Source organism: Pholcus phalangioides, unplaced genomic scaffold (assembly GCF_987345545.1).
Source record: "Pholcus phalangioides strain wild (caught in Gottingen) unplaced genomic scaffold, Ppha-v1.0 ptg000037l_1, whole genome shotgun sequence".
Classification (NCBI taxonomy): domain Eukaryota; kingdom Metazoa; phylum Arthropoda; class Arachnida; order Araneae; family Pholcidae; genus Pholcus; species Pholcus phalangioides.
In genome coordinates this window covers 1,449,495-1,519,414 of record NW_028301624.1, presented here as the reverse complement: position 1 = coordinate 1,519,414, position 69,920 = coordinate 1,449,495, and the positions used below count along the sequence as shown (strand labels likewise).

Here is a 69,920-nt window from a genome sequence, read left to right as displayed (position 1 = left end):
TCTTCAAAGGTTGTATAAAAAGTGTGTGACCCCTTCAAGAGCAGTATGGAATTTCAATGCATTAATGAACTAATGGAATAACCCCCCCCCCTCCCCAACATATCAAAAATTCAATTTTATTTTATTTATCACATCAACAAATTTACAGTGCGCAAAGTAAAGGAAAACCATCCAAGGGATCGTTGTTGATCCATACTGGTGGACGCAATCATTATTGAGCTAATTTTCAAATACGAATATTAGATAATTAAAAACTAAATTAAAACATAATTAAAAAATAAATAACAAAGAAAAAACGCAACACAGAGAAATCATCTATGAATATGACATACATACACACACATACACGCAGGCACAAAATATTATTTATTTACAATAACCCCAGAAGGCATGCAATGCACTTATACTGGAAGAAAAAAAAAAAAAAAAAATAATAATAATCAGTACGGGAAGCACTTCGCATACGGAGCCAGGTCAAAATCCCCAATCGTGGAAGCAAATCTTGTGTAGGAGGCACATACAAGTTCTGATGGAAGACTGTTCCATGTTCTTGCCACACAGCATCTATATCCGTGGAAAAAGCAATCTCTTCTAGCCATTGGTATTCTTATTTGGAAGCGATGCCTACGTAGGTTAACTCGCCTGTCTATGATCTCAAAGAAAGGCTCTCTCGATGGTAGATAAACATTTTGGTGGACTAGTTTGTAGCACATCTTCAGATTTGCAGCGATTCTACGCCATTCCAGTGAGTGTAAACCCAAAAATTGAAGTCTCTGGCAATAAGATAGACCGCTCATGCCAGGTATTCGTTTAGTAAACGACCTCTGTGGCTTTTCGAGGAGCTGTATGTCCTTGATTTTGTAAGGGCTCCATACTTGCGAACAGAACTCCAGGGTCGGGCGAACGTACACACAGAAAGCATATGACAACGTATGCACATCACACTTACGGTATGCCGTACGTAACATATATGAAATTCTATTAGCTTTGCAGACTATGCCATGATAATGATCAGTGAAATCCAGAATGCGGCTCATTGCAATACCTAAATCCACGCATGTATATTACATTGATTTAAATTAAGATGAGTGATTTGTTTTATTCGTATAAATAAAATAAATTATAAATGAAGCAAAAATAATTGGTATTAAAATAAATAATGGCAACAATGGAAGGTGCGATTCAGAAATTTTTGAGTGATGGGGTAGTGTTTTCCTCTTTTTTTGCTAGAGCTCAATTGAAATAGGCAGAAAATATATTACATATTAAAAATAGCCTACAATATCATTTATAGAGAGCAAATATTTTTTGAGATGTTTTTTAATACAAATAATGAAGTGCAGTCAAGAATGTCAGATGGCAGATTGTTGTAAAATTTCGGAACAAGAACCGTAAAATGATTTCTCTTTACTGTTTTATGAATAAGTGGTATAGATAATGTATTGCTAAATCTACTCGATGTTCTTGAAGTACTGAAAGGTTGATAGAGGTGATTTTTATTTAGAAGGATTATTGATCTGTGAAAATATAGATAACAAAGTTGTAGGGGTATAAGTTCATATGGGGGAGTGGAATAATCGTTAGTACAAAATATTTGCATGCTTCCGAAAGAGGACATTTATCTTTTTACATAGCTCTCAAAGCAGTGATGTCTTAACTCATAGGTACAGCACAGAGGCCTCACGATAATGAAATCTGTTTAAGATTTTTTACATTAAGCATGTAAATTTGTAGGTTATCATTACTGGACAGGTAGGGGGATCTCAGGCCCATGATGCACTTAAAATGCACCCGTCTTAAAAAGGATATTTAGTTTTTACATGGTTCTTAAAAAAGGATAGCCAATTTTTACATAATTCCTGAAGAGGACATAACAATTTTACACAGATATCAAAGAGTATATTTGATTGCTACATGGCTCTCAAAGAGATCACTCGTCAAAGAGAACATTCACGTTTTACGAGGCTGTCAAAGAGCAAGCTGCTACGTAGCTCTCAAAGACATCATTCAGCTTCTACCTGGTTCCCCAAAGAGATCATAAAGCTTCCACACGACTTTAAAAGAGAACATTCAGCTTTTACGAGGCCGTTAAAGAGTTCATCAAGCTTCCACATAGCTCCCAAATACATCATTCAGCCTCTACATGGCTCCTAAAGATGTCGTTCAGCTTCTACACGATTCCTAAAGAGGCCATAAAGTTTCTACATAGCTCTCAAATAGGTCAGCTTTTATGACAGAAGATAAGCTCGATCAGCATTTCAGGGGCTGTATACAATCCAAATAACAATAATTAAATTAAATAATTTCCTGGAAGGCTGTTGAATGAAACATCTTCAATGTCTGTATGAGAACGAAATTGCTTCAAGCTGCGGGTAGAAATGAAAAACCACCAATAAAATCAATTTAATGCACTTTTAAAAAAAATTGTTTCACAGGTTGAATCTCTAAGGGACTAGACTGGCCCAGGACCAGAGTTTGTGCACCCAGGGTTGAGGCATTTACCCTCGAAAATTTGATCTTTCCCACGAACAATAATTATGTAGTATATAGCTAATAATTGCATTATACAATTGTTTTTAAAAATTGATGAGACACCTGTGTTTTACAATATTGTTATATACATGAGTATCAATATGCTGTATTCGTGCATTTCATTAGTTTTATGTGTATATCGATACTATCATTGTACAATCTCCGAACGAGGAACTAGCTATGCAAAAAAAAAAACTTGTCGAACAGATATATATTTTTTCTTGTGGTAATGATAATTTCATAATTATATATATGCCAAATAAAGAAATTATATGATAGTTAATGTGTGCACGTTTGTTGTCATTCGAATGTTTTGTCTCTCTGTTCTTTGTAAATGTGGCAAAGTGTTATCGATACTCACTCCTGTCATCATGAGCATTAATTTTTTTCAACTCTACCCCAGTATTTCGATTGCCACTTTGAAAATGGATTTTATGTGGAGGGGGGGGGGGGGGCAGGGATTGGCTTACATATTTTTTATTATCAAATTTACAAGATTATTAGAAACCTCGCTGCAGGACGTGGGACTATAACATGTATATGATATTTTTATTGAATTGTGTAGAGTCATACACAGTAGAGCCTCTTGAGTAGTCACTCAGGGCCATCGTTGACACCTTGTAAAAGAGATGCTATGGGGCTCACACCCATTCATCGTTTTTTGCACTATGTATAGGTAAGGTACCCCTGTACTAACACACAGCCCTAGTCAGTGCCATATTTGCCTTGGGGGGAGGGGGGCTAAACAGGTTATAGCCCAGGACAGCAAATTTAAGGAGTGGAAGTAGTAGTCAAGTGGGAGATGGGTGGCAAAACCATGAATCCAAAAGATCAAGGAACTTGGTCTGTTAACAACCAAAAAGAATACGCAAGCACATGAGTGACAGTAACAGTGTGCAAGCATGGCAATGATGAAAAGAGTGCTCTAGAGACAGGGCTGGATTAACCCATATGAAGGCCCTAAGCACACAAATGATTTTGGTGCCTCCCATCCCCTTTAACGTTAACGCATGACTCGGGACCTCATGGCAATTAGATCTGATCACAATTTTCAAGAATATGTAAATTGGTAAGCAGGTATTTTTAAGGGAACAAGGGCGGGATAAAAAGAAAAAAATCATTTCACTTGAGGCCTATGATCCCATGACTCGGGGGCTTCGATTGCCGGGGAGACCTCATGACAATTTGATCTGGTTTAAGTTCTGGAGAGAGTAAGTATGCAAATTCGTAAGCGCAGGGGGGCTATTCATAGCTAGGTTCTCAGAAAATTTTGTTTTACCCGGGAGCCTATGCTGGTGAGACGGCTTTGGGCTTACTTTACGGAAATAGGGCAAACTTTTGATCCAAAAACTTATCATTGACAAGTTCTTCCACGCAATTGAAGCGCTTATTTCAGACTCCCTTCCCCCCACATTAGGGTAGAATTTTTAGTCTTGAGATAAGAAAAACCTCCCAACTTGTCAATGTCGAACCTGGTCACTAGCATTGAGAAGAAATATACCTTATTTCTCCTCTAAGGTCACCAGACTCCAATTCCCCTGCCCTCCCTTAGTTGCAGCCCAGGTGAACATTTCAATAAAGATCTTCAACTGTACAATCAAGTTCTCTTAAAATTTTAGGTTTCTCAACAGGTTGGCTGATGCCGGGAAAAAATTTCAGTTAAAAAAATTACTCTTTGATTATTTTTCGTGGTGCCCTTTTTCTCTTGATGCCCGAAGCACGTGCTTATTTTGCTTAATGGTTAATCCTGCCTTGTCTAGGGAGATCTATGCCTTACTCTGAATCATATTGAGAGTGTGCAAGCATGGGATTGACGTGGAAATCAAGGAAACATGTCACTGAGCGACTAAATGAGTGATGACCCAGTGAGTGAGGGATGAATAGAATGATCTAGAATTCTAGAGTAGTGATTCCCAACGTGGGCGTTAGTTAACGCCCCCTGTGGGGCGATGGAATGTTCCTGGGGGCGGTAGAAGCTATTGGTATAACATAGGATCCTATGGGTTAGATTGCGATGGGGGGAAAAAAATTTACGAAGAAGGGGGCCATGGGACAAAAAAGGTAGGGAAACTATGATCTAGAGTGCAAGCATGTGAACGATGAAAAGAGCGACACATGTAGATAGAGGGATCAGGTCAATTAGTAGCCAAAGGAATGTACAAGCAAGTGGAGGGACGAAAAAGAGTGTTTAAGTATGGGAGTGACTTAGAGAGCAAGGAACCAGGTCATGAGGCAAAAAAAAAAAAAGACCTAGAGAGTGCAAGGAATCAGGACAGTGAGCAATAAAAAGAGTTATACCGAAAGAGTATGTAAGCATGTGAGTGATCTGAAAGAAAGAAAACATGTCAGTATGCGGCTGAAAGAATGTCCTAGAATGTAATCATGTGAGCAACCGAAAGAGTGACTTTTAGAGACAAAGGCGTATTGAGAAGGAAGGGATGGGAGGACTGGCGAATCTCAGGAATGAATGATTAGACCAGCATGGAAAAAGGGCGGCAAAATAGTTGTATAGCCGGCAAAACCATAAATCCGCCTCTGGCCCTGATCTATTGCAGGGAATGTCGTTAAATGTCTTGGAAAATTATAGTGTTAGATCTCATTAAAACGAGGTCCTCTATGTAATTGAGTGACACCGGGTGTGGTCCATGCGTTAAGACAGCCCTGTCTACGGAAGCAAGGGCGATTTACCTACCATTCCGAAAAGTTTTATTACTGCGGACCCGCGGTTCAGCGATGGAGAAACCGGTCATAAAACATCAGAGAACCTTATTATTATATAGTTATACTTTTTACTCCATAGATGGCATGGCAGTAGGAGGTTTTAGTTTTATGCTGTTACTTTCATATAATAAACTAGCTGCTATTCGCGGCTTCGCTCGCATTTGGTAATCTGAAAATTGCAGGGCGATGATTTTCCCATATAACATTTGAACCCCTCACGACACCCTGGTGGGGGGGGGGGGGGGGGGTGTTGAATTTAACTACTTGACGATCGAAGGGCGTACTATTGCGTCCAAACGCCGGTGGAATGAATTCAAATAGGTCTATCTGTTTTCTTTCCTCTCTCTTGATTATCCCGAAGCTTTGTTGCAACCTTACAATTTTTTTTGGGTTTTTTTTTTATATACCCTGATAGTTAGGCTGACCATATTTCCTCGATAGAAATACGGGAAATTGGGATTACAAATACGAGAAAATACAGGACATCGCCAAAAATGAGCCAAAACCAAACAAAGTTGCCAAATATTGTTGAAATTACTAAAAAAATCACAATGGCGGGAAATGAAGCATTACTGCAAATTTCAATGGATTAAAATGAATTCCACGGGGAAAAAAAAAACCGTTCATCAAGACAAATTGAGATTATTATTACAACTATAAAATTCTCATTTTATAGTTGTAATTATCATAGCATAATTTAAGAGTTAAAAATAATTTCAATCGTTGGCTTTAATAAAGAATAAAAATTCAAGTAGGCTACATGTAAAATACGGGAAAAACCGGGACACTTTTGCCAAAAAGTCGGGACGGTCAAAAAAGCAGAAAATACTGGGACTGTCCCGGGAAATACGGGACGTATGGTCACCCTAGCGAACAGGTAGGATGAGGGTGAAAAGAAATCTAACTTTGTACTACATTCTTATCCCCTTAACTTTTATACTGTCTTACTCTTTTTTATTTCTGTTTTCTTTCCCCCCCCCTTCCCTTTTTCTAATGTGCGGTCAGATTAGGACAAGGTTGACGTAGTGTGACCATACGTCCCGTATTTCCCGGGACAGTCCCGGTATTTTCTGTTTTTTTGGCTGTCCCGACTTTTTAGCAAAAGTGTCCCGGTTTTTCCCGTATTTTGCACGAAGCCTACTTGAATTTTTATTCTTTATTGAAGTCAAAGATTGAAATTTTTTTCAAGTTATAAATTATATTATGATAACTACAACTATAAATGAGTATATGAATCTCCCACATTTGTCTTAGTGGAATTCATTTTAATCCACTGCAATTAGCAGTAATGCTGCATTTCCCGTCATTGTGATTTCTCTATTATTTCAACAATATTTGGCGACTTTGTTCGGGTTTGGCGTCATTTTTGGCAATAATTGGCGACGTCCCGTATTTTCCCGTATTTTGAATCCCAATGTCCCGTATTTCTCTTGAGGAAATATGGTCAGCCTAGGTTGACGTATTTATTATCGATTCGTCAAATAGGGAGCGTCCGGATTTCTTGCCACTTTGATTTTAAGCGAAGGGGTTAATAAAATCCCGTCTTAGTGGGTCTACATTACAAGGTGTAAATACTAACCAAATTTCATATTTATAGCTTCAGCGATTTCGGATCCCTATATAACCTTTGAACCTCCTTATGACCCTTCTCCTTTACTGGTCGAGTTTGCCGAACCCCCTTCTGAGTCTATGCATCATGAAATAAAATCACTGACCAAATTTCATATTTATAGTTTCAGCGGTTTCGTTATGTCAGGGCATGTTATTTTATATAGATAAAAAGTTGAAAACCTTGCTGTGCCATCTACAGATTATAAATGAGACTACGCATGCCATCGCGGTGCGTCGGAAGAGTGAAATATCTGCTCGTTCGTTGTGTGAACGTTATTCAGAGCACCGAGCGGAAAACATGAAATAAGATTTCACGAAACTGCTCATTTGTTTGCTCGTGATTTTCAACTTGTGCCGGCACATAATAAATACTGACTGCTAAAATTTCACGGTAAAACTAAAAATACAGCTGCTATGATGCCAATTTTAAATTTTTTTTATTATTATTTCATGCCAAATACCAGTTTCGGACACATTTTGGTGGATAAACTGATAATCGAATAACCTCACAAAAATCTTCTCAAATAGTCTTATTTTTATTCGATAGATGGCAGTAGACGTTCTAGTTTTTTTTTTTGCACTGTTTCTCTTTAAGATATATTTTTAATATTTTCACTGATTTAATTTGTGATTAAAAATAATTTTCAGATAGTTTGGTCGCGCCTGCTACAAAGGCAATGTCCGGAACCACACGTGTGAAGGGGAGGGAGGAGGGGGGGGTGCCCTTAACTAGGTAGTTAAAACTAAATAATTAATTAAAAAAATAATTAAAATACCTTAACCAACGCCCTAGTTAAGGTAAACACGAAGAAGAAATAATTATTAGCACATCCTCTACTTTCTTTGTTAATCCGTCTCGGGGGGGGGGGGACTTTGATCAGGGCCGTCTCTATCGCACCGGTAGAATAGAGACGGCCCTGCTTTGATACGCACAGTAGGGCCCTATTCAAAACGTTCATGGAATCATTAGAGATTCATAATCGTGAACGCGCGCGGAGAACACTTTTGTGATATAGTATGTATCACGCATGCTCAATCCATGGTCCGCGGGCCAAATGTGGCCCCCAAAGTCATCTGATGACCCGTGACCCCTCAAACCTAATTTCGTAAAAGTGAACTAAGTGTCACATTTCCAGATCACTTACGAGACCCGCACATCACTTGAGTGACTCGTGGCATATTCCTAGATCGTTTAATTGGCTCGCGTCACAATTACAAATCCCTCGAGCCGCCCGCGGCACATTTCCACATCACTCAAGTGACCCGCAGAATATTTACAAATCACCGTGGCACAGTTCCACATCATTTAAGCGACCCATGCACATTCACAAATCATTTATATGACCCGCGGGTCATCTACAGATCACTTAAGTGGCTCGCTGCACATTTTCAGATCACTTAAGTGGCTCGCTGCACATTTTCAGATCACTTAAGTGGCTCGCTGCACATTTTCAGATCACTTAAATGATTCGCGACACAGTTTCAGATTATTTATGTGACCCGAAGGATATTTACAGATCACCACGGCACTGTTCCAGAGCATTTAAGCTACCCCTGGAGCACATACAGACCATTCAAGTGATCCGTGACATATTTACAGATCACTTGAGTAACCTGTGGCCCTACAAATACACAAGAGACTCGATTGCTCCTGGAAATGCGCAAGAGGCTTTATTGCTCCTAGAAATGCGCGAGATGGTCGATGGTCTTCTAGCAATCTATAGGAGGCTCGATTGCTCATGGAAATACGCAAGAGGCTCGATTGCTTCTAAAATGCACAGGAAGCTCGATTGCTCCTGAACATGCGCAAAAGGATTGATTGCTACTTGAAATGCGCAAGAGGCTTGATTGCTCCTGGAAATGAGCGAGAGGATTGATTGCTGCGAGAAATGCGCAAGAGGCTTTATTGCTCCTAGAAATGCGCGAGATGGTCGATGGTCTTCTAGCAATCTATAGGAGGCTCGATTGCTCATGGAAATACGCAAGAGGCTCGATTGCTTCTAAAATGCACAGGAAGCTCGATTGCTCCTGAACATGCGCAAGAGGATTGATTGCTACTTGAAATGTGCAAGAGGCTTGATTGCTCCTGAAAATGAGCAAGAGGCTTGATTGCTCCTGGAAATGAGCGAGAGGATTGATTGCTCCTGGAAATGAGCGAGAGGGTTGATTGCTCCGAGAAATGCGCAAGAGGTTTGATTGCACTTGGAAATGCGCAAGAGGTTTGATTGCACTTGGAAATGCGCAAGAGGTTTGATTGCACTTGGAAATGCGCAAGAGGCTTGATTGCTCCTGGAAATTAGCGAGAGGGTTGATTGCTCCGAGAAATGCGCAAGAGGCTTAATTGCTCCTGGAAATGCGCAAGAGGCTTGATTTCTCTTGGAAATGAGATTGATTGCTCCTGGAAATGAGCGAGAGGATTGATTGCTGCGAGAAATGCGCAAGAGGCTTTATTGCTCCTAGAAATGCGCGAGATGGTCGATGGTCTTCTAGCAATCTATAGGAGGCTCGATTGCTCATGGAAATACGCAAGAGGCTCGATTGCTTCTAAAATGCACAGGAAGCTCGATTGCTCCTGAACATGCGCAAGAGGATTGATTGCTCCTGAACATGCGCAAGAGGATTGATTGCTACTTGAAATGTGCAAGAGGCTTGATTGCTCCTGGAAATGCGCAAGAGGCTTGATTGCTCCTGGAAATGAGCGAGAGGATTGATTGCTCCTGGAAATGAGCGAGAGGGTTGATTGCTCCGAGAAATGCGCAAGAGGTTTGATTGCACTTGGAAATGCGCAAGAGGCTTGATTGCTCCTGGAAATTAGCGAGAGGGTTGGTTGCTCCGAGAAATGCGCAAGAGGCTTAATTGCTCCTGGAAATGCGCAAGAGGCTTGATTTCTCTTGGAAATGAGATTGATTGCTCCTGGAAATGAGCGAGAGGATTGATTGCTGCGAGAAATGCGCAAGAGGCTTTATTGCTCCTAGAAATGCGCGAGATGGTCGATGGTCTTCTAGCAATCTATAGGAGGCTCGATTGCTCATGGAAATACGCAAGAGGCTCGATTGCTTCTAAAATGCACAGGAAGCTCGATTGCTCCTGAACATGCGCAAGAGGATTGATTGCTCCTGAACATGCGCAAGAGGATTGATTGCTACTTGAAATGTGCAAGAGGCTTGATTGCTCCTGGAAATGCGCAAGAGGCTTGATTGCTCCTGGAAATGAGCGAGAGGGTTGATTGCTCCGAGAAATGCGCAAGAGGTTTGATTGCACTTGGAAATGCGCAAGAGGCTTGATTGCTCCTGGAAATTAGCGAGAGGGTTGATTGCTCCGAGAAATGCGCAAGAGGCTTAATTGCTCCTGGAAATGCGCAAGAGGCTTGATTGCTCCTGGAAATGCTTAGAAGGCCTTTGTACCTTCTTGAGATGTGTGAGAGGCTAGCTTTCGCCCCTAGCTATGCGTATGACGCTTGCGTACTCCTTACAAATATATACACGAAGATTATCTTGTTTTGAAGTACGTGCGAGAATTGTGTACCTATCGAAGATTGCTCCTTGAAATGCGCATAAGGCTTAATTGCTCCTAAAATTGTGCAGGAGGCTTTTTTTACGCCATTGAGATTTTTACACCTCTATGTAGCGATGCGTGGGAGGCTTGCGTACCAAGGCTATGGTTGTGTCATATGGTTATTCACTCTCCCACTTGGACAGTCGTATAATCATTAACTCCCACGGTCACGCACCCACACATATGGTCACTCATCCCTTCACTTGTCCACTCATACAGTCGCTCGACCCCTTCAATTGGTCACTCATATGATTGTTTACCCACTCATCTGGTCACTCAGCCACTCACGTGTTCACTCATACAATCACTTGTTCACTCTTACAATCACTTACTTTGCCACTCACACGGTCAGGGCAGACAAATTGTACCGGGGACGAAACGTGGCAGGGGAGAAATTTCCGTAAACTCTACGGGGGTGATTCCCGTCAGGTGTCGCCAGTGGTCTTGAGAGACACAAAAAGTAATAATGAAATCGAAATCTGCTGTTAATTATTATTTCTTTTAATTTCTTCTCCGTGACATTTCGACAACAAAATATTTATAAAACATATACTGTGTGTATATATATATATATATATACTGTACCAAGAGACACATTATTTTACATGAACATGACACACACGACAACATCATCATTAGAAACATGACTTGTGTAAATATTTCTTCCACATGCTTTTTTTTTTAGCAACACATTCAACGGAGAACATTGGATTAAATTAATAATTATGATCATCACCAGCTGCGATTATCAATTATCATTTTCACAATTAACATGAAGGCGGGGATTGATGTCGACGATGACGTCATAACATGCTCGCATGCGCACACGGTTATTCAAACTTTTTTTTTTTTTTTTCAAATGACAAACACGTCGACACATTTTAAGCTAAAAATTTCTTTTCTATCAAGAACCCCCCCCCCCCCATTAGTATATCTCAGACTAACGGGGCCCCCATTAATAGGGCCCCCCACGAATGATGTGGGGGCTCCCAGCTTATTTTCCTTCCTGAAAATGCATCGTTGTAGGTCTTTTCGGTCGTTTGGAGACGAGTTATGCTCGTAGTGACCGAAAACTATGCATTTTCATAACGGTCGCTAAAATGAAACATTTTTTTGGCGATTTGGCGACATAATTGGCCGAACCGTACGGGAGAATACATAGGCCGAAAAGGAGACATTAAGTTTTTTTGCACAATTAACAGATTCATGTAGAACACTACTGGCCGGTAAATGCCCACGATTGCGGAGAGGGAGGAAAGTTCGTGAATAACTATACTGTCGCCAAGTTGGCGACCAAAATTACGAGTTGACTATAGTTTAGGATGGGAGAAAATTTAGAAATAACCCTTGTAAAATGATATGGTCGACAATTAGGCACTCTTGGCGGTGACCAAAAATGACTCGTCAGTTATAGTCTGGGGGGCAGCGTCTCCCAAATATTTGGTGCTTTGCGGGAACCTGCAATACTGTCGATGTTGTTTAGGAGAACCCTTGAAGTAACAACCATGTTCGGGAGGGGGGGGGGAAGGGGGTTTAAAAGAATTGCATACCTTGTTTAAGGGTTTTATTGTCAAACCCGGTTGAAAAACGGTGGTTTAGGATTGGGAAATAACAATACGTAATAGTGATTCGGTTACCAACTTGGCGGTCTTGGCGACAAAAGATAATAGTTAAACTGTAGTCCAAAAAGGAAGAAAAGTAGCGCATAGTTCTCGCTATGATTGAGCGTTTTTGACGACCAATTATGATGCTTCATTCTCAGGAGCAGGGGTTCAAACTCAAGATTGTATTTTGGTGGTGGCCAGCGGCTCCACCTCTCCGATTTTGCAAGTAGTAGAAACACGAGACCCCTGCTTCCCACTCAATTGTGGCATTAGTTATTCCAAGTAGAAGCGAGAAAGGAAAAAAAAAATGTCGATAAATAATCATTGTATCGCCAACAGTCTCCTAAACCTTTTCGTCGTCAACTTGGTGCTTGGTGTCTCTCTGCCACGAAGCTGGGCTGGAAGAGATCTCGGCAACGGGATAAGTCCAGTGGCAAAGTTCTGGCGTTCATTCGGTGCTTGGTGTCTTTGGTGACAAAAAACGTCATACGATAATATCTAGCACTCTGAATTTCCTGTAACATAGTCCTCAAAAGCAAAAAGTGCTAATCGCACAGCATTTGTTCAGTACTTTTGGCGACAGAAATAAATTGGCGTCAATTGAAGAAAGAAAAAAAAAGACTCGCTAAATAATCCTTACACTTTCGATTCATCACCAGAATGGCGACTCTTGGCGGCATTTTTTTGTGTCAATTTAAGAAGGGGGGGGGGGAATTGAGAAATTGTCCTTGTTGCACTTAATCCAAAAAACCCTCCGTAACGAATCCATCGCCAATTTGGTGACTATTAGCAATAAACAAAAATCTCACCTTCAATCGAAGGGTTTATATCAAAGCTATAAGAGTGTGTTAACTTCCAAGCGGCTTTGGTTTTTATATTGACACCAACAATGACACCCTTGCGATTTTTAAAAAATCCCCTGTATTAGATCCATCTCCAAGCTGGCAACTCTTGGCGTCAAAAATTATAATTAAAGGGTTGATATTGGTATCTGCACTATCCTCGCACTTTTTAAAACATCACCGCCAAGTTGTCGACTTTTGGCGACAAAAAAAATATCACCAACAGTCAAAAGATTTGTATTACTTCACCAAACACCAACTCTGGCCATATCACTATATTGCAATTTACTGCCATCAATGAGATGGGTTGGAAATGAATGCGCTGTCTATCTGTGGTTCGCCTGATGTTCGTTAGGGAAAATATCTCATCTATATCCTCTCTTGGGTTCGAACCCGGGACTGTGACAGCAACCTTCACGGTGGTAGACGAGCATCTTACCACCACGACACTCGAGTTCAAAAAAATAATTGGTACTGACGCCAGCAGTGACATCCTTGCACTTTCCAAAAATTCGTCCCCGCAATGGATCACCGCCCATTAGGCGACTCTTGGCGACAAGCATTATCATCAATAGTCAAAGGGTTGTTATCTAGCATTGACATCTTCGCAATTTCCAAAAAAAATCGCCCGCAATAGATCATCACCAAGTTGGCGTCTTTTGGGGACAAAAATGTCAGTCAAAGGGTTGATATTGACATGTGCATCAATACCTCCGTACTTTTCAAGAAATTCTCCGTAACGGATACATCGCCAAGTTGGCGACTTTTGACTACAAAAAATGTCACCAACATTGAAATGGTTAAGTATTGAGAATTTAATCGCGGAATATCGCACGAAATGATCACAGAGAGAGAGATAGAAAGATAGATAGATATACACGAAGTGTTAGCTGCACATGCGCACGAACAACAACAAGAAGAAGAATCAACATGAGGAATGTGTCAATAATGTAAAAGCGACAATCAGTAAAGAGATAATAATAATAGAAATTTGTTTTTTTCTTTCCAAAAATACGGCCACGCAACAATTCTTCACACACAACAACAATCATTATATATATATATAATATATAGGCAATATGGACTCACAACGAATTTTTGAAAGCATTGTTTTTTTTTTTCACGCAACACACACGTACGTACTGATAGAATCGGAAAAATTCAACAATCATCATCGGTTACCATTGTTACAATTTACAATAAAATATTTACAATTGTAATCGGAACACGTTATAGTATATGTACATTATACACGACACACAAAAATAATATTTTATATTCTTCCTTTTTGATATCTACACAAATTCCTCCTCCTCCGATTTGGGGGGGGGGGGGAATTCAAATTTGGCGCGTTTCGGAACGAGATTTGGCGAAGAAAAAAAAATCCTGGAGAATTTTATAAAAATTTTGATAAATTTGATAGTTATCCCTCCTCCAACGAGATCAGACTTGGATCACGTGATGCTGACGTTTTTAAGAACGATTTGACGCGTTCTGATTCTCGTTTGGTAATTTTTAGCGCTATTTTGGCGCACTATGAGATTGACACGGGGCTGGTTCTCCGCTAATTGTTCCAAATCACGACGAAATTTGGCGACGAAAAAAATTATAATTAAAGAGCAGAATTCTACAAATAATGAGTGTTAGCCAAACTGACGAGCGGTTTGATCACATTGGTGAATCGTCACGTGTGGTTTGTTGAAATTGGTGAGAATAGACACTCGCCGTAAGGTTACATTGGTGAATAGACAATCGCAGTTTGGTAGAATTGGCGTATAAAAACTCGTTACTCGGTGACATTGGTATATAAATACTTGTTATTTGACTATTTGGCGACAAACACTCTTTATTTGATCTTTGATGACATAAGTGAATGGACACTCGTTATTTAGTTACTTGGCGATAAACACTCGTTATATGACAACACTGGCGAACATAAACCAAATTTAGTTATAATAGCGAATAGGTAATCTCATTTTTGTGATATTGGCGAATTGTTGATTGACTCGTTATATTTGGTGAATTATATTTATGTTTTTTATTTACTTACACAATTATGGGTGTCTATTCACTACATTGCTATTGTCTACTCGTCAATGTCACCACACGGCTATTGTCTACTCGCCCATGTCAAACCCACCAATGTCACCACATTACTATTGTCTACTCGCCAATGTCACCAAGCCGAGTGCTTATTCGCCAATGTCAAACCCGCCAATGTCAAACCCACCAATGTCACCACATTACTATTGTCTACTCGCCAATGTCACCAAGCCGAGTGCTTATTCGCCAATGTCACCGAGCCGAGTGCCTATTCACCAATGTCAACAAGCCGAGTGCTTATTCGCCAATGTCACCGAGCCGAGTGCCTATTCACCAATGTCACTAAGCCGAGTGCTTATTCGCCAATGTCACCAAGCCGAGTGCCTATTCACCAATGTCACCAAGCCGAGTGCTTATTCACCAATGTCACCAAGTCGAGAGCCTATTTGCCAATGCCACCATACAGCTTGTTGATTACGCCAACACATTATCTGGTGAATTCAATTTTCCTTTTCTTTTCAAATAATGCGTGCCTATTCACCAATATCACCAAACTGCGATTACCAATTAGCCAATGTCCTCCAAAGTCAATCGTGTCCATTTACAAATTTCACCAAACAACGGCTACTTTGGCTAACCTCTTTCCCGATTTGGCTGCATTATTTTTATCAAATTTACTGAATAATTATGATTAATCGAAAAAGTCGGTCTCTTATACATGGTGAAGTGTCTTTTATAAAATGCGCCAAGACAAAATTCAAACAACCCTAAGGAATTTTTTCCAATTTCTATATTTCATAAAATACTCATTACTTCAGTTTTGGTGACTTAGGAGCTATTTTGGCGACCTGCAGCAATTAGTAAATAGCAGCATTTCTGCTGACAATCGGTAATGCACCAAATCGGGACGAAATAGTTAATTTAGTGAGTAAATAAAATTCACCAAATAATGAGTACTGATACCACAGTTTGGCAACATTGACGAATGGACACTCGTTATGACGTGTCTATTCACCATTTTTGCAAACTATCACCGATGTAACTAAACTTTTTTTTTTTTCGCCAGGAATTTATTTTCGCCAATATCGCCAATGAGCGAGCCAGTTTCTTTCTGTTTAACGGACGTCACAAAGTTCACTCTCGTTGGAGGAATACATGTTTTGATTGACATAGAGGGCGTTCTATACATAATTTAGAGTTATTGTATGGAAAAAAAATGTGGTACTTACTTAAATTGGTCCCAGAATAGTCTTGTCGAAAGTTGGCGGTTATTAATATTATCCCGAAAGATTTGGCTCCTATGTTTTTTGTTAACGCATTTGGGGATTTTATCCGTGGCACGATCCACTTTTAAATTCGCTAAAGCTATTCTGGGAGCTGCTTAGGTATTAAAGTGGTTCCACAGAATTGTCTTAGCGAAAGTTGGCGGATAATAATATTAAAAAGATTTGGCACCCATTTGTCAATTTTATCCGATTTGGTGCCTATTGTTAACCCACTTGTTGATTTTATCCGATTTGGTGCTTATTGTTAACCCGCTGGTTGATTTTATCCGATTTGGAGCGTATTATTAATCCACATGGCGATTTTATCAGACAAAACGTAATAAAATCCACTTTTAAATTTCGCCAAAGCTATTCTGGGAGATGCTTACGTATTAAATTGGTCCCAGAATGGTCTTGGTGAAAATTGGTGGATATTAATATTATCCTGAAAGATTCGGCACCTATTGTTAGTCCATGTGTCGATTTTATCCGATAAAACGTGCCATAATCCACTTTTAAATTCTCTGAATTTCGCCAAGGCTATCCTGGGAGCCATTTAAATACCGTCGGGACCAAAAATGATCGCCAAAAGAAATTAATACATCGATATAATCATTCATCGGGGGTTACAGAGAAAAATATTTTCATTTTTTCCCCCCTACATTTCTTAAAACTGGCGATAGAGGGAGCCAGCTTACGAAGTTATTAAGTACATATCACACGATTACATTGAAAAATTGAAACTGATTCTGTACCTGTTCTTTAGAAGCCAAGAAAGAGAGAGGAAAAATTACACGACATCGTCGGTGGCGCCACCCGGTGGCAGAGGTACGAAGTAGCAGCAGTAGACGACTTGGACGCGTTGCGACTTGTCGTCGAGTCATCTCATCGCGCTGGTGCTCGTGGTGATGTGTTGTTGTTGCTGCGACGGTGCCGAGGAGAGACTAGCAGACTGTGGCGTGATGTCCATAAGTATGGCACCTGTCGCAGTGGTCACTATGGACGCCGCTGCCACCGCTGGAGAAGTGTCCATGCACTCTCCCATGGCCGTCTGGTGATGCTGATGATGATGGGGATGGTGGTGCTGCTGCTGCTGCTGATTGGATGACGACGACTGAGGGTGCCGCTGTTCGGACGAGGACGACCCCGACTTGCGTCCGCCGCTGCCCCGTTGCTTGAAGTGAACCTTGGCGTGCCTCTTCTTCTCGTCGCTCCTGGCGAACTTCCGGCCGCAGGTCTCACACGAGAAGGGTTTCTCGCCTGTGTGGGTCCGTATGTGGGTCGTCAGGTGGTCGGACCTGCTGAACGACCTCATGCAGATCCTGCACTGGAACGGTTTCTGGCCCGTGTGGATCCTGATGTGCCTGGTTAGTTCGTCGCTCCTCGAGAAACGCCTGTCGCACCCGTCGATGGGGCAGGCGTACGGCCTCTCGTGAACTGGTGTCTTCGATGGCCGGCTCGGGTACTTGCGGGGCTTCACCGGCAGCAACTTCAGCGGCACGGGGCTTGACTGGTAGGCTTGGCTCAGAATCTCGTGGCCCTGCGGGGAGGGGGAATAAGAATAATTCGTATGAAAATTGGCACTTTGTGTCACACTCGTATGCACTGGTGGCGTATAAACAAATAGGAGGACGTGGCCCGGGTCCCAGGACAGAGGCATATCTATAAGTTTTGCTGCCCTGGGGTTTTAAAAATTTTACCGCCCTTTCTCCTCCGTTATAATCCAATTTTCTCTGGTCATATATTTTTCCTCTGGCAGGGACATCTTAAAAGCATCGTGAGGCCCCGGGCAAAATGACTTTTTTGAAGACCCCTTCCCTGGTGAGATGCGTTTTTACTTTAGAAATTTTAATCAGATCTCCCCACCTGGCTGTGCCCGGTTGGGCCCCATGCCTTAAGACTGGAGTGGGCCCTGGGTTATAGCTTTCTCGTAGCCTTTCCGATGGCCCATGGCTCCAAATAATGTATTTTTGATTGGCTTTGTGGCTCTTTACACAGCTTCTACGGGGTGGGGGGGGGGGTCTGTCAATAACCCTGGCCTGGCCTAGGGAGGAGTGACCTTGCGCATGTGTCAATAACGTTCGTATTTCTCTTGTGACTTTTCCATAAATTGATGGCCTCTTGAGCCAGGGCCTCTTCTAAAGCATTTAAAATCAAAATGAAATACTTCACCGTATTGGTGTATAAAATTTTCAATCGGTTTGTTGCTCACGAGCACCACAGTGCTCACTGAAATCTTCCAAAAACCGATAGACATTAAAACTATACCCCCCCCCCCCCCCATTCAAGAAGGGATCTAGTATTGGGGCATTTTACGGCTGATTGGGGCATTACGTCTGAGCATCTGTCAGAGTTTCGAAATAGGTGCTCCGTGGACAGCAATTAAGTGGAGTAGAAGGGTCTGACGACTGATCGGGAATGGGTCGTTGAATTCACTGCTTGTTTTTTTTTTACGGGTGACCAAAGATCTAGTTTTAGCCCCCAGTGCTCTTGAGTCCAAAAAACACTGAATATTCGTTGTCTATGCTCATCATTAAAGGAAGAGCACCGGAAGCCGCAACTAGATCTTCGGTCATCCGTAAGAAAAGAAGCAGGGAATTTAGCGAGCTAGTCCCGGTTAGGCATCCGGGGCGTCAGACCCTTCTACCCCTACATAGTTGTGAGCCAGAGAGCACCCATTTGGCAGCTCCGACACGTGACCAAACGTAAAATCAATGTCAATGCTTAGATCACTTCTTGAAAGGGGGGAGGGAGTGGTGCTCAGTTGTGACTTCTATATCAATACACATGATCACAAAATCGGGCTCACGAACCGATTTCTTTGAGAAGATGCGATTGAGCACTGCCGTGCACACACATACTTAGGTATTTCTTTGAGCACCGCGGTGTTCAAAATTGTCTGGCATGAATGGAACTCGTAACACAGAAAACTTTTACAGTGGTGAAATGCACAGGATTTCTCAAGAAAAACGATATAGACCATACATTGCTCAACCCATGGCCCCCGGGCCAATGGTGACCCTCGAAGTCATCTAATGTGACCAGCGACCTCTACAGCGACTCAGTTTTGAACAAATGAGTGAATCAAGCGGCACATTTCCAGATCATTTAAGTCACCCGTGGCAATCTAAAATGCGGCATATTTACAGATCTCTTAGGCAGCTCGTGGATTATTCACATATCTTTCAAGTGGACCACGTCAGATTCCCAGATCACTTGGGTTACCTGGGGAACTGTTTAAGATCACTTAAGCGGCCTGCGGCACATTCTCGCTCGGGGCACAGTTCCAGATCACTTGAGCAGCATGCGACACATTTACAGATCACTTCAGTGGCCGTGTCACATTTAGTTCAAACAATTTTTGTTTTCAAACTAATGAGGTGCCCGCACTCTCAAAGAGGTTGAGCACCCTTGATATGACTGACCAATCGAGCCCAGGTCCACGGTCACAAGTCCAAAAGCGGAACTAAAAATGACTGAAGATTTTTAAAAATATTTTCAGTACAAAAATTAAAAGGCCCTAGGGACCTTTAGGGAAGTGCGGGCCACGTTCGTTTGAAAACGTGACACGGGCCACTTAAGCGATCTGTAAAATCCGGTCACGAATCACTCAAGTGATGTGAAAATGTGTCTTGGGCCACTTAAGCGATCCACTTAAGTATGTGGAAGAGTGCAGCTTAAGTGCTCTGGAATTGTGCCACGGGTTACTCAAGTGACCTGTAAATATGCCGAGGGTTACCTGAGTGGTCTGGGAATTTGCCGCGGATCACCTGGGTGATGTAGAACTGCACCATGGACAGCCTAAGTGCTCTGGAACTGCGTTGCGACTCACATGAGCGATCTGGAAATGTGCTCCGCTCCGCTTAAGTGATGTCGAACTGCACCACAAGCAACTTAAATGCCCTGGAACTGCATCGCGGTTCACATGAGTGACCTGGAAATGTGTCGCGGTTCACATGAGTGACCTGGAAATGTGTCGCGGTCCGCTTAAGTGATGTGGAACTGTGCCACGGATCACTCAAATGATTTGTAAATATTGCACGGATCATTTGAGCGATGTTGAAACGTGCCACGGGCTACTTAAGAGATCTGGGAATGTGCCGCGGGTAACTTAAGTGATGTCGAACTGCACCACTGGCAACTTAAGTACTATGGATCTGCATACAGGCAACTTAAGTGCCTTGGAACTGCATCGCGGTTCACATGAGTGACCTGGAAATGTGCCGTGGGTCACTCATGTGAACTGCATCATGATCAGCTTAAGTGCTCCGGAACTTTACTGCAAGCCACTTAAGTGGTCCGTAAATGTGTCACTTAGTTCACTTTTCAAAATTAGGTTTGAGGTCGCGGGCACCATCAGTTGAGTCCGAGGGCCGCATTCGGCATTCGATGTCACGGGTTGAGCATTCACGCCCGAACTAAGGCCTCCTCTTAACTCGTCAAAGACGGCCCTGGGCACTCACCTTACTCGTGCTTTGGTTGTACTCTGCAAGCATGGCAGTGGCGGCAGCGGCACTGCCCGGCATCAAGATGGTGGTCGAGGCCGAACTGCAAGACGTCGTCGGCTCAGAGTCCGGCTCGACCTTCGGAATGACAGTACCGGTCGCCTGACACAGCACGGACCCGAGCTGCAGGCTGGCGGGTCCGAACTCCGACGTCGACCAGTGGTACTTCTGCTGCTGCTGGCGCCCGTAGTCTTCCGCCTGGGGCTGAAGGGTGACCAGGGTGGCCGTCTCCACCACCCCCGCTTCGGTGGCCGCCGTCGTCGTGGAGGGTACTTGCGGGATGATGGCGCAGGTGTAGGTCACAGGTTGCTTGATGAATGTGATGGGGTCAAATTGTTGGGGCTGAGATCCGACTACCGCCGCCGACGTGAACTGATCCAGCAGTTCCTGGTGGTGAGGGCTGTCCAGGAACTGGTCCTGGGAATCCGGTTCGAACCCGGGACTCGGTGACGGTGAGAACTGGGAGGGTGAAGATGCGTGCACGGCCTGTGGCACTGGTGAGATCGAAGCGGCCTGTTTCAGGATGGAAAAAGACATTAAAAAACGATCAGTGTCTAGGAATCGGCAATCGAGTACTACGAACGGAATGATTTATTACAGTAAATGTGATAATTCCCGTTATTATACATAATAACCGGTTATTATGCATACCTACCAAGCATTTTTAATAAATGGAAGCAAGTTTCCCAGAGTTTAATCACTTTTTACCTGTGATTATGCATAGTACTCAAGCGTCGTTGGTGAATTCAATAAATTTCCCTGAATTATATCGAATTCCAAATTAGCTAAAACAAAAATTTCTGTTCGTTAAATTGAGGAAAACCGCTATATCGGGACTAGGAATAACATGAATACAATCGAATCCCGTTATAACGAACTCCAAGAGACCGGAGAAATCACTTCGTTATAAAGGAATTCAAGGTTTCTGCATTTCGTTCTTACGTAAAGTTATCTGGGGGAATTAGAAATGTGTTCGTTAAAAGGAGATTTTCGCTATAACGGTATTCGTTAAAACGGGATTCGACTGTATATGTGCAGAACCTTCTAAAAAATTTCGTTGAATCGAGAAATTCGTTAAATTGGAGTTCATTATATAGGGGTACGGCTGTAATCACATTTTTTTTATCGATAATGCAATGGTGAATTTAATACGCTCAAAAAAAGATTATGCATAATGTCCAAGCGTCGCGTCGTTGATAAACATGATAAATCGTACTATATGATATACACGATAATTCATACCTGTATTATATCATTATATCGGGGGGGGGGGTACGATCGTAAAATTTGTTATCGTTATATAGGGGTCCGACTACGTATATTCATCGCACATGCTAGACTCATTTGGAAGTTTTTCATATTCAAAAAATTCATCAATTACACTAGGGTATTATGCATAACCACAGACAAAGGCAATACATTTCAAGTATCTATCAAATTTACCAACGACGCTTGTGGGTATTATGCATATTCGCTTGCAAAATAGCATATATAATTTATCAAACTTATACCAAGACGGTTGTTAAGTATGCATAATAACCGATTTTACCGTAACAGAGACTGACTCACCTCTATGGAGGGCGAGGAGGTGGTCGCGGTCTGCTGTCCCCCGGAGGTCATGATGTTGAGTAGAGGAGTGAGGACGTTCTTCTCGTGGGATGACGATGACGATGACTCGCCCCCGTGCTGGAGCCAGGCTGTCGGCGAGAGCACCGACGGCGACGAGCCCAGCTGGGTGGACGACGTCGTGAAGCAGCCCCTGTAGCTGATCCGGTGCTGGGACGAGGATGACTCGTGACTGCTGCTGGTCCCTCCATGACCGGAAGATGGGAACATAGACCCCCCGCAGTCACCGCCGACCCGCTCATGTAAGAGGTCCGAGCCTTCGGCTGCAACAACAAAAAAAACATCGAAGCATTCAGTGTTTGCAATATCGAATGCTGCTATGTTGCAATTCATTGCAATGCAACAACCACATTAATCGATGCAGAAAAATCACATTCATCGAGCACAGATTATAAATCAACATCGATTCACAAAAAATTCGCAGACAACAATTATAGACAAGAGTGAGTGAGTTAGTGATTGAACAAGTAAAGTGAGCGTGCAATAACCGAGTAAGTGTAAGTGATGGAGTGATTAGTGAGGGACAAAGCGAGTGACAGCGTAAGCGACCTAGTGAGTGAATGCATTGAATGAATGAGTGAGAGCGAGCTAGTTAGCTATAGTTACAGGCCGGTTTTACTCTGTCACTGACTTGCTCATTCGTCAATTGCTCACTCACTCACTCATTTACCCACTGACATGCTCGTTCACTCACTCGTTTTCATACTTGGCTACTGATTTACTGAATAGCTCATTGTCTCACTCATTAATAGAATCACTTATTCGCTCATTTGCAGACTCACTTAATTGCTCATTCGCAGACTCACTTAATTGCTCATTCGCAGACTCACTTAATTGCTCATTTGCAGACTCACTTAATTGCTCATTTTCAGACTCACTTAATTGTTCATTTGCAGACTCACTTAATTGCTCATTTACAGACTCACTTAATGGCTCATTTACAGACTCATTTACAGACTCATTTAATTGCTCATTGACTAGCTCATTCACAGACAGACTAACTTAATTGCTCATTGACTAGCTCATTCACAGACAGACTCACTTAATTACGCATTCACATTTGAATGCTCATTCATTGACTCATTTGCTCATTCACTGCGTTAATTTGTTGACTCATTCGTTCACTTGCTCATTCGCTCACTCATGTCGAAGTGTTGTCCGTAAATTTTCCGGGCACTATATCACCATCTATCGTGCGTGAAAAACAAAAATGGTAAAATAGATTAATATAAACACAGACAATTACATGTTACACATGATCCGAGACGTTGAGTGACAAGAAGTGTCGTCACCATCATGAGGAATGACAAACGACACATTTGTGATTCTTTCCTTGTTTTCTCAAGTTGGTGTTTTCCACATGTGTGCACGTGTCAACGATGGACATCATCAGACAGTCATGTGCGTGTAACAAAGACAGATTGCTCAACGTGACGATAACATCACACGAGATAAACATCCATTTCTCCCACAGCGGAGCGAAAAAAAGGGAGCTTGTCCCCATCAAGAACCTACAAGAAGTTGTACGTCCCGTAAAATAAGGGACAAAAATTGGTCCACTTTCCCGATACATCGACCTTAATTTGCGCTTGATGGCAAATTATTGGTAAGGGGTGTTAGAGAAAGAAATTGTTGTGTGTGTGTGTGTATATCGAGTTGATTTTCCTAATTGAAATGTACAGTGTAAAATAATTATTTGAATTACCTTTTTGCCAATTGAAGCACACGCTTTTTGAAAACATTGTTGCCATTTTATAGAATTTGTTGGAGAAATCTATGTCGTTTCGTTGTTAGAAAGGCATTTGTAATTTCAAAGCATTGTTGAAATTACCTTTGACATTTTGAAGCTTTTTTGCGAAAATTATTGTCATTTGAAGCATTTTTGGAAAGACATTTATCATTTAATAGCATTGGCGGAAAGACATTCATCATTTAGCAGTATTTTTAGAAAAACATTTGTAATTTTAAAATATTTTTGGGAAGATATTTGTAATTTCAACGCATTGTTGGAAAGACATTTTCCGTTGTAAAATCTTTCCCAATCAAAACATGGCTGGAAATTTCTTTTCGCACGTTGCGTTGCGAAAATCTTTCCCGTTTAAAACATTGTTCGGAAAATATTTTCGATTTAGTACAACTTTTTGCAGAAATATTTTCCATTCAAAACATTGCTGGAATTATCTTTTCTAAGGACGGGCCGAATAGTGATCTGGCCAAATATCAATTTTCTTAAAAACCATCACAATTATAAATAAAATTGGCGTTTTTAATTGAAAATAAAATTATTGGATTTTTTTTTTAAATGATTGATATTGAATTTTAATTATGCAATTTATTATTTGAATAAATATTAAAAAACTGGAAACTCTTAAAGATTTTTATTGTCACGATACTGACAATAAAATTTAAATATGATGTATTGTATTTTGATATTACAGTGATACCTCGGCTAACGAAGATGATTCGTTCTGGAATCACGTTCGTTAGCCGAAACGCGATTTCCCACAGGTTTCTATGGAAAATCGTTTGATTCGTTGCAGCTACTGCCCAAAATTTAGAGATAAGTTTTTTATTAAAACACCGAGGAATGTTATAAAAGACAAAAACTGATTGAAAGCTAAATTGAATAGCTTCAAAATTGTATGAGTGAGAATATACAGGAAGATGAGAGATGCTAAAAATCTTTTTTTATTTTCCACAACCAACACCAGCTTCAGTTTATAAAGCTCGTGTTAACACAAAACAATCGAGTTCATACGTGTCTCCATCCATTTGTGATTTGGTCATTTTGGTTCATTTCTATGTCTGATACACGCAGATGGAAAATATAATCTCCAAGAATGTTCAGCTTGATGCTAAGAGTCTTGCACAGAAAGAACGCATGCTTTGAAAACATAGGCTACCTTTTTTTTTTTCAATGCATTTTGGCCAAGTCTTTCATTTTATATGAAATGGTTCAAGGAATTTCAGAAAGAGAAATCCGCAGGTTCATCTGATAAAAAAAATTCCGAGGTAGACATGAGTTAATCGGGCCGTAGTGACATTAGTTCTGATGATTGGCGTAAAAAATTCTGTTCATGACGTACATATTTTATGTTAGTGCGTGCATTCATATCATCGAAAATGTTCGTTAGCTGAATATGTTTTTATTAGCCAAAACAGAAAAATCAGGAAAAACTTCGTTAGCCAGAAAATTCGTAAGCCAAGGGGTTCGTTAGCAGAGGTATCACCGTTACTTACAGAATCAATTTTTTTTCAACACTTGTTACAATTTGCATCTTATTAAGAAAATGTCAACCATTATTTACTCTTAAATATTAATGCATCATGAAATGCACGATTTTATGATAATTATTTTCCCTCTCTAGATGTTCGTTGTCCCTTTCAGTAGCTCAATACGTTTCTTGTCTAGTTGCATCGTTCAGTTAGTTGAATTTGTGTTATTCATGCTCACTTTCACATTATTGTGGTAGGATTCTATTTTCAGATTCCTGTTTTACTTATCCTAGAAATTCACCGTGACATAACCTCTTGCACAGAAAAGGGATAGGTATGCACCACGCAATAAAATATAATCAGTGAATAGTGAATTTATACAAAAAATTCAAATTTTTGAATGCATTTTCTATTTTGGCCAAATCTTTCATTTTAAATGAAATGGCTCAAAGAATTTCAGAAAGAGAAGCGTAGGTACGTCTGAAAAAAGATTCCGAGGTGGGCATGAGTTAATCGGCCAGTAGTGACAGTAATTCTGATGATGGCGTAAAAATTCTGCTCATGATATTCTCATGTCATTATCATTCATATCTTATGTTAGTGCGTGTGCATTCATATCATCGAAAATGTTCGTTAGTCGAAGCAGAAAAATCACGAAAAAAATCTTCGTTAACCGACAAATTCATAAGCTGAGGCGTTTCTTAGCCGAGGTATATATCAATGTACTTACGGAATCAATTTTATTTCAACACTTGTTACAATTTTACATCTGATTAAGAAAATGTCAACCATTATTTACTCTCAAGTATCAATACATCATAAAATTTATGACTTATTTTTCCCTTTCTAGATGTTCTTTGCCATTTTGAGTGGCTCAAAACGTTTCTTGTCCATTGCATGTACATTTTTCATGTTTGTGAACTTGTGCATATAATTCATGTTCAATTCCACATTATTGCAATAAGATTATATTTTCAGATTCGTGTTTTACTCATCCTAGAAATTCACCCTGATCTAACCTCTTTCACCGAAAGGAATACACACAACACAATAAAATATATTCAGTAAATTTTTGATTCATGCGAAAAATTCAAATTAATATAATTTTTTTAAATTAGTTTGTTGTGCTTAGATATTTACACAGATATACCTAATAATTACCTAAGCATTATTCGGCAAAACCGAATAGAGACCGAATACCAAATATATCGGATATTCATCTCATCTCTAATCTTTTCCATTTAGAACATTGTTGGGAAAATATTTTCGATTCAGCGCATTTTTTCAGAAATATTTTCCATTATATACATGAATGCTGGGATTATATTTTCCATTTAAAGCATTCTTCGGAAAATATTTTTGATTTAGCATATTTTTGCAGAAATATTTTTCATTCTTGACATTGCTGAAATTATCTTCACCATTTAGAATAGTGTGTCCCAAAGTGGGCAATATCGCCTCCTGGTGGGCGATGGAAAGGTCCAAGGGGGCGATAGAAGCCACGGGTATAACATAGGATCCTATGGGTTCGCTTGAGTTGGGGGGCGATGAGAGAAAAATTTCTCTGAAGAAGGGGGCGATGGAACAAAAAGTTTGGGAAACTATGATTTAGAACATCGTTGAATCAAAATGTTTTTGATTTAGCACATATTTTTGCGAAACCATTTTACATTCAAAACGTTGTTGGAATTCTTTTCCATTTAGAACATTGTTAGAAAAATAGTTTCGATTTGGCACATTTTTGCAGAAATATTTTCCATTCTACATATTGTTGGAATTATCTTTTGCCTTTAAAACAATGTTCGGAAAATATTTTCGATTCAGCACATTTTTGCAGAAATATTTCTCACCAAAAGCTATTTGTTGGATAATTTTCTTTTTCTAAAACATTTATTAGAAAAATATTTTATCTAAAATATTGTTTGGAAAAATATTCATCCATGAATACTTGTCGAAAACATCATTTTTTATCTTCATACCGCATTTTTTTAAAAAAAAGTCCTCTTTAAACCATATTTAACAAAAAATGTTCTGTTACAAACATATTTTGAAACCAATTATTGGAAACGTGGTTTTTTTTTTTTAAATTTTCCAATATGTCGCTGAAAAAATCTTTCTCATTTAAAAATGATTGTTAAAATGTACGTAACATAAAAAAAAAGACAGTTTTAGGAAACATTTGAGATGATTCGAAACATTGATGGGAACATTTTCTGCCGTTCAAAGCATTTTTAAAGAACATTTTTTTTTGCAAGATTTAAAGCATTTATTGGGGGAAAAAAAATCTTTGCTGGAATATTGGAAAAATATTTGTTATTTAAAGGATTGTTAGAAAAATATTTCAAATGATAATTAAAGAAAATATTTACCATTAAAATCTTCGGTGGAAAACATTTCTGCTTCATTCCAAGCATTGTTGCAAGAAAGTTTGTCATTTGAGAAATATTTAAAAAGAATCTTTTTGCTAGTTAATAACTTGAAGAATTTTTGGAAAAAAAAGGCTATTTCAAACTTGAAGTATTTTTAGAAAGATTAATTCCTGTCGGAAGAAAAATTTTCGTTAAAGCATTATTCTTACGAAGAAAAACGCAAAATAAAACCATTATTTGACCGCAATAATGATATTAGAAATTCCAATTCCTGACGGGAGGAAAAATAGACATTAATTAAATGGTCTATTTTATATATAATGTGATGCATCATACATATGGAAGAAGAAAAATATTTGACAATTATTTGTTCTTCTTCCATATGTATAATTTATCTTTTCTCCGTTTCATTGTCAAACTACCATGAGAAATTCCCGCAATAATGCTAAATAATAACCTCCCTTCAAGAGATATTTTAATTTCTCATGCGAACCATAATTGATTATTTTGAACAAATAAAAAGGATTGTTATTCAATCATTCATGATTATTGTATAGCAATCGATTAAAAAATGTAATTATTTTGAAAATGCTGATTGTTTAAATATTGATATTAACCAAGACGATGTATATATAAAAAAAAAAGATAATTATTTTCTCAACAATCGAAATATAATCAAGAGGTGATAATTCTCGTCCACACAAACCTGCATATCGATATCGGTATCCTCTGGAATGCTTGTTATTATTGTTGTAATAATAATGGTGAGGATAATGATGATGACCGTAACGGTCGTGTTCCGGTGGTAACTGCGATTCCGGCGGCCACCACGATGACGGTGAGCGATGGTGATGGTGGTATCCGTACCGTGGACCATCGTAGTCCGGTCCCTGACTAGCGGATCCGCAGGACGGTTCGTCGTGCGTCGGAGCGATAACCCCCTGGGCCCTGCAAGGGAAGTAGCGACGCACGACGCTCGGGGGCCCCATATCGGCCATAGGCATCCTCGGCCAGTTCTTGCCCACTACTGACCAGTGAGATCGCCGCCTGTTATCGTAGCACTGGTCATCCAGGATTAGATTTTTTTGCCGATATATTTCAACTCTCACCGGTACCGGCCGACGTCGTCTTCATGGACGTCACCGTTAATCCACCAGCGCGAGTAGTATCCATCCACACGGCACTCACTTCGACATCTCACTATTCCACGTGCTGGACACTGGACAACACTACTTGGTAATAATCCACGGCAACGCACTTACTCCATCCACCGAGTCATTCATAGAAAAAGTTCTGGTGTCGGATTTCACTCACGCGAGGCGGAAGAAATTATTGGTGGTGATGATAGCCCCGAGGGGGGTTCCAGATTGCGGGGGCTCCCCCCGCCTTACGGATAGACGACACGAGAAAGAATTTTTTTCGATTCCACACGAGGAATTCGATCCCGCTGGAGGTTCATGGGTTTTGTTGTGCGGTTGCGTACGGTTTTCGAACGAAGAACTGACTTGTGTAGGTTCGAAACCTTTAAACCAGTTTTTTGGATTCGCTCGCTACGATTGGTCAGAGAATCGACACCCACTCTTTTTTTTTTTTCAGCTGGTTACGTTAGTTGATCGTCTTAAGAGCGGTTCTAAGTTCAGGGTCGTGATACCATTCACAAGGAATTGCATGAATTCTGATACGAAGGGAGTGAGCGTCGTCGTGCCAACACGAAAAGGAAAAAGATGGTGGGTGGACCATAAAAAAAAGAGGTGGCCAAAGTGCGTACGTACGTAAGTCCTCGTAGGGTACGCTCCTTGTAACGACGGGGTGTGGAGGGGGGGGGGGGAGGAACCTTCGCAGGTAGTCGAGGAATACCATCAACGTTGGCGGGTATGGTGAATGGATTACAGTGAAACCTCGCTAGAGCGATATATTCGATATACAGTCGAATCCCGTAATAACGAACTCTAAGAAACCGGAGAAAAAACTTCGTTATAGCGAAATTTCGTTATAAAGGAATTTCTGATTATTTACATTGTTCCTATGTATACTTATTAGAGGGATTAGAAAACCGTTCGTTAAAACGAGATTTTCGCTATAACGGTATTCGTTAAAACGGGATTCGACTGTAACTATAAATCATTCGACAATGATGTTTTTTCGAATCTTGCTTGGAAATGTCTATAGCAAGGGTGCTCAACTTTTAAGAGAGTGTGGGGGCCACGTCATTGGTTTGAAAACGTGTCGCGGGCCACTTGATCGAGTTGTCTGGAACAGTGCCGCAGGTCGTTTAAGTGATCTTGAAATGTGTTGCGGGTCACTCGGATGATCTGTAAATGTGCAGCGGGTTATTTAAGTGATCTGGAAATATGCCACGGGTCGGTCACTCAAATGACGTAGAACTAACTGCACAGTGGGTTACGAAAGTGCTCTGGAAATGTGCCTCTTTGTTCATTTTTACAAAACTATGTACCAAGTCGCGGGCCACATCAGATGACTCTGAGGACCACATCTGGCCGGTGGGTCATGTGTCAAGCATGCGTGGCCTTTCGTCTAATGCAATGGTTCTCAAACTTTTGTTACCCGCGGCCCCCTTGCCCATTTCATAACTCATCTACGGCTGTCCAGAACAGTTTGATAGATATTTTTACTAATAAGAAAACCACTTCGAAGCGTAAGTAGGCATACAAATCCAATATCTTCAGCTCGTCGCTATGCCCCCGACAAAGGTTGGCGACGCACACCTTGAGAAACACTGGTCTAATGTCGAAAACTCCTCACGATACAAAGAGTCCCTTTCCGCGATAACTGTCAACGAGTGCTCTACCACTCAGGCCCGCCCTTAGGAATGTGAGACAGGTACGGTCGCACCCGGCCCCGCGCTTTGTGAGGCCTCGCACTCACGGTAAATTTTTGAACCCTTTCACCAATTCTCAAATCATTTCTAGCATTAATTCTGGATTTTCATCAATTGCGAAATTATTTCCTTTATCAACTCCGGAATTATTTCTTTCAATTATCTTTAATTCATCAATTCTAAAACTTTCATTAGTTTCATGGGAATTGTCCAACCCATTCATTTCAAATTACATGTTGAATTTTCATCAATGTTGATGCTAATTTACATTTAATTGTGTGTTTTAAAATTTTCTGTATGGATATTTCTCAGCATTCCTGTATATTCTGAAATAATAGATGTGCCGATTAATCCCCCCCCCCCACAAAATATATAAAATCGGGCCAAAGGGCGACCCGTAAAAATATTTGCCCATTATGATAAGCGATTATTCTTGTTACTAGTATTACGGCCCCAGACCTGTCTGTTCCTTCAAGTTTTTTCAGCATCTTCGTTGTCAAGGCATGGCTCAACAAAAAGTGGCAGCGTGTGATGTCTTGCGAATTTTTATTTTTCCGAAATTTTAAAATTTTATGTGTCTAAGCAAAAGCCTAGGCTGTCGCTTCCTTCCCGTCAGCCGCCCGGGTTTATCGCACCCTCGCTTAAGCCGATCCCGCCAACAACAGGAAAACTTTTGTGGCGCCTGATGACAATGCTACCTTTTGATATAACGATAACTCCCCCCCCCCACTTCATATAAAAAATATTTTTTTTAGCTGCAGAATATCGTTATACTGAGGTTTCACTGTATCTTAACAACAGTTCAAACGGTTTAAGAAAAATTTGCATTCACTGCTCGTAGCGTGCATTCAATGGAAATTATCATCAACAACTACTAAGATATTGGAAATATTGATGATTGTCCATGTTTAGGATTTTTTAAGAAGATGCGGTGGATCCCGTGTATAATGTTTAAAAAAAAAAAACCCATCATGTAAAAATGTTGTAAGTGAAAAAACGCTGTAAACGGGAAATCCCAATGAGTATCTCAGTTGGCTCCACGAAAATAAGTCACACTAAGCGGGAAAACGTTATAAGCGAGATGCATTGCAATCTGTCAATGTTCTTGATGTTGATTAAAAAATTGAATTCAATGACGAATACAAAATTGTAGGAAAATAGTTCAGAACCTCAAGGAGAAAAAAATGTCTTGAAAAATTTGAATTCAAAAGTGAGCGACAGAAATTAGATTCAACGCCATACGGGGAAAAAATTAAAAGGAAAATTAAATTTAAATAAATAAAATCCAACTACAAAATAAACTGCTGTTAAAAGTTTGAATTCAACGATAAATCGAAATCAGCAGGAAATAAGTGAAACGACTGACAAAAAACTAAATTTTAACGATAAACTTTATTTTGATAATTCTGATTCATCTATAAAATCGAAAGATTTTAGGTTCAGCGTTAAGTTGAAAGATATTGAATTCAATCATAAGCAGCCAGAAATTCTATTTGCCGATAAATTAAAAGACTTCGAATTAATCTACAAATCGAAAGACTGAATTCATGTACAAATCGAAAGACTGAATTCATGTACAAATCGAAAGACTGAATTCATGTACAAATCGAAAGACTGAATTCATGTACAAATCGAAAGACTGAATTCATGTACAAATCGAAAGACTGAATTCATGTACAAATCGAAAGACTGAATTCATGTACAAATCGAAAGACTGAATTCATGTACAAATCGAAAGATTTTGAATTAATCTACAAATCGAAAGACTTTGAATTAATCTACGAATCGAAAGACTGAATTCATGTACAAATCGAAAGATTTTGAATTAATCTACAAATCGAAAGACTGAATTCATGTACAAATCGAAAGACTGAATTCATGTGCAAATCGAAAGACTGAATTCATGTGCAAATCGAAAGACTGAATTCATGTGCAAATCGAAAGACTGAATTCATGTACAAATCGAAAGATTTTGAATTAATCTACAAATCGAAAGACTGAATTCATGTACAAATCGAAAGACTGAATTCATGTACAAATCGAAAGATTTTGAATTAATCTACAAATCGAAAGACTGAATTCATGTACAAATCGAAAGACTGAATTCATGTACAAATCGAAAGATTTTGAATTAATCTACAAATCGAAAGATTTTGAATTAATCTACAAATCGAAAGATTTTGAATTAATCTACAAATCGAAAGACTGAATTCATGCACAAATCGAAAGACTGAATTCATGTACAAATCGAAAGATTTTGAATTAATCTACAAATCGAAAGATTTTGAATTAATCTACAAATCGAAAGACTGAATTCATGTACAAATCGAAAGATTTTGAATTAATCTACAAATCAAATGACTGAATTCATCTACAAATCAAAAGACTGAATTCATCTACAAATCAAAAGACTGAATTCATCTACAAATCAAATGACTGAATTCATCTACAAATCAAATGACTGAATTCATCTACAAATTGAGACTTTGAATTCATCTACAAATCAAAAGACTGAATTCATCTACAAATCAAAAGACTGAATTCATGTACAAATCAAAAGACTGAATTCATGTACAAATCGGAAGACTGAATTCATGTACGAATCGGAAGACTGAATTCATGTACGAATCGGAAGACTGAATTCATGTACAAATCGGAAGACTGTATTCATCTACAAATTGAGACTTTGAATTCATCTACAAATCAAAAGACTGAATTCATCTACAAATCAAAAGACTGAATTCATCTACAAATCAAAAGACTGAATTCATCTACAAATCGAAAGACTGAATTCATCTCCAAATCGGGAGATATCGAGAAAACGAAGGATTTTGAATTCACTGATAAATCGAAAGAATCCATGGACAAATCGAAAAATCTATGATTGAACGAAGTGTTGGTTCATTCAGGAAGAAACCGACTGACAAAAAACTGAATTCTAACGATGTAAACACGATTCTAATAATTTTAATTCTGAAAAAAACAGAAAGATTTTGAAATCCATGACTAATGAAAAGCTGAATATAAAGAAAACAAAAAATTGAAATTCAAAAATTTATCTCAAAAACTTAACGAGAAAAAATTCAAACATAAAAATTCAACGCGAAGGAATATTTAAAAAATGGAAAGTCAACGAGGAATGTTTTAAAATACAAATTCAGCGATGGATAAAAAATTGAATGCAACAGTCGAATGATGAAACAAAGTTGCGGTAGTTTAAAAGTATGAATATCGATTATTTTGAGCTATTTCTGGTTGCTAATGAGATTATTTTCACTGAAACAGATTGGTTTTGATTTGTAAATAGGATTTTAAAATAGCAGCTTTGTATCTATGAAACCATAATTATTTTTAATTGGATAATCAAGATCAATGGATGAATATCGAGAGAATTATATATTTTATCAATTAAGAATGAAAATTTCGGTTGAAGTTTTAATTTTTATGTTTGCGAATAATATTGGCAAAATTTAAATAATTGGATGATAATTAAAGATTATTATCCAAACTTAATAAGATTTTTTTTTTAATTTAATAAAAAAAATTAGCAACATTTTACGACAAAAAAACTAAAATGTTCATATAAAAATTCAAATTCAGCTACAAATAAATGCAAAAAAAAATTAATTCAACATAAAGCAAAGAGAAATCACAACAAATATAAATTGAATCCAATAATGGAAAAAAAATTGTTTTCAAAGAAAAAATCGAATGAAAACACAAAAAAATGACCGTAAAATTCTAATTCCTACTGTAAAAAAACTAAAATTGGATTCAATGATAGATTTAAGAAAATTGGATAAAAATACATAAATAAAAATTAAAATTGAATTCAAAACGACAAATACAATAATCTCAAAATTGGAATTCTATTATACAAAACCCAGAAATTTAACCACAGATGAAAAAAAATTAGTTTAACTACAATTGAAAAAATCATTTGGGACAATAAAACTCCCAAAGATTCACTTATAACGACAGAAAATTATCCTAAATATTTGAACCACGCGGCAAAAAAATTGAATTCAATGACCGAAAATGATCTCAAATGTTCGAATTCACACACAAACAGAATTGAATTCAATAACAAATAGCAAAACTTAATTCAACGAAAAATAAAAAATTGAATTCAATGAAACGAAAAAAAAAATTAAATCCAGGAAAGTAAAATAATTTAATTCAATGATAAATAAAAAAAAAATGGAATTCAATGATAAATAGAAAAAATGAAATCGAAGACAGATGATCATAATCGTGATCGTTCGAAGATGATCAGAAATATTAAAATTTGAAGACAAGCAAGCAGAACTGAATTCAACAACAAATACAAGAATAGAAATTAATGACAAATGAAAAATTGAATTCAACTAGTAAAAAAATTGAATTCAACCAGTAAAAAAATTGAATTCAACAAGTAAAAAAATTGAATTCAACAAGATAAAAAATTGAATTCAACAAGTAAAAAAATTGAATTCAACCAGTAAAAAAATTGAATTCAACAAGTAAAAAAATTGAATTCAACAAGATAAAAAATTTGAATTCAACAAGTAAAAAAAATGAATTCGAAGACAGAAAATGATCATAAATATTCAAATTTGAAGGCAAGCAAGCAGAACTGAATTCAACAACAAATATAAGAATAGAAATGACATGAAAAATTGAATTCAATAAGTAAAAAAATTTAATTCAACGACGAATAAAAAATGTAATTCAACGATAAAAAGTTAAATTCAATGATAAATAAAAAAAATTAAATTCAATGACAAATGAAACAAAAAAAATTAAATTCAGTGATAAAATGAAAAAAACTGTATTTAACGCCAAAACGGAAAGAAAAGAAAAATTAGCTTGAAAAAAAAAGTTAACTTTAATGCAAAACGAAAAGAATTCACAGAATTAGTAAATTCAACGACTATAAAGTGCAAAAAAATCTATATCTGATAACAATAAACTTTCTACATTAAACCATTGATAACTCATTTCCATACCAAAACTAAAAAAATAATTAATTAACTGACACTCTATATAACAAAATACATTTAAGACAAAAATGACAGTTCATTTCAGAGAAAAGAAAAAAAAATTTTCACGGTCGTTTTATATAATCGTTAATTAATCCTATAATATAATTAAACACGAAATAAAATTTATCAGGGGAAAAAAAAAATTTAAATTAACGATAATATAAACAAGAAAACTTACCACACAGTTCAGCCTCGATATAACACTAACACCATCCGTTACAACGCTTTATTTTTAGCTGTTAAAATTTTTTTTCTCTCCTGTTCTTTCCTTTCGGGATATTTTCACATCTCGGGATTCCGATAGTGTTGCAAAAAACGGACAATATAAGTATTTTTCACTCTCAAATTAAATTCGAAATTTATCACACGTGATTATTCAATGACGCCGTATTTTACGTATGTTACACGTTAACGGACAAGATTTTTTCTTTTTAGTTTTTACAGATTTCACAAAATTCTCAAGCTCCTGGACGATGGGATGGATACTTGTTGCTGTTCCGCGAGGGGGCGACAGCTGCGACAACTGCCCACGTTCATCTCATGATCATTGCTGCCACCGTCGTTCTCTCTCGCAAAAAATATATATATATAAAAAAGCATTTTTTTTTTGTTCCAAGAATCACTGTTCGTAGGATCGTCATGATGTTAAACGGAGATGGTGAACACACGCACCTGCACACGGCAGCAGTAACACTACCGCGAACCGAGTTATTAGCACTCTACACTACTTTTGATGAAAAGACTCCTCCTCCTCCTCGTGATTATAAGCATTTGATGTCAATGACTTTGCTCCAGAGAGAGAGAGAGAGAGAGAACATATAATATCCATATTCTTCCTCTCTCTCCTCGACATTGGCCATAATCACGATGTTTGTATTTCCCAGTTTGGAACGCGTGGGCGTCTCTCGCTGCGTCCCAGATTCCAGGAATCATAATAAAGTAAGAAAAAAAAAAAGTCGCCAGAGAGATGCCATTTTGTTTCTTTGTGTGCGTGTGTCGCGTGACACGAGATGTCTCCGCGCGTTCTGCCACCATCATTAGCACGTTTTGGTCACCCTTGACCTTTCACAGGTGATCGAAGGGAAAAATGACGGGAACGGTCGGTGGCGTTCAGTGTGCTCCTGATATTTTTTGCGAGGGAAAATTCCCATCTGGGATGCCGCGAGATATTTTCAGGACGAAAATAAATTGAAATCGGTACAGAGAGCCGCGCTTTTCGGGGGGTGTGCGACGGGTGCGGTCGCACCGGACCCCGCACTCACGGTAATGGAGGGGGGAGGGGAAATATGTATCAATTTAAAATATTTTTTGGGAAGTGAAAGAATTGGACAGAGTGTACTGAACTGCCCGAGCGCAATGGGGTGCTCTGCCTTTCTGTCAAACAAACCTCGATCAATCAAATTTATTTATTTATTTAATTTAAATTTATTTATTTATTTAATTTAAATTTATTTATTTATTTAATTTAAATTCATTTATTTATTTAATTTAAATTTATTTATTTATTTAATTTAAATTTATTTATTTATTTAATTTAAATTTATTTATTTATTTAATTTAAATTTATTTATTTATTTAATTTAATCAAATTTCTGATTGCGTCTTTGCGATATGATTTTATTCATCTTTCCATGATTATTTATTATCCGTGCCCGTTGCACTTTGACTTTAACTTGATTAATTTGATTCCTCTTTTTACATAATTTTTAATTTCCTTTCACTATATGTAATCTTTGACGTATCAATAAATAATGGTTTTGCCGGAGATGCCCTGGACCTCCCCACTTCTGGGGGTGCCGAAGAGCTTACGTTGCTTCTTGCGACAGATCCTGTGTGTCTCGCGGTTTCTCCAGCAAGTGAAAGAAGATGTCTTAAAATCAACGAAGGAAATAAACAATTTACTCATATTTTACGGAAACATTAATCTCGCGACAAGTGGGACTCCACCACCCCGTGTGGATCAATAAATACATTTCTATTTCTCGTTGTAGAACAAAGGGACCTAGAGCCCCGAATCAAACGGGCGGGGGGGGGGGGCAAATTATTCAATGGTATCATCAATTCTTGAATCTTTTTTTTTTATTAATCCTGAATTTTTTTATCCCTTCTTGAATTATTTCTTACATTAATTCTCGAATTATTTTCCCCACCAATACTGAATTTTCATTGATGCTGCCATATATATATATTTAATCATTTTTTTTATTCATTAATCCCAATTTTCATTAGTTTTGAAATACTTTTTTTTTTTCATTAGTTCAAAATTTTTTTCCGTTTTGAATTTTCATCAATTCGACATTTTCTTAAACTTTTGTGTTAATTTACATCCAGACTGTGTGTTTATATATATATTTTATTTATATTTTTCATCATTCTTTTATATTCTGTAATAATGCATGAATTCGAGTTATATTGTCCGATTCCCCCCCCCCCCCCGAATATGTCAAGACGTCCCTAGCTCAACAATTATTTTCACACCAGGTTCCGCGAATAGTATGGGCGGCCCTGACTTGGTATGGTAGATGGTGTACGCAGGATTGACTTCTGGAGGGGGCACATAACGCATGGGGAGGGACGAATTTCTTCGAGAGAGATTTTGAGTTATCAACCTTCAAGAAACGTTTGAATTAACAGAAATTGATTGAAATAGCGTATAAACGGTATTTTTTCTTTCCATATTTCATTTTTTTTCCGGAAAGTATTTAGAAAACATGTATAAGATTTTGGTTGACTTAGAGGTGGGGGGGGGGAACACGAGTCCCTCTTTGTCCACCCTTCGTAGGCCTCTGGTAAATGGATTTCTGTAACGTGTAACTCGAAGAATGTACTGTACTTCTCCGCAAGATTATGACTATAATTGTTAGTGATTCTCGACTAGTGTACCTCGGTGTTTTAGGACGCCACGAGAAAGCCAGAGGTGGCACCAAGGCATTAGCAAAATCTAACGTCAGTCACAGGGGCGGTTCGAGCTCTCCTGCCGTCAGGGTGCAAAGCCTCAATTGCTGCCGTCGCGTAAAGCCGACTCAGGTGGGAAACTGAAAAGACTTCAGCCTAAGGGACTCTGGGACACATAATTTATCCAACAAAATGCATTTGACCATACATCACGCTTTTAAACAAACTGGGCCGTTTTTCGGTCCAGAGTTATTTTAAATGATAATTGCGTGTGATCCTCCAACGCATTCCCAAGAGATTCACCCAAATTTATTTCACCACTCTCAGTGTTATGCCACATAACTTTTTCCCACATTACAGCTCTCGTGGATGAGCCATTATCGATTATACTCGATAACTCGATTACATTTTAGTTCCCACCATTTGGGGGTTGAAATTTTTATTCAATCTCAAATATCTCCGACATAGAATTTAACATAGAGTTTAACTTTGTTAACGTAGAATATCTATTCCAAGAGGCTCCTTAGACATAAAACTGGGGGAAGGGGAGATGAGTAACTTCTGGTGCGCCAGTCTGGCCCACAACTAGATGCTTGGTCATTTGGGTGGGGGGGGGGGGGCAAACATGCATTTTGGCACCCCCTTTGTAATGTTGAAGGAGGGTGAATTAAAGGGTGAAATTTGCGCCCCCTCTGGTCCAACGCCTGGGGCACCAGACCCACCTGCTTCTCCCCAGTTGTGACCCTTGCTCCAGGCTCTGGATAAGAAAGAAGTCGAATTCTTTCTTTGCCTTTATTTGATAATAATCATACACTTGCCCCTCGACGGCACAAAAATGTTTCTGCTATTATGGCCCAGGCCCTGTCTATTCGCTCGAGTTATCTTAATAATCTTCATGGTCAAGGTATGGATCAAAAGAGTTACAGCATTGGTGTCTTATATAAATTATTAAAAAAATTCACAAGTCTAAACGAAAGTCTAGGCTGCCGCCCCTTACAGCGTGCCACTCGGGGCACCGAACTCCTTTCACCCATGCTTAAGCTGCCCCTGGTCAGTCGTGGGTGTGTTCAACGATTGTGGAAATTTCACTGTCAGAAAAAAAACCCATTATTATGAAGATGAAGTATGGGTTTCTAATTCCTTTATTTCTTTGCATTCACGGTACCCCTGGAAATGAGAAATCTAGCTGCTCTTCTGTGCTTCTTAGGAAGAGCCGTAATACAGTACAATTTTGATTGGGAATCACAGTCATATCATTACTATGCTCAATGTAATTTTCATCCCTGGGACATCTGGTTCCCTTGGCTAATTTCACTGCTGATCTCACTTTTTTGCCTCGAGTTTTACTTCTAATTCCCTCAATTTGGTGCGATTTTATACATCTTTGAACTCGTAAAATTTCAGCAGCTCTTAAAAAATGACTCTTTCTAGATAATAAAAGTATTGTGTTTGCATAGCCCTATTTTGTATTGAAATCATACTAGAAGAACTTCTTTCTAAAATGAAAAAAAAAACATTTCGTCAGCTTTCGTCATCAAATTGGTGAAAGTTTTACCAATACTATGAGTTTTTCAAAGTACACACGTATTTCAATTAGGCTCAACCGACACTTTAAACTCGTCTAAAGCGACCCGTTTTATGGACGGGGTTCCTAAGACATCACTGGGGGTTCCGCGAGAAACTAAAATGATGCAATGGTAAACAGTCCTGATAATGTTGTGGATAATTCCTACAGAATTAGAGCAAGGGTTCTTAACCAGATAGCTCTTGGAGAGATTTCAAGGGGTTGTGAACATGGATGAAATTAATTGTTGTATACTGAATATCACTTTCCGTGGTCCGTAGTCTTCATTTTATTGGGACAGAGGGTTCCATGGACTCCTCACTTGCACAAAGGATCGGTGGAAAAAATAAAATTTTTAGTACCTCTGGTATAGGGGGTTCTCTGTAACATAGGTATAATTTCAAGAGTTCTGCAATAGTAGAAAGCGATCGTTGCCATCATATGAACCCGTGGATTTCACACGTCTTAATATCTTAACTTGAATTTGGGCAATGATAAAAAAAAACCTCTAAATTGAATTTTCAACAGTTCATCAAGCTTAAATTGCTAAAAAGTACGGCATTACACGGCAAAAACGCTGACAATGGAGAAAAAATTAAGGTTACAATTGAGCTTAATTTTGAGCGTTATACGTGGACAATAGAAAAGAGATGATAAAAAAATGGAGGGATTCGTAATTTTTTCGAGGAAAAAAGCCATCCATCTTCTTCGTCTTCCATCACAAATTAGGTTAATTTGCTCACATGCAACTATTATGCAACCACTGAAACCAATCCACTTCCACTCTCTCCTCCGAGAGAAAGTCTCATAGAAGTAGTATAGAGAAGACGCTATTATTATTTAACAAGAAAGAAATGCGAAACTCGTTTTCCGGGTTAACGGGGAACCCAGACGCAAAAAAATATGATATACTAGGACTATATATAATAGAAAAAATAAAATAAAAAGTTTTTTTTTTTTTTTTTTTTGGCATGAAAATGCCGTTTCCATTTTAGACTCGGTTTTGCGTGCGTTTGGCATCAGTTTTCTGTAAGGTTTTCTCTCTTCTGCTTCGTTTCCTATCCAGAGATTTGTTGTGTTTGTCTTTTTAGAAGAGACCAAGATGTATTTTTAACACCAGGAAGAAGGCTAAAAAGAAATGAACAGAAGGCAAGGATTCCTCCTCCTCCTCTTCTTCTTCTTCTCCTACAAATATTTGACACTTTTTTCTCTCTTATTTGCTTTCTCTACCAAATTCATTTCCCCCACCCTTAACACTTGCGGAATTATTTCGCTCCAGGGGGAATGGGAAAACACTTTTTCGCGTGTGTTAAGTCTGGTATGTAAACACACACACGAACATTTTTCATTTCACATCTTTATGAGAATTTTTCTTATACGAAAGTGACATCCTGTGCTTTGAAGTCAAACAATATGGCTGACGACCAACACCCTTTACGCCAATATGCTAATCTCTCTCTTTCTGTTCGGATTAATCAACACAGGTGTTGATCACTAATCAACGAGTCAACACTGCTTGTAACGAGTATGGAATGCGGCTGCAATATAATGTCCTATTGATTCGTGTTGTTGTGATAAACGATCGAAAAATACCATAATATATTGTGATGCTTCTTTCTTATTATCTCAACATATTATATTTATAATATATTTTATCACTAGAAAATAAAATTTCACAGCTCTAAGAATTAATACAATTAATAATATTTATAATGATATTAAGTAATTACATTATTATAGTTACAAAACAAAATGATTTTGATAAATAATTCAAACATTTATAATTTCTAAATTCGGTTAAATTATAATTTCCGACTCATCTGGAATTCGAAATGAATGTTGTCTTCAATTATTTCATAGTAAATTTCTCAAAATTTGTGAATGATAAATTGTGATTGGAAAAAAGTAATTATTCCTTTTAATTGTAAATTGAACATTCATTGACAATTTTGAAATTCTAATTTGGAAGTGTATTTTTTTAGAAAATTGTTAAAATATTTCCAAAAATATTTTCTTTTTTTGTATAACTTTATTTTAATACCATAAAATATATTCATTTATTTACCTTTTTTCCCCCGATCATATTTCTGAATTAATTATGAAGAATAAATAAATTATGAAAAATCGCAAATTTTTCACATAGCAATGAAATACTTGATAATAATTAAAAACAATATAAAACTGATAAATATCATCCAAACTGACTATTACAGTGATAAATAGCTTTATTATTAGCTTATTCTTATTTCATGTAACTGCACTCCGCTCCCTCCCGTTGCCAAAAATGCTATAAAATATGTGAAAGCATTATGCAGACACATTTGATTATTTTTTTTCTTTGTATTAACCGCTACTTTAGTTCTTGTCACAAAAATTGTCTTTCCTTCATTTGTTTGTTATTTTGTACATAAATTTTATTTTTGTTCTCTCTATTCATCATAAATTTATGATATGTCAATCAGTATGGGTTTCTCGACACCCCCTTGACTGATTTTTTTTCTTCTCATTCCGTATTTCTGCAAGAAATGAAATTAATAAATTGAAATTGGAAAAAAATTATTGGAAATTAGGAAATACCATCGATTTATTCTTTAATTACTTTATAATAAATTAATAAAAATAGGTAAATGATGGGAAATAATCATAATTGAGTTGCGCACGAATGTTTAAGAGAGAAAAACGAAAAGCGAGCACACAGTTGCACGTGAATCCAAGAGGAGAAGACATTACAAAACATGAATACGAGAAAGAAGTCAACGGAGTTGCGAATCAACTAGAATGATCATTTCAGAAAGCACAAATTTAAAAAAAAGAAGCACTAATGAAGCACAGATAAATTTCGGAAAAATTTGTGGAATTTTAATTCACATCGAATAAAATAATCAGCGAAGTTCAGCATAAAATCCAAAGTATTCACTTTGTAAGTAATGAATGGATATGGAGAAAGTATTAATGAGGCCAGGATTACAATATAAAAGTTTCATAAAAGTTCATTTATGAAACTTGAAAAAAGCTAACAGTAAAGTTCTAGCAAATGTAACCTATAGGCTTATAGGTTGTTTTTTAAAGTTTTGTAAAAGATCTTTTATCAAACTTTCATGGTGTAATCCCGGCCCAAGACAGAGATAGGTTATAGATATATTACAAATAACAAATGCGAATAGTATTTAGCTAAATCTAGGAAATCATCGAAGTTCCGCAAAAATTTAACAGATTTAACACAAGAAGAGGATCAGCGAAGTGTTATATAAGCATAATTTTTCAAAATTATATTTCAAAAAGTAACGAGGAATTAATTATAACTTATTCCCTAGTCTATTGATAGAAAGTATCAATGGAAAATAATTCAAGTACTTGAACGTACTGGATACTTTCCAACAAGGGACTCTCCATGCGCAAGAAGTCGCAACACAGGGTGTACGAGGTACGTACTCAGTCTCAAAACAGTACAGGAAGATTTACTGCAAAACTTTTTCGAATTAGAACCACCATCTGGATTGATATCTCATCATGACATGTACAATTTTCAAAAATTCCAGACCTGTTCTAAACTAGCATTTAAAAAAAAATGAGGAAACAATAATTTCGAATATAATTGTTGATGATAATAACTGTTATCCTTTATCCCAATAAAAGCCAACATCCGCTTGTCAACCAAACACAACGAAAGGCTATTTAAAGACACTTTTTCTTTTATATATTTCATTTCATATAATAATAACCACTCTTGGATGCCCTTCTTTCGTTGGTTGATCTGTTAGTAACACACCATAATTACCAGGCGTCTCAAAGATTGGCGGCGTCGCCAGTTTCTTCAATGCTTATCTATGTGTGCGTGTATGATATGTAATAGACCGGAGTTAGGGGGGGGGGGAGAATAAAATGGGGGCCCCCCATTTTTATACGAGTATATAATCCGTATAGGCTTTATCATTCATTTGGCTGCATTCTTCTCGGCCGAGTCATATCTTACAACTGTTCAGTTTCTCGCCAATCGCGGCATCAGTCGCCAACTTCGTCAAGCTGTTGAACGCGATTTTCTCTGATGATTTCGACACCTTATGAAATTATTTTATTGATGTTAATAAAGATTTAACGCCGATTTTTCTTCCACGTCAACTCGAAACGCGAAGAATTTTATTAAAATTTGAAAATTATTAAAAGCTAAGAATTTTATACGGATATTTCATTTTAAAAACCTCATCTGATATAGCACAAGTGTAATTTGATATGTAAGAAAAATAAATATTAGAAGTTATAAGTTTCAGGAATTTTTAAAATAAGGTGTTACGGCCAAAGTCCGGCCAGTCCGCGAATTGGCTGAGAGTTTTGGCCAGCCAATTCGCGAACTGGCTGATTTCGGGCTTTAGCCACTACATATATATCTGGAGTTTGTAATCAATAATCAATCAATTAATTCCATCGTTACAGTAAATGGATACGATACCTGTGATGGGAACGGGATCCGGTATGGTGGTATCCGTACAGAAGAAAGCGCTGAGATCGGCACTGGTGGACACTGGGGTGTTAAGGGCGTCATCGTCATCGTCTTCGGTCTTGATACCGGCCAGGGTCACAAGGGTCGGACCAGAAACGTCTCCACCACTGGCCGGCGAAGAATCATCACAGTCCGGCACCGAGGCCACGAAATGAAGCGGCGGCGACTTGTAAGTGTCGAAACACAGGCTGAATCCAGCCGGGGAGTCAGTGAGTCCTGACCTAGCCTGACTCAGAGAGTCCAAACTGTCCATAATCATATCTGACGTTTCTTTGTAGAAGTAATTCTCTATCTATCTTGAAAATATTATGTGTGTGTCAACAAAGTTCTCCTTGACCTTCGGGATCGGGTTGTGGGTGTTTATGTATAAACACACGCACACACACACAAACACGCACACATATATACACACACACGGCGATTATCTGTGTTCACGTTTAACCTTTCGGTTATCTGGTGGTGGATCAAAGGACCATTTCTGAAACGGGTCCCATCATGCGCTGTTGCTGGCGACAGAATGGCACAAGAGATGCATCTTGAAGAGAGGAGAGAGAAGAGCGAAAGGCTATACGTAACAACCCGCCTCTCGACAACCCGTACTCTTTTCTTACGTCAGCAATCCTTGAATGAAGGCCACAACAGGAGCACTTCCATATTTGGCAGGCGCACGTAAATCCCCGACCAATCAGGGAAGGGTTCGCTATTGACGTCACAAACTACGTCAAACGACGTATGCATGTCTACCGTTCATTCATGAAAATTTTGCGCTTCTTTATTTAGTTCTCTTTTATTATAATATTGCGTTATTTTGTGTCTGTTTTTTTTGAGCTAAAACCATATCTTGCGTGTATCTTCTCCGCACGAGCGCGCTTTCGGTTTCACTTTTTTTATTCATTTCTTTTCTTTATTCGATGTATCCATTATTTTCTATATTTTTAGGAACTTTGTTCTTCTGGGATAGATAAAATGTGTTTATCTCTAATTTATCTCTTTTTTCTTCTTTCGGACGATCATTTCGGACTGATGTTTTTAAAAAAATCGATTTGATTATTGAATATTTCCGTACCCGTATTTACAAAGGTAAAAATGTGTATTTTAAATATAATCACTATCGGATTATAATTATTTAAATAATATTAATATTTCATTACTACAAAATTACCGATTTAAAACAATGTCAATTAGTTAAAAAGTATTAATTAGGTAAAAAATTAAGTAAAAATTCTTATTAAGTAAATTAAATAATTGTTATTAAGTATTATCAAGTAAATATATAAGTAATTATTATTAAGTAAATAAAATTATTAATTTGATTATCGAGTTCTTTTTGGAAATCCATCTTCTAATTATCGATCAAATTAAGTTGAAATAAATTTCAACCTTTTTTGTTCTCTATCAATTACTTTGAACTTATTTTCTAAATAATAACTAATTTTTTTTTAATTAGCTGATCATATTGGAAAAATTGTTACATAAGAAATTTTAATCCATTTTCAAAAATAATGAGTATATTATATTGCGCGCAATCTTATTTTCTAAATCGTTAAGTTATTTATTTACTAATATATTTTTAAATATGTGGGTAAATTATATTATAATTGATTTATCCAATTTTCTAAATTGTTAATAAAACTATTTTTTTAACAACTTTTTTAAAATTAATGTTTTTTTAAATTGTTAATTGTTCCATTTCCTTATGTATTTTATAATTTATCAACTAAATTATATTATAATTGCTTATTTTTTTTCTAATTAATTTAGAGATGTATTTTTACAATTACTTTCATTTTATTTTAATTATTAAAAACTATAGAAAAATCAATTAATCTTGATTATAAATAATTAAAACATTCCTTTAAAAACGATTTTATAATTATTAATCAGGAAATATTTAATCAATTAATCTTATGTGTTCCCGGAATTATTTTTTATTCTACTTTCAAAATTAGAGTTACGAAAATTCTAATTTGTATGCATAATGACTTGAAAATGTTTCAAAAATTTAAAAATTTAATATTAATATCTAAAATGAATTTAGAATAATAGTTATTTTTGAATTTTTAGTGATTTTAAAATTAAGTATGAAAATCAAATAAGCAATTGAGGTATTTATTACATGTAAATTTAGAAATAGTTTCTCATATCTTTTATAATAATAGTAATAATATATGGCTTGAATTTCTTTTTTTATCGTTCCATAAATTTAAAATTTAATTCAACGAGGTAAGAAAATATCACTCATGTAAAATTAATTATGAAATTTCAAACAAAAGTTTAAATATTTTTCAAATAGTTTGAAAAACCAAATATAACTTGATTATTATGGAAACATTACGTTTCTAATGCAAATTACAATTAAATCATTACTGTGATTTAACTTTTTTGGAATTGGCAGTTACTGCATTGTAGATGATAGTTTTCTTTCATATGATAATTATTGATAAATTTGATTGGATATTTTATTTTAATATATAATAATAATAATTAATAATAATAATAATTAATAATAATAATTAATAATAATAATTAATAATAATAATTAATAATAATAATTAATAATAATAATTAATAATAATAATTAATAATAATAATTAATAAAATAATTAACTACAAAAGTAGATTTTTTTAAAAAATCAATTCAACATCGAAACATTACGATTTATTTAATTAAATTATTCTTTCTATAAATATATAATGCATTAAGTATGCATTTTAAACACATTAATATATAATATTAAGAAAAAAAAGCACTTAAAAACTTCTTTATTATATAATTATTCAATAAATATATTTGATGGATTTTATCAAATTAGTTTCCAATTTAGTAGAGCCAACCATTATAATAACTTCACTCATAAGAAATTTCATTTCATTTATATATTGCTCATTTATAAATAGCATGATATATTCAATCCCTGAATAATGATTGTGTTGGCTTACATTACATTATATTATTTTTCGTACTTATATTCAAACCTAAAAAAAATTGATTTTAACTATAGTACAAAGCAATAGTTATAAATTATTTAAATTGCAAATTTGAATTATTATTGATTTCAAAATGAATATTATCCAACCAATTAATATAAGCACAAAATGATATATTAATTTAAATCATTGTATAATATTATTATTATTTTAGAATTGATGACTATAACAATTTTTGTAGAAGCGTAATATAATTTATAATAGTTATAAATATTCATATGAGTTCACTCATCATACAAAATCTTTTTTACCAGTAGAAAAACTTCAATAATAGAGTGTTTTATCATCATATGAATAATATAAACACTTGAAAATATATATTCCCTGGATATTATTCCAATAAATAAATTAATTTATATGTAAATTTTCTACATACAAAAATGTTATTTAAAAAAATGCAATCAGCACCATTTAGTCATATTAAGCTCAATGTATATATTACATATTTTAAATATTGTCCATATATATATATATCAAATATCAAAAGAAATATTTATTAGCAAAATAAATTGGTAAAAAAAAATATTTAATTGGTATTTTTACCTTACATTATTCGTGTTGAACAATGAAGGAATTACTATAATGTGAAACGATGATAATTATAATAATATCATTTTAGAAATAATAATTAAATTCGATTAATTTTTTAATGGAATATCAGTTATCAGCAGTTATTTAAAAATTATATGTTTTTGAAGAATAATTTCAATATTTGATCCTTTTTCCGATTACATCAACATTTTTCAAGATTTATAGATGTTACAAATTGAGTTGAAAATAGTTGAAAATTTTGAATTGAATCTTTTTTTAGAAAGTTATTTCAACGCTTAAAAATTTATTATGAAAATTGTGATATATTTATTTCCGATCATCTCAATACATTTGGAATAAAACCAAATTTTTTAATTTCTCAGAATTGCTAAATTAATAATCAATATAATTATAATTTATGATGCTAATAAACACTTCGATGTGATAATTTCGAAAATTATAAATTTATAATAATAATAATAATAATTTACAATTATAAATATTTTTCAAAATTATCAATTTAATAAAATTGATAATTTCGAAATCGGTAAAAATAACAATTTTTGAACTATTGGAGATTCAAAATGAATGTATTCCTCAAAATTAAATTTTTTGATTGAAATTATGGTTCAATGAAGTTATTATTTGGAAATAGTGTATTTTTAGAAAATTTTTGACATATTTTCAAATAAACTTTCAATATTTTTTATACTTTTCGAATCGTGTCATAGTATATTACAAAAATTGTAAATTTCTCACAGATTTCATAAATTAATAATAACTAAAACCACATTGTGCTGATGCAAACTATTCAAAACTGATAATTTCAAAATTAATAATTAGAACTTCATTATAACTTATTGGGAATCAGGAAATGGATTTGTTCTTAAATTATATTCCAATAAGTTCCCAAGAGTTAATAAATTATGGAATATAATTATGATTGAAATATGTTATTGAGACTATTAATACTGAGAATTAATTGTTTCAAAATTAATGAAAATTATAACATACTAGGAATTCAGGAATGAATTTTTTCTTCCACTAATTTATAAAGGATTTTACAATGTTAATAATTATAGTTAAATGATGAATTGTAATTAAAATTAAGTTCAGCGTTAAAACTTTACAATACTAATAAATATACTATAAAAATTGTTCACATATATTTTTCATAATTAGGAAAAATTATTGCCTGTTAGAAACTAGTATACTAGCAAATGCATTATTACATTTTTTTTGAGTATGTTTCTCAAAATTAGTAAATGACGTATTTTCATTATAGATCAATGTTACGTTAGAAATTCAGGACGATGGTAAATATTTCCAGAAAATTGATAATTTTAAAATTACTAATGTATTAATTTAATAATAACGACAATAATAATTGAAAATTCAGAAATAAATGTTGTATATTCCTATATCATTTAGTCAACTAATTAATTTCTATTTTCATTTTGTTCAATTTCACCGAATTAATAAATGACAAATTATAATTTAATATTCGTTGAATATTTTACATAACCATGAATACCATAAAAACTTTTAAAATTGATAAAAGGTATCACGAAATTCTAAAATTGGTTTATTCTTTAATTATTTTATATTAAATTTCCCATAGTTATTAAATGATGTATTTTAACAATTATAATTCAACATTCCATTGAAACTTTTACACATTAATAAAAATACAATGAAATGATTGAAATTATTTTGAAATTGGTAAAAAATTACTACCAGAAATACGGAAATGAATTTCTTCTCCAATTAACATTTAATTAATTTCTTTCCTATTATTATTTAAAAAATTATTTTATAAATTTTAATAATAGATACACATTATTGTTATAATTGAATATCGTCAAAACTTCATAATACTATCAAAACATTGATTATTTCAAGATTTGTAAAAAATCATCATCCTAATTTACAAGGAAATAAAAATTTTTTCCGGAATTATAAAATTTCATTCCTCATTATAATTATTTTATAAATGCATTTTCATCAGAAATCTACGGAAATACTTCGCTATAAAATTTTCTCAAGGATGGATTCGGTATTTTTTACACTATAATAGAGATTGATATGCTAATTTGATTATAATTGAAATTTTTTTGTCCATGATTAGAAGCTCGTATTTTCTTATAAATTAGTGCATAAATTGCGGTAACTCCAATGGTAACTCGGTGCAATTTCGAAATAGCAATATTCCAAGGATATTTTGCAGTAAGAGGTCACCATCACAGACATTGATTTCGTGCAAACGTCTCGCTGGGTGATGCTGGATACTGATCGACGTTTGTTTGTGTAGTAAACGTATGTCCTTCTCTCCTTGCGACGATTTGTTCTTCTCCTTTCGGCGAAGCTTCTTTTATTTTGTTGCACAATCGGTTGCACAAACACCTCGACTTGGTTATTGGACTGATGCACCAGCACACCGTGCACACCATGCACTCACACCAGCACTCCCCGTATCGTTGGCTTTTTTTTGCAAAAATTTCACATGATTGTTTTCGAGATCAATCATTCCTTACTTAACCCTAAACGTATCCGGATGGAAGCTCCCTCTCGGACGAGAGTTTTGGGGAAAAACGTTCGGGTTTTTCCCTTATGTGAATTCCCTACTCTCCCGGACAGGCAGTTTTTTGGAAATACAGAAGATTTTTTCATTTCTCCCGTAACTATTAAATTTTTTTTTTCATAGTAAATTACACGTATTTCACGTATTCACACAGCCGGAAAAAATAATTTTAAAAAATCTATTTCGAAGTGTAGGCTGTTTATACAGGGCCTTATTAAAGATGTGCAAATACTCAAAAATAGCACATAAATGAAATGAAGTATGTAATGTTACTTTCCAAGTACAGTTGGGCCCCACTTGATCAGAAAACGGATAAATGGATACCCCGATTAAAAGGATAAAATCCTCCGGCACCAAAATTTCTTCCATAGAGACAATGTTAAAATTCTCCTGCTTTCAACTTTCCCCCGCTGAATTGAATAGTAGGCTTCAAACGTCAACTGTTAGTACGTATTAAACCACTATACACCTAATTTTTGATTATACTAACGTTGTAAAATGGCAATTTATTTGTTCCCCGCATAATCGGATATTGTGTGCTGGGATCGTTGATATCCGATTGAGCGGGGCCGACTGTATATGACTGATAGTCGGCAGTGTGATTACATTCTTTGTGATTCAAACTATATAGAGAGAAAACAAAATTCGAGTTGCAAACTTCAAAGTAAAAAAAAAGAATGCAATCAAAATATTTCAACAAATTAGCCAAGACGATGCAGAGTACATTCATCTTGACGTAAAATTTTTTTCCAGAATTTTATTGCTAAATTTTATGCAATAAATCACACTTTTCCCGGAGGCACTTTCCCTGGAATCATCTTAAAAACCCCCTGAAAGTTCAATTTTAACTGCTTCCTTCTGATGAAAGTCCACAAAGTTCGTATTCACCATATTTATAACTCAAAACTTACACAATCCCTTGAGTCAGGGCTCAACTTCCTGAAGTCAAAAGAAAAAAAAATTCTACAGTGATAAAAAGCAGGGTCGATCTTCCCGTTGAAAAAGTTTCGCCACAGAGAGTATCAATCCTACAATGATACAATTATTCAATCGTAACACTTCACTCATAGTTAGGAAAACCGATGGCAGATGGCGGCACTACACATAACAAGCATTATACACAGAAACAAACTTGATATCAGGTTCACTACACGTACACGCGCATTCTAACATGTACCAATTCGTTAGAGGTTGCACATAGGAATGTGGACGAGGTGCATGCGTGGTTTAGTAGTAGCAGTGAGAAAAAGCAACCCACACATTTTCGGTACCAGGGTTTGAGAGAGTTATACTGCTCTTAGGTTAAGCACGTCCGAATTGCCATATCGGTATGGGTAATCTCCGCCCGATTCCGTGTATAGATGGCGCTCGTGACTGGATATAAGTTAACTCCTCCTCCCCCCCCCCCCTCCCCCCATAATTTTTACGATCATGAGCCGATTGCCTAAGCTTTTATTCCAGCTGAAATGGAAGCTGGTATCGAATTTAGTGAGTTCAGAAATCAACGGGTATTAAGGGAGCAATATACGTAGTTGCTGTGCGGTCGTGCGGGCATCGTTCTGTGTTCCCATTGTGAGAATCCAGATTCGAACCGCGTTGATGGCACAGTAGTGATCGGTCATAATTATCGCTTGTTTAAAATAGTTTATCACCCGGCGCATGGCATCCTTCTGATTACGGTGATCGCCGCTATACACCATACGCATCATCTTTAATATTTCTACCACCCATATAGAACATACGTGCTCAACCTGTGGCCCTCTCGGAGTCATCTGATGTGACCCACGACCTCAAACATAATTTAGTATAAATGAACTGAGCGGCACATAAACGGATCACTTAATCGATCCGCTTTGCTGTTCCACATCACATGAGTGGCCCGTGGCATGTTTCAAGACATAATTCAAGTGTGACCAGCGGCACACATTTGCATATTCATGAGTAACGTGCGACACAGTTACAGATTTTCCGAGTGACCCATGGCACATTTACATATCACTTAATGATGTGCGGTGCAGTTCCACATCACCTAAGTGACTCGCGACATATTTACGGTTCACTTTGGTGACTCACAGCACGGCACGTTTACAGACTCACTTACATGACTCGTGGCAGAGTTCGAGAACACTTAAATGACCTGTGGTCATTTGGGTGTGGTCGAGATCATTCGAGTGAGTCGTGGCGCAGGCTTACATGGCCCGCAGCACATATATGGATCACTGTAGCGACCCGTGGCACATTTACAAATCACTGAAGAGAACCGTGGAGCAGTTCCAGATCACTTAAGTGATCCACTGCACATTTACGGATCAATTGAGTGACCCACGGCTCGCTCCCAGAGCACTCAAGTGGCACGAGGCACATTTACAGATCACTTAAAGGACTCGCGGCACAGTTCCAGATTAGTTAAGCAGCCCGCGGCACATTTAAATATCATTTGAGAAACGTGCGGCACAGTTCCAGACCACTTCGTTAAGTAGTCTGCGACACGTTTTCAAACCAATGAAGTAACCCGCACTCTAAAGGTCCAACACACCCAGGGCTTTTAGAATAAAAAACCCTGCATAGATTCAATATCCATGTTTAACTTTTCTTCCCCGCATTAAAAATTATTTTGATGATTTTAATGATAATCGATTATCATATAAAAGTCATGTCATCACATTCTGTTGCCTCAATCGTATCTTCAAATTTTTACGCGCGTATAAACTAAAATATTTAAAGGGATTTAAATGCTTCTAGATTCAAAAAATGAAACTATGAGAGAAAAGGAATTCCCTTTCTGTTTCGAAGGAATAACCTAAAAAGGGAAAAATTTTTATCCCGAGATCGATTTCGAGCCGAACCAAGGCACGAAGATGAGCCGAGCCCGAAGCCGATCTCATATCCAAATACGGTCGGAAAGAGGACAACCAATCAAAATAATGACGTAACCGATGGAACCTGTCGGTTCGGGTTCCCAATAATTTTAATGCAAATGTCGTTGCGAAAAAAAACATTGTTATTATTATTATTATTACATATTTCTGTCTTTTTTGTAAACGTTTTTATGTATCTCCGTGATATGAATTTTTCGTTTCCTAACCTTTACAGAAAATTTTAATTATTTTGATGAAGCAAAAACAAACTATGGCACGAATAGTGATTTGGCCGAATATCAATTTTCTTGAACTTCATCAAAATTATAAATAAAATTGCCGTTTTTAATTGAAAATAAAATAATTGTTAATTTCAAATGATTGATATTGAACTTCAATTATTTCAATTAATTTTATTTCAGTATTAATTTTAATTTATTATTTAGGTATTAAAAAACTGGTAACCAAAAATTATTTTTGTTGCCGTGATACTGACGATCAAATTTAACGATGAATGATTATTGTATTTTAATATTCAGTGATATATACCTCGGCTAACGAAGATGATTCGTTCGAGATTCACATTTGTTAGCAGAAATGTGATTTCTCGTAGGTTTCTATGGGAAATCGTTTGATTCTTTCCAGCTTCTGCCAAAAATTTAGTCAGGTTTTCTTATAACACCGAGGAATGCTATAGAAAAGGTAAAACTGATTGAAGGCTGAAATTAAATGAATAGCTTCAAAATGTTGTGGTGTTTGATCAAAACATGATGTCGCCAAAAAATTGATTTTTGATCTAAAAGTAAGTCTTACTAATTATAACTAATTAGAAGTGAGATAAATGCACAAATACACGCTTACGGCTGAACAACATGCTGATGTATGATATTTTCATTTGTATTTGGGTGTGTATGTTTTATTTTTCATTTTTAAATGCCAATGAAAATGCTTATATCTCAAAAATGTGATTTTGGAGTTATCATGTTCCAACCAAACACCACAGAATTGTATGAATGAGAATATACAGGAAGATGAGAGATGATAAAGATCTTTTTATTTTCCACAACCAACACAGCTTCCAGCTTCAGTCTACCAAAGCTCGTGTTGACACACCCCAACCAAGTTCATACGTGTCCCCATCCATTTGTGATTTGGTCAGCTCATGTCTATGTCTGATACACGCAGATGGAAAATACAATCTCCAAGACTGTTCAGCTTGATGCTAAGAATCTTACACTGAAAGAACGCATGCTCTGAAAACATAGGCTACCTTTTTTTCAATGCATTTTCTATTTTGGCCGAATCTGTCATTTTATATGAATTGGCTCAAAGAATTTCAGAACGAGAAGCGTAGGTACGTCCGGAAAAAGATTTCGAGGTAGACATATGAGTTAATCGGGCTCTAGTGACATTAATTCTGATGATTGTGGTGCAAAAATTCAGCTCACGACGTGCATATTTTATGTTAGTGCGTGCATTCATATCATCGAAAATGTTCGTTGGCTGAATCTGTATTCGTTAGCCAAAGCAGAAAAATCACAAAAAAAATCTTCGTTAGTCGAAAAATTCTTAAGCCAAGGCATTCGTTAGCAGAGGTATCAATTGTGCTTATAGAATCAATTTTTTAGCACTTGTTACAATTTTACATCTAATTAAGAATATGTCAACTATTACTTACTCTCAAGTATTTATGCATCGTAAAATTTACGACTTATTTTTCAACTCTACATGTTTTTTGCCCCTTCCAGTAGGTCAATACGTTTCTTATCTAGGTGCATCCTTCAGTCAGTGAATTTGTGTAATTCATGCTCACTTCCACATTATTTTGCAGTAGGATTCTATTTTCAGCTTCCTGTTTTACTTATCCTAGAAATTCACCCTGACATAACCTCTTGCACAGAAAGGGATAAGTATGCACCGCATAATAAAATATAATCAGTAAATAGTGTGTGAATTTATGCAAAAAATTCTAATTAATATAATTTTAAAATTTTTTTGATGTGCTAAGATTTACTCAGATATTCGGCAGAATGCCTAAGCAATATTCGGTTGAACCGAATATTCGGCAAAAGGGCCTAATAAGCCGAATACCGAGTAGCAGACGAATCTTTGTCCCATCTCTAAAACAAACTCGCGTTGATTCCCTGATTGACAAACAAAAGTTTAAAATCGTAAGAACTTAACATCTTAAAAAAAAGACCCCGAAAGCAAAAGAACAATCAAGATAATAAATAAAAAGTTGATATCGACACGAAAAACTTGAGAGGCCAAGCAAGGAACGTTCGAAATGAAGATTATATTTTTTTAATGTTTTCAGCTAATGTGTTTTTATAAATTATTTGGAAAATTTTTATGTTTAATGAATGATTTATTGAAAAACAACCGCAAAACTGACGTGAGCTATATTTTCCCCCTGCGTTTCCTATTTTGATGAAATCCAATCATTTTTTTTATCGTGCTTCCAAAGACACACACAGAAACATTCAGAAGCATGCAGTTTAGGATTCGTCGAACGGAATGTGAGAAAAACAAATTAAAGATTAAAACAATCGCACGAAACGACAACTTTTTTTGGCCTTTTTAATAATTCAGTCATATTTTTAGAAGAAAATATTGATGGATTTAAAAAATGGATGCTTAGTTATGTCAAATAGGTCATAACAGGACTCCAACTCAAAAATATAAGATTGACTCAATCCAAAACAAAATGATAGAAATGACTAGGTTAAAAAACAATTTTTGGCCAAAACACAGATAATTCTTTTCTGTTTCTCCTCACAGTATATAAATTTTTATTTTTATTTTTCTTTTTGGAATCTTCCACAGTCCAGTCTGTTAACTCTCTTTGACAATCCACACAGCAGACATGTAAGTTTTTTGAGAATGACGCTCTTTCGAGACCACTTCCAAAGCACAGTGAAAAATGTGTAAATTACCACGTCCGATATAAATAAGTCAAGAACCGGATGGGTTTTACTGCGTTGTCCATCCCTTTTTTAAAAGGATTTGTTTTTGACAAATGAAGCACTTCAATTTCTAGCTCTTTGTAATAGAAAGCTTTTTCTAGCATTGTAAATATTGTGTATGCCTCTGCATGCGAATGCTACTGGAAAGCATCAGAATTCCCAAAACTAGAATAGCCCTATGTATCCAATTGCTTTGTTATGCAAACCGTTGTTTCACCCATACACAACATTTGCACCATAATTTTGAATGATGAATGTTAGTTACTATCCAAGACCATGAAGTAGTAAATACAAAATTATTTTTTTTCCATCCAGACAGAAGTTTTTAATGACTACTCTATTTGTTGAATCCTCTAACTAAGCAAACGAAAAATTAATAAACCGAATGGTCCACATACACCCCCGCCCCAATAACTTCAAAAACGATGCAATTTCTGCTTTGGCAGAATCATTAATTGCAATCTACAACATTTGTAATATTTGGAAATATATCGATGATTTTCCCCTCAATTAAAATCAATTACACGAATTTTTTTTGATAGGATTTGTGGTAAAAAAGTAGGAAAAGTAGGACAAAAACCGAGAAAGTAGGAAAAAACCGAGAAAGTAGGACATTTTACCAAAAGTTAGGAAAAGTAGGAAGAGTGGGAGCCCTATAAGAAACAAGTGTGTAAAATTTGGAGTTGATTGAAATGAAATTTTTCTCGCAAGGGGCATTTTGAATATCAGTTTGTGACAAAAAACGAACACGGAGAAAACTAGAAATGAAGATATTATTTCCCGTAGACAACCACGCTTTTTTTAATTAAAAAAATCGCAGTAGAAAAAAAAACTAACAAACATATTTTAATGCGGTTTGTTGAAAAATATTTTACGCAAATTTTGAAATTTTTTTGTGTGATAAAAAACATTTCGTCATTTTCATGATCCGAGAACGTCCCGTAGTCCCTTAAATAATAGAGAAAAAATTATGAAATATTGAAACATATGCAAAAACAACACATTTTCTTAAAAGAGCTTGCAACTTTAAAAAAAGAACTCGGCGCTAGATATAAGATCCAATGAATAAGATCTCTCTCAAAAAATTTTTTAACCATCTCTGAGAGTAACTTTAAAAAAATTTGTGAAAACTTTATGAAAAGCTCCCAGTTTTTAGAGAAAAAAGCTATCGCCATTAGATTGGTTCAAATAGAACCTTATAAGGGAAAACTAATGCATCATAATTCCAAGTATATAATTATACATGCAAAAAAACATATACAAGGTGTAGATAACAGGGGTGCATGGCATTTTACTGGCAAACCGTTGGTCCTAGAGGCATACTTCCAATTAGAAAAAAGTATCCAAATAACGTGGAGAACTCAGATGTGTCATTCACGTTGGAAGGGATTGGATGGTTATTAAAATAAAAAAAAAGTTAACTTTTTTATATGGACATCCTGTGCCGAAAAACTCAATTAGAAAGTTTTTTGCTCTGTCTTTCCTGATGCTAATATATATATATATTTTCACTGAGACATTCGAATTCGAAAAACGGGGAAAAGGTTGGAAAAATCAGCATTATATTCTGGGTGATTATAATTAAAGCTCCCGTACTCTCAGTGGTTTTTCACGAAAACTGCTTATCCGAATACAGCCAAATTTTCAGGATATTACGGATATCTTAATGAGACCATGGAAGAGAGATTTATGAAATTAAAAATTTTTTTTTTTAAATTTTCGACCACCAGGTAAAAAAGTGGCACTTTTTATTGCATTTTACATTCCATATTCCCATTCCCATGGTCCATATAGCGTATATACCAAGTTTCAATTCTACCAGAATGGGGGTTATATAGGTCTGAGTAGTTTCAACATACTGGCACTGCTCAAACCAGTGTAGCACCCGTCAGTACACTGACACTACTCCGACCTACGTAGTGCCAGTTCTGGAGGATGTATTCCAATGAAACTTGGTATACACGCTATATGGTCCATGGGAAAAAGGAAAATTCAATAAAAAAAAAAGGTGCCACTTTTTCAGCTGGTGGTCGAAAACTGAATTTTTTTTTCTTCATGAATACGTTTCCCATGGCCTTATTAAGATAGCTTAAAATTTTGGCGGTATTCGGAGAAGCAGTTGCTGAGAAAAACTACTCAGAGTACGGAGCGGTTTTCGAATTCGAATGCCTCAGCGAATATGGAAACGAGGAACTTAGGATTGCGAAATTTACTTGATATTGGTTCTAAGAAAACCTTAGATCTTATATTGTAAGATTTTCTTAGATTTCGTAATGACAGGTTCTAAAAAGACGCTTATAAATGAAAAACTTGAAACTTACAGAGTAATTTCAGAAGAAATTTGCACCATAAATATTCTATATGTAGAAAAGTATTTAAGATTCTTGGAACCTGCATTATAAGATTCTAAAAAATTAACCCTGCACTAATATTGTAAAACCTTCCTAAATGTTTTTAAAGAAAATATTTTGACAAAAATTAAAACTGGAGAAATAATTCAAAAAACTTTAGGGGAATCTGTAAAAGAATTCTAGATGGATGGATGTCCAGAGTTTGACGGAACTATGGATATATCGTTGATTTCCCCCCACGCTATATAGCTAATTTCATTCATATAACGTAAGAACACATTTGTATCATATTGACAAAACGCATTCTCTTGTATAGGCCTAGGTCTACAATATCGTATGAATAAATAAATATGTATACAAGCTACTATAATAGGTTTTCTCCATATACTGGCAGCATTAAAGAAGTGACAAACCATTGTAAAAGCATATACTGTACATACCTGAAACGCGCGCGCATTGTTAAGGAACCACAGTAACCAAAGTAAGCATTCCAAAAATCATTGTTGGAGGCCCAAAAACCATTATTATTACTTTTTTTAATTTTCGTCACAAAAAAATTTCCCTATGCATCACACAGTATAACATAGGGCCATATGAAATGACACAATCAGCATTCGTATACACATATTTGCCGCGGGAAATGGTATACAAAAGAAAAATTGTAGTACTTCATACAAGAAAGAAAAATGGTGGTTTTTAAAGAAAAAAAATAATCTCATAATAAATAATAGAATAAAATAATAGAAATAATAACATTATGAAAAACAAAATAGAGTAATATGAAAAATAGTAATAATGAAAAAAAAACCTGTTTTCGTTTTTTTTTTTCATTATTATTATTTTGCATATTGCTCTATATATTTTGTTTTTCATAATATTATTATTTCTATTATTTCTATACTATTATAAAAGCACAATAAAAAGAGAAAAATAGTGGAAGCAGTGAAAAAAAGGCTGTAAGCATATAAATACTTAATTATTAATATAAATACTTAAAAACAAAAGAAAAAAAATAATATAAATACGTAAGAAAAGGAGAAAACGAGAAATAGTACTGTATATACACAGGATAGAAACAGCGCGAAAGAAAAAAAAATAAAAACCAGAAACCTCTGTCTTTTATGGTATGTACTCAAAATAGACTCTGTGTGCTCTTCGAAGAATTGTATATCTGAAGGGCCCACGGAGTCTGTTTCGAGTACACCAATTTTGATGGTACCGGTGGCCATTGAATTCACAGCTTTCGCAGATCAGATTCAGAGTTCTTACTTTAGAACACTCAAAGAGCATGTTCGAGATCCCACCTTCCCTTTGAACAACTGCATAAGTCGCTAACTGCCAGGCTGAATCTCTTAAGGTAGGATTTGAAGATGCCCTGTCCAATTAAAAAATGGGTGAGATAGAAATCAGAAGACAAATAAAGGTCGCTTCACCCTTACGATTGGAAACAAGCGTTTCGTTCATTTTGCAGTATTGGATTTTAAATATCCGGTGTTCCGATTTTTCTCGATTTCCCCGCAGTAGGGGCGTTTCTAGAACGGATACGGGGGTTTACATACCTTAGTAATTTTCCGGAGAGTAGTGGAAGATTTGGCGCAAATGCGAGCCGATCTCCCCGTTAGAGAGTCTCGCCGCGGAGAGCAACAGGCCTACAACGGTATATTGTTCAATCATTACACTTCACGCATAGTTAGAATAATGGATATCAGATGGCAGCACTACACATAACAAGCATTACACTGAAACAAACTTCACGGATGGTTCACTGTAGGTACACGTACCAGTTAATTAGAAATTCCGAAGAGGAATGTCTACGAGGCGCATGCCTGATTTAGTAGTGGAGGTGTTGGCCAGTTCATCTGTCCAAAACAGAATTTGTGATTCGAATTTCTCCGGCATGCCAGTCTCCCTCGATGTTTCCCGGCATGCCGGCTTATGCTGGGGAATTCAATGCATATGTTATGGTAAATGTAATGAATCTGGTTATTATGCATAATCGCTTAGAATTTTGGTAAGTTTGATAAATTTTCCTAAATTTATCACTTTTTCCGGCGATTATGCATAGCACCCAAGCGTCGTTGGTAAATTTGATAAATTTTCTAACGTTAATTTAATAAATACCAAAATAAATTATCACTTTTACCGGTGATTATGCATAATACCCAAGCGTCGCATCGTTGGTAAACATGATAAATCGCACTATATGATATAACATACATGATAAGGGGCGCGGTAGCCCAGGTCGATAAGATACTCGCCTAAAAGTACCAAAGGATGTTTAGAGGTGTCGCGAGTTCGATACCCGGTTCGTCCTCGTCAGAAAACTTTCCTGACACAACAAAAACGGCGACACGACAGCAGAAAAAAAAATTGCTACCGCAGGGAGTCTCCCATCGAGGGGATAGCGCACCAATCTCTCGATGAGTCTAAAATACAAGCCTGCTGTTCGGAACCGGCAATAAATTGTAGGTCCCGGTCTAATTAGCCCTCGTGTGCAGAAAATGATCAAATGATCATACCTGATAATTCATACAAATATTGTATCGTTATATCGAGGTACGATTGTGACATTTGTTATCTTTATATCGAGGTACGATCGTAACATTTATTTTTATATATCGCAGTCCGACTATATTCATCACACATACTAGACTCATTTGGAATTTTTTTAATTTTTATCGAATTCACCAATGACACTAGGGTATTATGCATAATCGCAGATAAAGGCGGTAAATTCCAAGTATTTATCAAATGTACCAACGACAATTGAGGTATTATGCATATTCGCCAGTAAAAGTGATAAATTTATCAAATTTATCCAGATGATTGGTAAGTATTCATAATAACCGAACCATCCCATTTACCGTATAACATATAGATTTACATCCCAGACCAAATGGATACGCTGCTATGGAACGCTCGCCAAACGGCACCAAAGTGTTAACCCCCTTTGATTCCAGAAAAGCTTTGCATCGCGATATAAAAAAAAAATGTTATTATGTTAGTCGGATGAATTTCAAGTTCCGCTTTCTCTTCTTTTTTTCATTGCAAAAGGAGCGACAATGAGCTTCTTTATACCATTTAGGTTTTTATTTTGAACGTTGCGTCTAGCTCTTGGGACACATGGACTTTTCAACGGCTGACCTCGTCTTGGAGAGTTTAGCGGGAGAGGACTGACAATTTATATAACTCTCTCCTCAACTCGCTCTTTCTTTTTTCATTTCTTAGGGCTTACTTACATCATCACGAGGGAATTCCTGGCACATTTTACTTTAAGCTCGGTCCTTGTATCGCATCTGCCTCCGAGAACTGAGCCTATACATACGAATTTTATTGGTAGATCGCATATCCTACCAACGTTTCACGACGGCGCACCGGTTGGGAATCAATGACCAAATTGTATCCCTTATGATAGCACATCATGGTACCCCTGGCAGATATTGTCGTATCCCAGATTTCCACGGCACGCTACGCTGCTGGTTTGGTACGCCTGTCCTGGTTATGTCTATACTGTAGATACAATTACAGTGGATTCCGCTTATAACGTTTTCTAAAAAAAAACCCACCTATTATGAAAAAACGTCGTAAGTGAGAAAACGCTTTCAATGTCAAATTTCGATGAGAATTAGAGTCGGAACCACAAAAATGAATCGTACTAAGCGGGAAAATGTTCGAAATGGGAACATTATAAACGGGATCTACTCTATATCATTATGCGTAATACTTCATGGCACTCCTAAACAATTTCATGGCCACGGCATAACGGTTGGGAATCACTGTCCTATATAATTTTCACTTTAAATACTATTATGAGCAGGGTCCCATAAATTCGTAAGTAGTTTGAAAATTCTCAAAAATTGAAGAAATTGAGAAATTCAAAAAAGTGCGGTTTACTAAAAAAATTATTTTCACGAAGGGTATCTTTTTTTGGTACAGGAAAAAAATTATTGTGTGTGTTTCAAATTTTTGTAGATAGAGGTCACAGCACGAAAGCAAATCACCGGAAATATTCAAATTACAGTCATATAAAATGCGAGATATATATATATACGATTAACAGCTCACATTTCTGAATTTTCCTCTAATTGGCACATAAGGTTTTCATTGTGATGGATAAAGCTCAGTTGGTGAAATTGTTTCACCTCAGCCACGAATCACCGGCTGAAGCTTTACGAACATTTCCGACATAGAAGAGGATGAAAGAAAGGGCCAGGTTAAATGCCGGACTGGTTTCCCCTCTATCGGAACAATTTGAACTAAATTTTTTTGCTGCGCCAAAGAAAGGAAAAAAAAGTTATGAGAATAATTTTTTCGCACAAACCGCATTCAAATATACCAATTCCTTCAATTTTTATGAATTTTTAAACTCTTTGCGAATTTGTGGGATACCCTGTAACATCAGTCATTTCCTAATATTATGGGGGGGGGGGGAAAGGCTGTCTCTTCAGAACCTTAGAGAGCGCGGTAGCCCAGGTCGATAAGATACTCGCCTAAAGTACCAAACCCCGGTTCGTCCTTGTCAGAAAACTTTCCTGACACAAGGGTACAACAGAAACGGCGACATGACCGCCGAAAAAAATTGCTACCGCAGGGAGTCCCCCCATCGAGGGGTTAGCGCACCAACTTCTCGATGAGTATAAAAAACAAGCCTGCCGTTCGGAATCGGCAGTAAATTGTAGGTCTCGGTCTAATTAGCCGTCGTGTGCTAAAAATGACCGTGGTGCGACAAAAATGACCAAATCTTAATAAATGATCAGAGCCTTAGACAACACCGCATTAAAAACAAAGCAAAAATTAGACATGTATTCACAATTTAAAACCCACATGGTTAAAACAAAATTCGGTTAAATTACCGAATTTGAGTGGAAAATTTTGAATTTCGATCAAGTTTTTTCACCTCACCAAATTTTTTCCGCGGAATAAAATACCATAATTCCTTTCAGAAAAACAAATTTGTAAAATTAATCGATGAAATTTCAGTTGAATTACACACGTGTTTTTTTTTCTCTTGAATTATCAACGGCTGATATTTTAAAATATTTCACAAGAGATAGTGAGTGGAGTCATCTACCTCTAAATTTTGTGGGCGGGGTCAGCGTCCTTGTATTAGGAAAGAGGAGGGGAGGAGCCACGCGGGGTGACCAATAAAAAAAAAAAATACTATTAAAAAAATAATAAAGGCCACACGTAAGACCACTCTTGTTCTTCCTTCCATAATTACCAATAAAGGTTGTTTTTTTTTATTGGTCCGTCACACCCAAGGCGCACATCTGTTGACAAAAATCCTCCCACGTGTCACGCACGGAGACGGGAAACCCCGTATCATGATAAATATCGGGATGATATATTAGAAATTGAAATAAATCCCACATGTCATCGAATGTTAAGCTTTTTAAAATCATCTTTTTGCAACAGATGGTTTTCTTGGAATCGTTCTTTCTTCTTATATCGCGAGGATGGATGGATAGATGGAGGGGCGGCGGACATGACATGAGGTCGTCACCACATGATGGTGGTGATTATTGGCGAGAAGCAACAACGCCGAGCCTCTCTCTCTCTCTCTCGTCGACCTCAATTTCATTTTTCTTCTCTCCCCCCCCCCAGATGGTTGAGAATAGGGTTGCCAACTTTTCAGTTAATTTTTTTTTGTTGTTTTTCTTAATTGGTGAACTCGCCGGGTGTAATTATGGGAACGAGACCGTGTGATTGGCGTCTTATCGTGGAATGTTCTCGTGGTAACCGATTACGAAGGTTTCCACGGAGATTCGACTTCCTTATCAAAGGCTGAAAATCAAAAAAATAAATAAAATTTGATTAAATGAAAAAAATTGAATTGGATTGAAAATTGAAAAATTTAAAACTGCCTTTAAAACAGTTGTGTGCTGTAGACATCATTATTCAGAATTAATTCCAAGTGAATTTTTAAACATTTTTCGTGAATTTTTAAACATTTTTTCATGAATTTTAAAATTTAATTTCCATGAATTTTTAAATTTAATTTCCATGAATTTTTAAATTTAATTTCCGGGAATTTTTAAATTTAATTTCCATGAATTTTTGAATTTAATTTCCGTGAATTATTAAATTTAATTTCCGTGAATTATTAAATTTAATTTCCATGAGTTTTAGGATTTAATTTCCATGAATTTTTAAATTTAATTTCCATGAATTTTTAAATTTAATTTCCATGAATTTTTAAATTTAATTTCCATGAATTTTTAAATTTAATTTCCATGAATTTTTAAATTTAATTTCCATGATTTTTAAATTTAATTTCCATGAATTTTTAAATTTAATTTCCATGAATTTTTAAATTTAATTTCCATGAGTTTTAGGATTTAATTTCCATAAAATTTGAGACAACTTTTTTTAAATTTAATTTTTTTTAAATATTATTCATTGAATACTATTCATTGAATACTATTCATTGAATACAGTGAAACCTCACTACAATGATACTCAATATAACGATGAATCCCTCCCGATATTTCTTCAAATCTTGTTTGGAATTGCCTGTGGTCTAATGTTAAACTCTTCTCGATACAACGATATCCTTTTTACTAAGATAAATCCCTCGATAATTACTTGATGTTACGATAAATCCCTCTACAACGATGTTTTCTCAAATCTTGTTTGTAATTGCCTATGTGCAGTCTAATGTTGAACCTATCTCGACACAACGATATCCTTTACTACGATAAATCCTCCTATAACAAGCATCTTCAACCTGTTGTTCACGAGCACCCTGACCTGAAGCACCTGGAGTGCTCAATGCTCGTGTCAGATTTCGTGCTCGCGAGCACTTCATCAACGTCCCAATTGAACACCCTGAACAAATTACATTCAAGGATTAGGAATCATCGTGATCTCAGACATACGTATGTTATACTTGTTGTAAATGTGCTCTTCTTCCGATTATGGGTACCGGCAGTGCTCACGACAAGAAAAAGTTGGAAGAGCTCTGTCCACGACGACATTTTTTATGTTTAGCTCAAAATCCCCTTCAATATATTTTCAAATGGCTTGTCACCAGTTTTCGCTCTTTCGAGAGCGTTTAAAACGGTATTTTGCACTATGTACCCTCCGAAAGTGTTGACGAAGTTGTTGTGAAGCCACTTTCTGTGCAGTAGCCTACAGTAATTAACTTTATAGTATGAAACAATTAAATCAATTTTAATAATCAAATAATCAATTAAAATTTTTTTGGTGAGAATAAATACTTATAAAGCTATTTTATGGTGAATTATAACGCGAATTCATAAGAAGTGCCAGTAACAGTATAAATTTGGCGACGACTGTAGATAATGCTACCCCTCGATGCAACGATGAACCCTCTACATCTTTTCTTCGCCCGCAGAGCCATTATATCGAAGTTTTTCTGTATTATAGGAACTAGATACCTGGTCGGCTGGGGCAAGCACGCGTTTTGCCACCCCCGTGCAAAGGTGAAGGATAGGTTAAAGCGATCAACCTTTTGGAGAGTGCGGGGTGACTTCATCGGTTTCAAAGCATGTCACGGGCTACATAAGCCCTACGTAATTTAAATGCGCCACAGGCCACTCAAGTGAAGTGAGAGTGTGCCATGAGTAAAAATATGGTAAAATTTTTCAAAAATTACCAATGTTTTACAACATAAGTTTACAGCATATTTTGCAATATATTTCCATTTAGACAATAAAAATGATACTTATATGTGTATATGCATGAAAACTCCATGTCACCAAAACCATTCAATGTGATTTCTAAACATTTGACAAACATATTTAAAAAATAAATAATAATAATAAAATAGAAAAAAATAGAGTAGAAGGTTACAGATGGTCAATTAGAGAGAATTTATAGAACATTAATACACTTCTCATAGCCCCATAAGAATCATATGATGTATCTTTTGAACATCTGACAATTATATTAGGTTAAAAAATCTATGCTGATTAGGTCACATAACAAATGGTTATATAATTCACAAAGAGTTCATATCATATACCTTTCAATTAATATTTAATTTTAAGAATGACTGTATTTACATAAACTATTCTCACTCTACCAATGGAATTGATTGGTAGTGATTAACATTTCCATCATTTCACAAAAATTTGATGAAATTTATTTATAGTAATATTTATCTATACTATGCTGTGGTACATTATTAATAAAAATACAAGGTCTTTTTAATCATAACTTCAGTATGATTAACCATTATTGCTTGTTCTATGACAATTAAAATTCCTTTCTAAAATTTGTAACCAAGATATTCTTTGGTCTTAGCTGTGATAACTTCTGTTCAGCTGGGTAGTTGGATGCCGAGCTGATAACATCCACTTCTGAAGCATCTTGCTTCTCAAAGTACTTTTTGGCCAGTTTCTTTATATAGTTGTAGATCGATGGAATTTGAAGATCAGCGTGCAGGTCGGTTAGTCTGAAGTATTTTGGAGCACCTGTGAATCTCCTGAGAATATAATTTTGATGTTTCTGGAGGTTGTAAATATTGCTTTTCTGAGCGAAAGCCCAAGCCGGTGTACCATATGTAAGAACAGGTCTAATAATTTGTTCATACATAATTTTCTTGTTCTTTAGTGATGAATGTGACTTTGGGTAGCAAAAACGGAGACTTTCCATTGCAATTTTTGATTTTTTATCACTTGCTCGACATGATATTTGAAATTTAGGCGCGTGTCTATGTATACTCCTAAGTACTTAGTCACTATGCTTGGGTCAATCGCTTGATGTTCAATAAACAAGTAAGAATTTTGTGGAATCTCTTTATTTGTCAGCCACATAAAAACACACTTTGAAACATTTAATTCGGCCCTATGTACTAAATTCCAGTATTCCACTTCTTCCATCAGCTCTTGAAGGTTGCTAAGAGCCTTAGAAGCTTTCCTATCTGTGCATATCATGAGGACATCGTCAACATATAAAGATAAAATTCCTTTAGGCACCTGCGGATAATCATCCATAAAAATATTGTGTAATATGGGTCCTAAGTTTGATCCTTGATTGATTCCCGCCTTAATGCACTTTTTGGAAGAACATGCTTCTCCTATTTTGACCTGAAATGTTCTGAAAAGTAAGTATGATCGCAAAAATTTTATGATTATCGAGGGATAACCTCTGTTGATCGTCTTCAGTAGGAGCTTCTCGTGCCAAATGCAATCGAATGCCTTGTTATAATCTAAAAAAGCTCCCACTGCATAGTCTTTGTAGTTTTTAGCTTCTTGAAGACATTCCACAACCCTCACGAGTTGATTTGTTGTGCCGTGACCTCTTTTAAAACTAAACTGCTTGGCTCCAGCTAGATTGTGATCTTCTATAAATTTAATCAATCTTGCTGCAAATACCCTTTCGAATAATTTAGACAGATGTGGAAGAAGAGCGATGGGTCTGTATGAATTGCAGTACTCTTTTGGTTTTCCTTGCTTCGGTATAACTTTTGCAATTGCATTTTTCCAGTAGTCTGGAAAGTAAACTTTACCAAGAAGTCCATTGAAAAAATTAACAATTGAGATGATCATGTTTGGGGTAAGCATTTTTATTGCCTTTGAAGTTAGGCCGTCAAATCTTGCTGCCTTCTTTGGTTTAATTTTTTTTTTTTTTTTGATTATTTCTTCTAGCTCCTTGACGTTTGTGTGATAAAAGATACTGGAATCATGTGCTGGAATATTGTTTAAATATCTTTGCACTTCCTCATTCACGTCATCTACGAGCCCTTGTGGTATATTGTTATTTGGGGAAAATTCGTCTGCTTTTGCTCGATCTTCATATAATAGTTCATGCTGACTATTATAAATTGGTGGTAAAATTAGCGGGTTAGTTATCAAGGGCGGCTCTCCTCTATGCAGATTTCACTTGTTTTAATTTGCAGTAAACAAACAGCAACTGTTAAACTTTCGAGGCAAATTCAGTAATTTAACTAATATTATTGCTCATAAAATAATCATTAATATCATACCCTATTCTTTTTTTTTTTAATGTGGTACATTAACCAAAAACCGGTCGCCAACTTCAACCGAAGAATTATAACAGTTGTGTTTTTATTTGATAGGTGGAAGAAAGAGTTACAGTTCAATGATGTTTCCTACATGTATTATAATGTATTATACTGTATAAGTTATTTTCAATATTTTCTAGAAAGCATTTTTTGGTAGTAAAATTTTATTTTTATCCATGTATTGGCTATGACAAAAGTGACGTAGGCCGGGATTACACTATAAAAGTTTGATAGAAAATCTTTCATAAAACTTGAAAAATGAAAACTGCAACGAATAAACGTAGATACATTAGAGCTCATGCAAACAATATGCTTATTGTTTGTATTTTTTCAAGTTTTATACAAGAACTTTTCCAAAACTTTTATAATGTAATCCCGGCCTGAGGAAAAATCACAATTTTTTTTATAAGTAATAAGTTTACAAACCATGGATAATTAGAGTCTGAGAATGCTTCCGTGTACACAGAGTTTTTTACTCCGCAAAAAAAGAAAAAAATTCTTCATTATGGTATAAAGGTAGCATGTTATTTTGTTTTTCCACACAGATATCGAAATTCTGTACGCAGAGAAACAGGTCTGTACAAATGAAATAAAAGACAACGTGTCTCCATCTGGAAAAAAAGAAGTTAGAGGACACGTTTCACGTTGAAATAAATTTTTTCTCTTCCCCGCGAGCATCTCAGTGCTCATCATGTGACCCCCCGGAACCGGGGCCCCCAGACCGGGGCCTACCATAGTGAATTCATAGCGGGAAAACAAGAAGAATAATAAGACTTGTCCCGGGCCCCCTTGTTAGAGCTCTGCCAGTCCTACTCTTGTGGGGGCCATGCTGCTCACTTAAACCATTGGGGATAGGTGCTTGATTTCGTACCTGGGAGATATATTCACCAATAATAAAGATTTACACCCTGTGATTGAATGATTAGCCGCTGTGGTGGTCGATTG

At 36.3% G+C, this 69,920-nt stretch overlaps 1 protein-coding gene across 3 annotated transcripts; it reads right to left on the bottom strand.

Moving 5' to 3' along the window:
- Window positions 1-15,993: 15,993 nt before the first annotated feature.
- On the bottom strand, window positions 15,994-45,789 carry LOC149065872 (uncharacterized). 3 transcript variants are annotated; one of them, XM_089253309.1, is made up of 4 exons: window positions 44,659-45,789; window positions 22,248-22,567; window positions 20,637-21,191; window positions 15,994-17,713 (listed from the first exon to the last, which is right to left on the bottom strand). In XM_089253309.1, the coding sequence occupies exons 1-4, from the start codon at window positions 44,966-44,968 to the stop codon at window positions 17,054-17,056; spliced, it is 1,845 nt and encodes a 614-aa protein (XP_089109435.1). In that variant the 5' UTR covers window positions 44,969-45,789; the 3' UTR covers window positions 15,994-17,053. The 3 variants fall into 3 exon arrangements, with proteins under 3 accessions (XP_089109435.1, XP_089109437.1, XP_089109436.1); XM_089253311.1 differs by lacking the exon at window positions 44,659-45,789 and adding an exon at window positions 35,931-36,555; XM_089253310.1 differs by lacking the exon at window positions 44,659-45,789 and adding an exon at window positions 28,596-29,364.
- Window positions 45,790-69,920: the final 24,131 nt, after the last annotated feature.

Bases quoted from the DNA above. Each gene is read 5' to 3' on its own strand.
- LOC149065872 (XM_089253309.1), bottom strand. From the start codon at position 44,968: ATGATTATGGACAGTTTGGACTCTCTGAGTCAGGCTAGGTCAGGACTC. The intron at 22,568-44,658 runs GTATCGTATCCA...TTGTTGTTGCAG, and splicing joins GGATCCCGTTCCCATCACAG to CCGAAGGCTCGGACCTCTTA. The intron at 17,714-20,636 runs GTGAGTGCCCAG...CCCTCCCCGCAG, and splicing joins ACAACCAAAGCACGAGTAAG to GGCCACGAGATTCTGAGCCA.